The sequence below is a fragment of the Dama dama genome, chromosome 9 (assembly GCF_033118175.1).
Source record: "Dama dama isolate Ldn47 chromosome 9, ASM3311817v1, whole genome shotgun sequence".
NCBI classification, from domain to species: domain Eukaryota; kingdom Metazoa; phylum Chordata; class Mammalia; order Artiodactyla; family Cervidae; genus Dama; species Dama dama.
Genome location: NC_083689.1, coordinates 48,333,462 through 48,388,426, shown reverse-complemented (window position 1 = coordinate 48,388,426; position 54,965 = coordinate 48,333,462). Strand labels below are relative to the sequence as shown.

General features: G+C 47.1%; 1 protein-coding gene across 3 annotated transcripts; it reads left to right on the top strand.

Moving 5' to 3' along the window:
- The first annotated feature begins 22,204 nt into the window (after window positions 1-22,204).
- Window positions 22,205-52,640, top strand: VDAC1 (voltage dependent anion channel 1). 3 transcript variants are annotated; one of them, XM_061151306.1, is made up of 9 exons: window positions 22,205-22,259; window positions 38,632-38,704; window positions 39,243-39,292; window positions 40,183-40,335; window positions 40,430-40,482; window positions 46,116-46,343; window positions 48,903-49,053; window positions 50,700-50,757; window positions 51,702-52,640. In XM_061151306.1, the coding sequence occupies exons 2-9, from the start codon at window positions 38,638-38,640 to the stop codon at window positions 51,791-51,793; spliced, it is 852 nt and encodes a 283-aa protein (XP_061007289.1). In that variant the 5' UTR covers window positions 22,205-22,259; window positions 38,632-38,637; the 3' UTR covers window positions 51,794-52,640. The 3 variants fall into 3 exon arrangements, with proteins under 3 accessions (XP_061007289.1, XP_061007287.1, XP_061007288.1); XM_061151304.1 differs by lacking the exon at window positions 22,205-22,259 and adding an exon at window positions 27,878-27,973; XM_061151305.1 differs by lacking the exon at window positions 22,205-22,259 and adding an exon at window positions 27,907-27,973 and having other exon boundaries at window positions 38,635-38,704.
- Window positions 52,641-54,965: the final 2,325 nt, after the last annotated feature.

Below are 54,965 nucleotides of genomic sequence, written 5' to 3'. Positions count from 1 at the left end.
CATGAGATGAAATCCCTCCGTGTCTCCAGCCAGGAGAGACCATAGCTGCTGCAGGTGACGCCTCATCCAGTTTCAGCAGGTCAACCCCACCCTAACCACCACGTTGGGAGAGTAGATTAAGCATTAAAAACGAACTAATTAGTACTTCAGGGTAGCTTCATTCAGAAAATTACCGCACCAAGGAGGTGTCTCATTTAGAACCGACTTAATTAAAAGACACTTGGTAAATTCCTGTAACAGATGAAGACAGCACTTTCCAGAAATGCCATAATTGAAAAGTTTTTACTGCGTATATCAAATGGTTATTAAAACTTTAATATCCTAATTCCTTAAGAATGCCGTTGCCAGTGACGAACAGCAACCCTGGCAACAAAGGAGTCAATTGTTCCCTCCTCTTGGCTCTGTGAACCTCAGGAAGTCGTTACTTCTCTGGTGGACTCCGATCTGCACATTCTTAATTGCCTGTGAGTACATGCCAGCTCCGGGAGGAATCCACCATAAAGATTATTAATGGGAAGAAGACTGTTTCTAACTGGTTGACTTCTGGTTTAGGGAAAAAAAGCATGGCAGGGGTTGGTTGAATATCTGCCATGTGTGTGGGCTGTGGTCTGGAGGGAGCACAGAGATGCTGAGTGAGTTGTCCAAGTTGCCCAGTAAGCTGGAGGTTGGAAAGGAGGCCTTGCCCATCAGTGTGTGATGGCCAGGCTTGGCTCCTGCCCCAGATGCGGCCTGAGGCAGGCAGGATGAAGTGAGCAACGTGCTCTGCGCCCCCCACCCTCACTTGAGGGCTTCCTTCCAGTCTAGTTCTCCTGGGACCCAGCACTTCTCCCTGGGGGAGAAGGATGGGGACCAGGCCTTCCCTCAGGCACCTGGCCCTGGTGTGGCTCAGGGGAAGAACCTGGCAAATGGTGGAAGGTTGGGCAATGGGTCCATTGACCCAGGGGAAGCTGACAAAATGCAGACTCTCCCAGGCTTTGGGAGGCAAGGGGACTGAGGAAGCTTGTGAACAGGGTGGGGGCCCTCTCAGAATAAACAGACACCTTTTTGCTGGCTTGCTGCGGGGCTGGTAAGTGGTATGACCATTCCTCACTTCTGTTTCTTCACCTACAAAAGAGGTGGAAGCACCACGAGAGCCTGGTTTGGAGATTGTGTGATCTGAATTTGAATCTTGCTTAGTTGTGTTTTTCGGTATTTGGAGCCTCTGTTCCTTAACCTTGCAAAATGGGGTATGTTTCCCCAGGTCATGCAGGTGAGTCAGCATGAGCATATTTGAGGGTACCAGGCAGGGCTCAATACATTGATTGGTTTTGATTGTTCCTACCCCTTCTGGCTTCCTTGGTGGTTCAGAAGGTAAAGAATCCGCCCACAACGTGCAAGACTCGGGTTTGATCCCTGGGTCGGGAAGATCCCCCAGAGAAGGAAATGGCAACCCACTCCAGTCTTCTTGCCTGGAGAATCCCGTGGACGGGGCAGGCTGGTGGGCTACAGTCCATGGGGTCGCAAAGAATCAGACACGACTGAGGGGCTAACACACACACACTCACCCCTTCAGCTGGGTTTGCAGGAAGAGGAAAGGGAGATGGTGTGCTTGTGTCACACCCAGATGGCGAGCAGGGGGTCCCGGCTGACTTACTCACCAAGGCTCTGACAACAATCAGGCCCTCAAGATGTAACTGAGGAGGGTTGGTTATTGGTCACCCAGACCTGTTCAAGCACCCCAGGGTGTCTTTTCTCTCACACCAGCAGATGGAGCTCACAGTGGGTAGTGCAAGGGCTGCCTGCAGACTCTGAGAATAGGCTGAGTGCAGTGCTCCATGGGAACCATTGGAATCAGCTGGCCAACAACCTCATCAGATGGATGGGGGTACTAGGCGCAGGGAAGGCATTTCAGGTTCCCATCCGGAGAGCCACAGCTGAGGTCCCTGGTCCTCTGGACACCCCCACCCTGTCCTTAATGGTTCTTTATTCTTTAAAATTTTATTTTTTAAATAGCTTTATTTTATTTTTCTTAATTTTTATTTTTTATTGAAGTATCATTGCTGTATAATATTATGTAAGTTACAGGTATATACAATGATTCACAATTTAAAAAAAGATTTATTTATTTATTTGGTTGTGTCGGGTCTTAGTTGCAGCACCCAGGATCTTTGTTGCATCTTGCAGGATATTTTGTTGCGGCCCAGGGATTCTCTTCTTGTGGCGCTCAGGCCTAGTTGCTTCACGGCATGGGGTATCTTAGTTCCCCGACCAGGGATTGAACCTGTGTCCCCTGTCTTGGCAGGCATATTCCTAACCACTGAACCACCAGAGAAGTCCCCACAGTGGTTCACAATTTTTTTTTCACAGAAAAAATAATTTTATTATTATTATTTTTTTCCATTTATTTTTATTAGTTGGAGGCTAATTACTTTACAATATTGTAGTGGTTTTTGCCATACATTGACATGAATCAGCCATTGATTTACATGTGTTCCCCATCCCGACCCCATCTCCTGCCTCCCTCCCCACCCCATCTCTCTGGGTCTTCCCAGTGCACCAGCCCCGAGCACTTGTCTCATGCATCCAACCTGGGCTGGTGATCTGTTTCACCCTTGATAATATACATGTTTCGATAATGTTCTCTTAAAACATCCCACCCTCACCTTCTCCCACAGAGTCCAGATTTTTAAAGGTAGTGCTGTTGCAAGAAGGGGGACCCCTTCCAGGGCTCGAAACTGGGCTCTTGTCTAATACTCAGAAATGAATTGTCCGAGGAGACACATGTGCTGACAAAGCAAGAGATTTTATTGGGAAAGGGCTCCCGGGTGGAGAGCAGGAGGGTAAGGGAACCCAGGAGAATAGTTCTGCCACGTGGCTCACAGTCTTGGGTTTTATGGTGATGGGATTAGTTTCTGGGTTGTCTTTAGCCAGTCATTCTGACTCAACCACCTTCCCGGTGGTGCAGGCCTTGTTCAACAGAGATGGATGCCAGAGAGAAGGATTCTAGGAGGTGGTCTCCTTTTGACCTTTCCCGAACTCTTCCTGTTGGTGGAGGCTTATTAGTTCCGTGTTCCTTACCAGGACTTACTGTCATAAAACAACTTATGCAAATGGTTACTATGGTGCCTGGCCAGGGTGGACGGTTTCAAGCAGTGTGCTTCCCCTAACAGTACTCCTTTTATAAAGTATTGGCTATATTTCTCCATACTGTACAATATATCCTTGAAGTTTGGTTATTTTTATTGGAGTATAGTTGCTTTCTCAGTGGTTCTTTTGCGGGGGAGGCAGCGAGGTCTTTATCCACCTGGGTCATTGCCCCTTGTCCTACTCTGACCCCTACCGCCCATTCACCCAAAGCCCATTCACTATGAGTCCGGCAACACCCTCATCCCCAATTTGACATATTTTTAATATTCCACCTGAACAATTTTTTGCATCCTGTAGTTTTTCAAGGAGTTTCTTAAGCCATTTCTTATTTATGACAGTTCTGCCTTAACTCAGGTCAACCGGTGAACTTGAGAAGCTTCTAGGAATAAATGAATGAGACCTTCTCTGTCCTGTCTTGATTTGCTGAGGGAGGTTGTGTGAATGGTCACATTGGTACTCAGGGAGGAAGAAGAAAAAATATCCCCCCTCCTTCAAAACACAGAATAAATTACAACAACAAAAGTAGCAAGAATAAAAGAATTCTGTTTCTTGGAATAAGTGTTTCTTGTTCCTAGTTGTAGGGACCCCCATTTTCACCTTCTCATACGGTGCTGATTCATCAGAAATAGTGTAACCTTTACAAAAATTTCATCTGAGTGAGATATTTATTTGCAATGGTGTTTGAGTACAGTATTTTTTTCCTGTGCTTTACGTGTCATAATATTGTCCTTATTTTAAGATAATATGCATGCTCTCCTGCCAAGGAACCTTTACACAGATGCAAACAAACAAAAATTCCTTCATATTCTGAGAAAATGAGGCACAGCCTGGAAAAGGAACAGGAAGGAGAAATCAGTCTCAACTTGGGTCACAGACATATGGCAGAAACGTCTGTAAAGTCAGTGCACAAAGAAACAGTGGGCCTGGGTGAAGGGTCATGTTGGTAGGACCACTAAATAAAGAATAATCAAAAGATAAGGAGAAAAAAAAGAAGGAAATGGAAGACCTTGGGAGAAAGTCATTCATGTGTAGAAGAAGGGGCACTCCTTCCCTGGTAATTAGGAGAACACCAAGAATTTCTCACTCTCCTTATTTTCCATTCCCTTTCATCTCTCCCCCCTGCCCAGAGGAGGGGGGATTCCTGGAGGGACTTGGAAGTGTAAATGGGGCCCTTTCCTCTAGCACATTCCCCGAAGGAGTCACTGAAGAACTAAAGGGCTGAATAATTTAAAAGCAAACTGTACAGCCAGTAGAAAATAGAATTATTAACTTTCTGGAAAGGGAAGATGTTTCAAAGATGGAAACAGGGGATGAAAATGTAGACCAGTAGGTGGTGGATTGACTAGGTCTGAATTTCCATATGTAAACCAAAACCAAAACAAAACATAATTGAAGGGAAAACATGCCTGAAAGCTTTAAAAATGCACCATTTGAACCAGTAATTCAATTTCTGGGGAGTCTTTGCTAATGAATAGACATTACACATGGAATTTGGTTATGTATAAAGTTGTTTATTGTAGAATTATTTATGAAAGCAGGGGGAAAAAAACAGAAAATAACCTGAACATGCTGTGATTGAGGAATAGCGCAGCCCATTGAAAAGAATATTGTGAAGTCATTTTAAATGCTCTTTGTAAAAATGTTCCCTGAGAGGCAGTGATACAATGCATTAGCAACACAGGCTTGGGGTCGACTGGACCTGGGTAAGAAGTCAGGTGCTACCTGTGTAACCTTGGGACTTAATCTCTCTCCCTAAGCCTTAGTTTATACATCTGTAAAATGGGAGATAATAACAGCACCTACCTTAAGGGGTTATTGTGTCACATGAAATAATTTTGATAAAGTACTCAGCTCAAAGTAAGCCCTCAGCTGTCACATATTATGATTATTATTACTTTTGTATAACATAGAAAAATTATCTCTGTTCATTCACCTTAATTCAGCAAATATTTATTGAGGTCCTATTTGTGCCAAATACTGTGCTACATACTGGAGCCATAGCTCCAGCTATTAAATAAATTAATGCTAAATGAAGAGAAGTCAGAAGGAAGGCATGCAGCATGAACATAGACATGTTAAAAAATAAAAGATGCCCGGGAGGAAAAAACAGATGAAAGAAAAATAAACCAAGGTGTTAGCTGTAATTTCTTTGGATAGTGAGGCCATTTGGTGGTCTGTCCTTGCTACCCATTTTTCTTTAATGAGTATGAATTTCTCTTATGAGTAGTGACAAAGTTCCTATGTTTTTAAAAAGTCAGAGAAAAATGATGGAGCGCACTGATTAGCCATTTTTTTTTACACTATTCATATCATTTATTTATTGACATATAGTTGATTTACGATGTTGTGTTAGTCTCTCGTATTCAGCAAAGTGATTCAGTTATACATTTATACATATATTTTTTCAGGTGCTTTTCCATTATAGGTTATTACAAGATACTGAATATAGTTCCCAGTCCTATACCTAGTAGGACCTCACTGTTAATCTGCTTTACATATGGTGCTGCCTATCTGTCGATCCCAAGCTCCTAGTTTATTTCTCTCACCCCTTTTCCCCTTTGGTAACCTAAAGTTTGTTTTCTATGTCTGTGAGTCTGTTCCTGTTTTGGCAATAAGTTTATTTGTATCATTCTTTTTAGACTTCACATATAAGAGATATCATTTGATATTGGTCTTTCTCTGCCTGGCTTTACCTCACTTACTAGGATAATCTCTAGGTCCAACCATATGGCTGCAAATGGCATTATTTCATTCTTTTTACAGCTGGGCAATATTCCACTGTATATATGTACCACATCTTCTTTATCCATTCATCTGTCAATGAACATTTAGCTTGCTTCCACGTCTTGGCTATTTTCCATGGTCTTTTCTGGATATATGTTCAGGATTGGGATTGCCAGATCATATGGTAACTCTATTTTTAGTTTTTTAAGGAAATCCATGTTGTTCTTCATAGGGGCCGTACACTATTCATATCATTTTTATTTTAAATCATGTGATATATTACCTATACAAAATGAATACATTTTTCAAACAATAAGTAAAAATTATTCAGATATATTCTTCCCTGCCCCTCAATGAAAATGAAAGCAGTCACATGACTTTTTCTGACCATGCTTGCATAATTAAAGGTCCTGATTAGCCTTTTAAGGGCCAGCATCACACCATGAACTAAGGAAATATTCAGTACTTTTGGTCACAAGACAGTGAGGAGGCAGCCTCAGGACAGTGGCCTGGGAGGTCCTGAAGTCTTTTCAGTCATGGAGTTCCCTGCTGTGGGGCTGTGGCCTGGAAATGGGCAGGAGAGCGTCTTTTCTTTCTCCAACAGGAATGGTCCTTGGAGGCCTGGCTCCACCCCCTGCACTGGAAGCCTTCCCAGTCTCCTGGGAACCTCTCCTTACCCCATCCTAAACTTCTGTTTGGAGAGAACTTGGCAGCTCCTCTGATGTCACCCTCCCCCCCAGCTGTGGGACACTTAGCGAATCTCTGGTGCCTCTGTGTGGGCAACCCACCCGGGCTGGCAGACCGGTGGGCTTCTTTCCTGCGTCTGCAGTCATGAAACATCCAGCTCTATGAATCAGGGTTTCTTCCCTGCTCCAGCAGGTGGCTTTTCATGCAAAAAGCATCCCTTTGTTCCCTTTCTGAGACCCAGTTAGGTATCAAAGGCTTCCTTCCCCGGGGAGATGCCAAGAAAGTGGCCACCCCACTGCTCTGGGGAGGGGCAGAAGAAGGGCTCCAGGGGTCAAGGGCACTTCTTTGGTTACCAGTCCTGCTGGGTGCATGCATTCCTCCTTCCTTCTTCTGGCCCTCACTCCATGCATTTCTAAATAGGATGAGTAGAGGGTGGGGCAGTTGGGATCACTGCCAGGACTGGGACAGTGCAGTCAGGACACAGGCTCATTGCAAAGTCAATGAGTCTTCGTGGTGGCTCTCCTCATCATCCCACTTCACAGATAGGAAGACTGAGGTGCTGAGACATTAAGCTACATGTCCAAGGTCACCCCTTTACTAGGTGGTGGAACTGGCATGAAAAGCAAACCAGGTGTGATGGACCAGTCAGCACAGAATCTTTAAGGAGACTGGCTTAGGTTTGGACATAGAACTGGGGCCCCGCAGCCTGAGTTCTGACCTTCGCCAAACTCTTCAGACCTTGGGTAAGTTCTTTCATTTCTGAGCATGGTAGGCAGAACAGTGTTTACCACCTGCCTAAAATGTATGGGTCCTAGTCCCCAGAACCTGTGACTACATTCCCTTACATGGCAAACGGGACTTGGCAGATGTGCTGAGTTAAAGATCTTGAGATGGGCCTGGATATCCCAGTGGGGCCAAAGTAGTCAGAAGGCTTCTTCAAGCAGAAGACAGGAGAGTCCGTGGGAAGAGGGGACACACCAGAGCAGAGATGAGGGAGGTTAAGAGCTGGTACGCCCCAGGCGCTGGGTGAGTTCAAGAGCCAAGGAAAGCTGACTGCTGCTAAAAGCTGAAGAAGGCAAGAAAATGATTCTTTCCTAGATCCTCCTGAAGGAATGCAGGCATAGGGACACACTGATGTGTGGACTTCTGACCTCCAGAGCTGTAAGATAATAATATTTGTGTTGTTTTGAGTCATTAAGGTTGTGGTAATTTGTTACAGTGGCAACAGGAAACAGATACACAGGGTCTCAGCCGTGCCCCTGTAAACAAGCCTCAGAGTGGCCAGGGGGGGCCAACACACTGCACTTTCTCCACAGGCGGCCAAGTCTCAGCCAGTGGGGCCTGGAGTTATTCGGACTGATTTTGTAGGTTTTCTTTGGGCTTCTTGATCCCTGGCTGCATTTCCTCATGGAAGGATCTGTTGCTTTGCCTCTTGTTCCCACTGGGGGGTGCCCTGTGATGAGGGCTGGGAGGAAAAGAGTGAGGGAGGCTTTGCAGGGCGGGCCTTGTTGGGGGTTGCTGGGCCCTTGCCTTGAGACCAGCCCCTCAAAGGTCAATACTGCCCTCTGGCTCCCATGTATAACTAGAGCCCTTGCTCTGGCCTCGCTCCCCAGAAGGGCCTGGGTTGAGCGCACCTGTAAAGAGCGCTCTGCTTTCTATTTGGCCCGGTTCTCTGCTGTGTTCCCAGCACGGGCACAGCGACTCTCACGGAGCAGGTGGTCAAGAGTTGTTTGTTGAATGAGTGATACAGTGACACAGACACACAGCTCAGCAAACCACACCGTCATCTCTGTACCAGGACACACACTTAGGTACCTACATGCAAGTGAGCACACCAACACACACCCAGGGAGGAATGTGCACACACACACACATATAGCAATGTGTACACATGCACCTTAATTCAGCAAATATTTATTAAGGTCCTATTTGTGCCAAATACTGCACTGCCTACTGGAGCTATAGAAGTAAATAAATTAATGCTAAATAAAGAGAAATAAGAAGGTAGGCATGCAACATGAACACAGACATGTTAAAAAATAAAAGATGCCCAGGAGAAAAAAAAGACGAGAGAAACATAAACCAAGGTGTTATCTGTAATTTCTTTGGATAATGAGGCCATTGGGTGGTCTGTCCTTACTACTCATGTGCACACACATATGTTGTTGAAATTCACACGTGTTGTTGAACTCCTCTACTTAAGGAAGAGGAACCTCTGTTTTGTGGAGACAGTTGAGATGCCAGCTAGCTTAGTGGGGCCTTGGAAGTTTTCATGAATCAACTTGTTGGGCCCAGCAGCTGAGGAAGACTAGGCAGGAAGGAGGGGGAAGATTTCCCATTGATAGTTGGTGGGTAGCCAGATGCTGGCTGCCGTTGGTGGGTACACACACCTGCACACCACGGGAGCTAGAGTTGGGCATGGGGAGGGACTAGGACCCCCACAGATGTCTGAGACCACCTCCCTCCAAGGGGAGATGAGCCCCTACAGGTTAGGCCTTGAATCATAACCCACCTGGGATCCTGGAGAAAGCCCAACATTAGGGCCTTCTCAATGTTGATCTGATATTTTAAGAGACAGGGCAGGAAGGCAGGGTACTGAACAGAAAAGAGCCTGCTTGGGATGGGGAAAAGGCTGGCTTTGAGTCCAGGCTGTCATTGACCAGCTGGGTGACCTTGGGCTAGTTGATGAGTGTCAGCTTCCTCATCTGTGAAATAGGCTGATGAAGGCACCGACTTGTCAAGGGTGGAGGGAGGATTAAGAGTCAGGTGCTTAAGTTGTTGCCAAAGAACCAAAAATGGTCATAGCCTAAGAAAATCGAGGCAGTCAATACAAAGTCTACTCAAGCCATCCTAGACCCAAATAACTGGGGAGAAGAAGAGGAACCCCCACAGCCTAGAATCCTGCTCCAGGCAGGTTAAATCCTGGGAGGGGGATAACCCACGCTGACCAGGTACAGACTTGCTGTGTGACCTTTAGTAAATTGCTTTGCCTCTCTGAATCCCAGCTGTCCCATTTGACCTCATGAGGCTCAAATGAGACCATGTATTTGAAATTTTAGGATAAGTGAGGAATTCTCACTTAGTTGGGAGCATCTCTGGCCATCCTAGGATAGTCATTATTTTTTTAAAAATTATTTTAAAAAAGTCTATTGTGTGCTCGCTTCAGCAGCACATATACTAAAAAAGTCTATTGAATTTGTTACAATATTGTTTCTGTTTTATGTTTTGATTTTTTGGTCATGAAACATGTGGAATCTTAGCTCCCCGACTGACCAGGGATCGAACCCAAACCCCCTATCTTGGAAGGCAAAATCTTTAACCACTGGATTGCCTGGGAAGTCCCGGACTTGCATTATTGATGATACCAGTCTGCCAGGCCAACTGACCCTTAGTCGCTGACCACAGTCCTCCTGACCCTTAGTTGCTGACCACAGTCCTCCTCCTACCTCTCACAGCAGGCTCATGGGTGTTCACTGAGGCTGTTGACGAGATCCAGTAGCACCAGCTGGGCCTCTGCAGGCCTGGCTTCAGTTGCTCCTGTTTCCTCATGTAAACTCAGGACACGGCCCAGACAGGGTCCCTAGCCAGCATGGCTCCTGGAGCCCACATGTCCTGGGTGTCAAGATGGCGAGTCCCCAGTCTCTCGGAACATCCTGGATTCTGCCCTCTGTGAGCTCCCTCCTGGAGGTCAAAATACGGGGGAAATACAAGTCGTGCAGGCAGATGAATCAGGGCCTGGCCAGACGCTCCCTGCTGGCACCAGTGCTGAGGGGGTCTCACCTGCTGACCCGGTGCTCCCATGGCTGGACCCCGGGCATGTTCACCTTCCTGGTTCCTCAGCGTGGCCTGTGGGACTGTGGGCTGCTGAGACGGGAGTGGGTTGTAAGATTCAGAGTCACTGACTCGGCGTCCATTGCTGCCCCCCGTCTTCTCACCAGTCCTTGCTGAGGAGGCCCAACCCCCCAGGGCCTGGTCCCCTGCCAAGTCCACACTGCCCAGGGTGATCGGGAGGGGTGGCTGCCGCCTTACGCCGTGGTGATGGCTGTCCGACCTGGGTCACTGGTGCCGGGTCGGTGGGTAGCCTTGTCTCTGAGCCCGCCACGCCCTCCCTTGACTCATTCGGAGGCAGCACTTCCACGAGGGTTTTTGGCCTCTGAATTCACCTTTGGTTTGGTTTCTGCTCGGGCAGCTCAGAGCAGTTTTGTTTTTAAGTGCAAACCCACAGAACTGCTTTCCCCTTTCTCTGATCCCCCAAAACAAACAAAGGATGTTGGTCTGCATTTTGGTTTGTTTTGAAGCTGAGGGAAATGGGTCACCTCAGGAGCTTCGAGGGTGGCCAGGCTGGTCAGGGAAGCATGAGAGTGTCTGGGGAGGGCAGGATGGGGGCCCCGGGTGGCGCCTCACTCCCTCCCAGGGCGGGCTGGCCAGCCCACCCCGTGTGGGCCCTGCTTCCATGGGGTTTCCAATCACCAATGGGGATGCTTGGAGCTGGGGACTCCTCGTGGGGCCAGGAAGGGCCCCGCGTAGACGGCAGGAGGCCTGGGTGTGAGGTGTGCCTCTGAGGCCCCTTGCTGTGTGGTGTCAGGCAAGGCCTGCCCCTCTGTGAGCTTTCATGTCCTCCCTGGTGAAACTGGCATTGGGCTCCACGTTGCACTCGGAGGAAATAAAGGTAATTCAGAGAGAAATGCCTCCCTGGAGTCCCCTCTTTATTATTTTTGGAGTAGACACTATTGGGTAACTGGGTTTTTCTCTAAAGGGCATTTGGAGGTAGAGAGGTAGTGACTTCTCTTAAGGCATGAGCACTGTCTGCTCAGAGGGTTCTCTCTTGGTCATCAAAGGGGAGGTAACTTTCTCGTGGACCCCAGGAACTAAGGCCCCACACCTGGTCCCAGGAGGGACCTATTTCAGTGTTCCTGGAGCTCCCCACCTACAGGAGGTGCGCTGGCACGCCTTGTTTTCTTAGTTGACCAGATCACAGGTCTGGGGGAATTGGCTTTGTATGTGTGTGACAGGGGCGCTCTTTTTGGGATCCCCTGCAGCCCACTAAGGTCCACGTGGGGTCCAACCAGAAGCAATCTGAAAAATTTGGGGAAATGTCTCTGGGCAGACACCCCACACTCTTAGGGTGAAGAAAAAAAAAAAAAAACACACATCTCTAGTGGCTGGAGGCTTGGAGAAGGCAATGGCGGCCCACTCCAGTGCTCTTGCCTGGAAAATCCCATGGATGGAGGAGCCTGGTGGGCTGCAGTCCATGGGGTTGCTAGGAGTTGGACACAACTGAACGACTTCACTTTCACTTTTCACTTTAATGCATTGGAGAAGGAAATGGCGACCCATTCCAGTGTTCTTGCCTGGAGAATCCCAGGGACGGGGGAGCCTGGTGGGCTGCCGTCTGTGGGGTCGCACAGGGTCGGACACGACTGAAGCGACTGAGCAGCAGCAGCAGTGACTGGAGGCTAGTACCTTAATCCCTAGGACTTAATCCCTGAGTCTCCTCCCGGCGACTCAGCAGCCCCTTTTGGCCTGATTCTATCGCCATCTGGTGGCCAATTCTCTAATAGCAACCGGCTCTCCACCAGGCTGTAGAAGGTTCTCAGCCCTGGCTGCGTGGTAGATCACCAGAGAGAGAGAGCTTTTCAAAGTACTGGTCACCCAGACCAATTAAATCGTCATCTCTAGGGGTTGGGGCTGGCATTGGGGTTTTGTAGGGCTCTCTAGGTGATACCAATGTGAAGCTGCGGTTGGATATCACTGTAGCACCAATAGCTTGTTTCCCTGGTCCTCAGCCCATCAGCTGGGAAGGGTGTGGGGAGAAATTCCAGACACTTTCTGAAGAACATGCTTCACTTCCCTTGTGTGGACTCGCTCCAGTGCTCTGAAAATTCAGAGGCAGGCAGATCAGCGAGTCATGACCAGAACCATGGAAAATGTGGCAAATAAAGAATGTGTCTGTGACTGAGCCTTTACATCAGTGTCTGTTGACATTTTGCTGAGGGCCACAGGTTTTCTATGGGCATTTGTTCATTTTATGCTTTGTCTCAGTGATAATATTCACAAGTCAACATAGACATGTCTTGCATTACCTGGAGGGCTGTTAACTGACTCTCTGGTTGATTTTTGTTAATTTTTTTGGTATAAGAAATATTGTCGTGGTTTTAAGATGCAGAACTGTACAAAAAGATAAACTCAGAGAGAGAGCAGTCCCTCATCATGACTTCTATCCATTCCCCTTCCCTCCTCCTTACTATCCTTTCCCATCTTCCCTTGTAGGTAAGCAACTTGATTGATAATTAGTTTCTGCTTCCTCATTTTTTTTTTCCAGAATGAGCAGATATACATATATTTTTTTATACTCCTTTTTGTCTTCCATGAAAAAGTATCATACCATAGATACACTTTTGCCTTTTTTTTTGTTGCTTAGTATCTTTTGGGAATCAATTTGTACTAATTTCCTCATTTTTGTTTATAGCTGCATACTATTCTGTCAAGTGGTCACATCAGAGTTTATTCAACCACTTTCCTATGCATGAACACTTAGTGGTTTCCAGTATTTTGCAGTTACAAACAATTCTGCATCATATAATCGTGTACGTGCATATTTCGCATTGGAGGTGTAGCTTCAGAGTAAATTCCTAGAAATGGGTTGCTGGGTCAGAAGGAAAGTACACATGTAGTTTTGTTAGACAATATATTAGTTTCCTAATGTTGCTGTAACAAGTTGCCATCATTTTGTGGCTTGTGAAATTCTCTCAGTTGTGTCCAACCCTTTGCAACCCCATGGACTATACAGTCCCTGGAATTCTCCAGGCCAGAATACTGGATTGGGTAGCCTTTCCCTTCTCCAGGTGATCTTCCCAACCCAGGGATAGAACCTAGGTCTGCCACATTGCGGGAGGATTCTATACCATCTGAACCACCAGGCAAGCCCAAGAATACTGGAATGGGTAGCCTATCCCTTCTCCAGGGGATCTTTCTGACCCAGTAATTGAATTGGGGTCTCCTGAGTTACAGGCAGATTCTTTACCAGCTTAGCTATCCGAGAAGCCCATGTCGTGGCTTAAAGCAGCATGAATTTACTGTCTTACAGTGTTCAGTTTAGTTCAGTTGCTCAGTCGTGTCTAACTCTGCTATCCCATGGACTGCAGTAAAGTTCTAGAGGCCAAATATTGGAAATGATTTCGCTGAGCCCAAATCAATGTATTGTCAAGGTCATGTTCCCTCCAAGTTTCTAGGAGAGAGTCTGTCTCCTTGCTTGTTCCAGCCTTTAGACCTGCATCCTTTGGTTCACGGCCTCTTTCTCCAATCTTCAAAGCTAGCATGTAGCGCTATTCAGTCTACTACAGGTAATACATGCTTCCTTGAACTAAGTGGATTTGATCCTTACACATTTATTCCAAGTCTTCATTTTCCCATCTATAAAAGGCAAGTATAAGACCAGAAGGTTTTTGAGGTTCTTCGCTGTCTAAAAGTGAAGATCCTATACCTGGGTTTAGTTCTGTCTTAATCAACTGGAATGGTCAGTAATGGCTGCTTCTAAATCTGACAAGGTGGTCATCCAGGGCTGCCTTGGGACACAGTGTGAGGTCCTTGTGGTCCATATCATGAGTGACAAGTGATAGTAAGGAAAGTGGTGGGTGACGAGGGCAGTTTTCCTGTGGGGTCCCCTGGGCTCCCTAGGGGTGAGAACTTGTTCTAGAAAATCTGGGCTTAATTCATGATTCTAGCACAAATGGAGCGGTGAGGAGAAAACTTTTCTACCCCAAAACCTGCTGGCCTGAATTTTCTTCTTATTAGAGCCACCAAACAGACCTTGAGAGGCTGTGAGTTCCCTGTCACCAGGAAGTTCTGAACAGAGGCCGAATGACTAGAAGATATTCCAGGAGGATCTGTGCATTGTTTAGGGCCTCACTGTCCAACATGTTAGGCACTAGCTACCTGTGCTATTTAATGCTTTATGCTTATCTCATATAAGTTTAAAAAAACTTAAACTTTTTATTCTGAAATAATTATAGATTTGCAGGAAGTTACAAAAACACTGCAGAGGTCTCATGTACCCTTCACCCAGTTTCTTTCAATGGTTCCATCTAACATTACTGTAGTACAATATCAAGACCAGGAAACTGATGGTACAATGTGTGTATAGTTCTATATCATTTTCTCACATGTGTAGCTTTATGTAACCACTGCCACAATCAAGATACAGAACTACTCCATGGCTTTGACTTCCCTGGTGGTCCAGTGGCTAAGACCCTACACTCCCAGTGCAGGAGACCCAGGTCCTGGTTGGGGATCTAGATCCCACATGAGGCAACTAAAATGCCACAGCTAAGGGCTTCCCTGGTAGTTCAGTTGGTAAAGAAACTGCCTGCAGTGCAGGAGACCTGGGTTCAATCCCTGGGTCAGGAAGATCCCCTGGAGCATGAAATGGCAATCTACTCCAGTAATCTTGCCTGGAAAATCCTATAGACTGAGGAGCCTGGCAGGCTATAGTCCATGGGGTTGCAAGACTTGGACATGACTTAGTGACTAAACCACCAAGAACTGGCCTGGCGCAGGCAAAAAAAAAAAAAAAAAAAAAAAGACCCAAACTACTCCATGGCTATGAAAATCTCTCACAAGTTTCCATTTTATAGTCACACCCATCACTCTTTCCCCCACCATCCCTAACCCCTGGTAACTACTAACCTGCTTTCCAATCCATAATTTTGTCATTTTGAGAATGTTATATAAGTTAAATTATATATGTGTAATCTTTAAAGTTGAATTCATTAGAATTTAAAAATTCAGTTCACATTTCTAAGCTCAGTAGCTACAGCTGACTAGTGACTATCACATTGGACAGCACAGATGCACCGCTGTTTCATCTTGTAGAAAGATCTATTGGAAAGTGCTGCTTTAGGGAATAAGACCAGATCCATGGTTCACTCATGCTGATTCATAGCTCATGTCACCCAGGGGTGTCATGAAATAGAGAGTCCTGAGTATATTACTCATCTATTGCTCTTTAATAAGTTGGTCCCAATGTAGTGACTTGAAACAACAGTCAGTACATTGGGACATAATAACCTTTATTATCTTGCATAATTTCTGGAGGTCAGGAGTTAAAGAGTGACTCAGCCGTGTAAACAGGCTCAGAATCTTTCATGAAGTTGCAGTGAAATATTGATCAGGGCTCAGTGGCAGGCCTGCGGCTGGAGGACTGGCTGGAAAGGTGGTGCTGCCTGTTGGGGTGACTGGACTCATTGCCCAGGTCTAAGCAGTTTCCTGGGATGTGGGGTTTTAGTGTGAGTTAATTCTAGGACTGTCCCAGACAAAAGAGAACAGTTGTAAGCAGGAGGACTCAGTTCCTCCCAATGTGGGCCTCTTTCAGGGCTACTTGAGTGTCCTTATAACACAGCCATCTTCTCCCAGAGTGAGCGATACTAGGGAAAGCAGGGCAGAAGCTCTGAGGTCTTTTCTGAGCTGCCTTGGAAGCCATATGGTATCACTTCTACTGCTTTTTCTTTTCATGAGAAGCAAGTCACTAAATCCTCTGGTCCACATTCAAGGAGAGGAGAACTAGGATTCATCTTTTGAAGGAAGGACTGTGAAAGAATAAGTGGACATATTTTAAATCCTCTGAAGTGAAAAAAAAGGGAAAGTGTTAGTCACTCAGTCATGTCTGACTGTTTGTCATCCTATGGACTTTAGCCCACCAGGCTCCTCTGTCCATGGAATTCTCCAGGCAAGCATCCTGGAGTGGGTAGACATTCCCTTCTCCAGGGGATCTTCCCTACCCAGGGATCAAACCCGGGTCAGTTCTCCTGCATTGTAGGCAGATTCTTTACCGACTGAGTTTAAAAGGGGAAACCCTTTTAAACCCTCTACACTGACCTATACTTGAGATCCAGATTGGGCAAAGGGGGAAGAGCCCAGGAATCCATACTTTATCAAGGTTCCCTCTTGACCCCTGATGTGAGGTCCCATTTGCCCATCTCAAGGTCCTGTCCCACCATAAGATGTTGGGCATCCCACCTACCTCAGTGGACACTCACAGCAGAGGAGAGGGGGAGGGCAACTCCAGGCTGGTGAGATTGGTGAGCTGACCATGATTCCAGAAACTCTTATTAGATTACTAGGAGGCCTTTTCCCACAGGATGAATGAGCAACAAATGGGGAACCATTTAGAAAACTCTCCCCACACTGAAACATTGAATGCTGTTACAAATGACCGATACCAAACTACACAGCAACAAGGAAGAAAAACTTATGACACTATATATGTATACTTGAGGGATGGCTGAAATGCTATAGCAGTCCAGGGTCAAGGTCTGGAGATGAATTTATTATACAAACATGAACATAGCTGCAGTTATGGTAAGAGGGTGGGGACAGATGGTGAGTAATGCAAAGAAATGCGTGTTAGTATTACTTTTATTGTCATTTCAATAAAAGAGGGTCGTTCCTTCTTCAGACCTCAAATGTCACCTTTCAGAGGCCTTTCCAGTCTTCTTGGTTAAAGCTGGTTAAAGCCCCTTGGTTAAAGACTCTCTAGTTTTTGGTATCTCAGTGCCTTGTCTGTGTCCACATAGCACTCGTTACATTTGAAAATATGCTGTCTCTCCCTGCAGCCTCTGAGCTCTGTGTAAAAGGCAGGGAGCTTTCGTCCCCTGCGGTCTCTCCAGGGCCAACACAGTGCCTAAGACATGCTTGTGGATCAGGAACTGTCGAGTGAGGCGTGAAAGAGGTGAGGTCTGTGAGGAGAGGAGACTGCAGGTGAGGGAGGCAACAGAGACCTCTCATGGCTGCTGGGGGAGGGGAGGCTGGGAGTCAGCCTAGTCCAGTGGCCCCTGGTCTGTGGATGTCCGAGACCTCCTGGGGCACCCACTCTTGAGAATCTGATTAAACTGGTTTTCTCAGCTTCGGCACTGTTGCTCCTTTGGGCTAGATAACTCCCGCTGTGGGGGCTGTCCTGTGTAAGATGCTTGGCAGCGGCCTTGGCCTCTCTCCAGTATCCACCTGAAGCACATGCTCCCCTGTGGTGACAATTTAATGTCTCTCCGGATGGTGCCAGGTGCTCCCTGGAGGTTGCCCTTGGAGCTGGATGAGAAAACCAGCCCAGCACCCTAGTGGCCTGAAATCTTTGAAGATGAGCTGCCAGTGTAAATGCGGGAGACTGATGCCTGTCTCACCTGTCTCACAGGAAAAGCTTCTTAGAATTTGTTGTTCAGAGGCCTCTTGGCGACGGGCACGACATGTGCTGCCACCTGTTGGTGGGTGGCTGGGAGTGCACTCTTGGCTCAACCAGCCCTGGAACACAGGGAAGCAGCTTGCCTTCAGGTGGGCTCCGTGGGGCTCCAGTTCAGGACCTCTCCCTAAGGCTGGGCCAAAGTGAAGTGAAGTGGCTCAGTCGTGTCTGACTCTTTGCAACCCCACGGACTGTAGCCTGTCAGGCTCCTCTGTCCATGGGATTCTCCAGGCAAGAATACTGGAGTGGGTTGCCATTTCCTTCTCCAGGGGATCTTCCCGACCCAGGGATCAAACCTGGGTCTCCTTCCTGCATTGCAGGCAGATGCTTTACCCTCTGAGCCACCAGGGAAGCCCAAGGCTGGGCCAGGGAAGCCCCAAACGAGGCCAGCCAGGGTGTGGGGCAACCAGGGAAGTCAGGGGGAATGGGACATTTTCCTATTATTTTGGTGAAATATTTAATGATGTACTTGTTAAAAAAAAAAATCAGGTCAACTTTATTGATTGTTCTCTCCTCTTCTCAGATTCTCCTTCCCCCATGCTGATTGGTGCCTCCAATAGCCAAACCCAAATTCGCTGTCTTTTCTATACCTGACCCTTCTCAGAGCTCCCAGCTCAGTACGGACAGCATCAGCCCCTCGATACACAGCCAGAAGGATCACCTCCATCACTGAGCCCTACAGACTCATCTACCTTCTCCACCTTCCCCACCTTCACTGCTGTTCTCACCATTGTCTGGGCCACACTCATCCGAAGCCTGCACCAGTGCAGTGGCTCAGCTAGGAGGTTCCTCTGTTCCATTTGGTGTTGCCTGGGGCCATGCTTGTGGTTGCATTTAGCTGGGAGCTTGGCAGAGCTGGAGTGTTCTAGATGGTTACCGGGGATGACAGTGGGGGTGGGAAGGCAGCTGGGCCTCTCTCTCCAGCAGGGTAGTTGTGCTTCTTATTTGCAGGGGACCAGGCTACAAACTGTGCTGGGTCTTAGCTGCTGTGCGGGCTTTTCTCTAGTTGCAGCAAGTGGGGACTACTCTAGTCGCGGAGCATGGATTTCTCACTGTGGTGTCTTCTCTTACGGTGGAGCACAAGCTCTAGGCGCACAGGCTTCAGTAGTTGTGGACATGGGCTCAACAGTTTGGGCTCCCGGGCTCTAGAGCACAGGCTCAGTAGTTGTGGTGCATGGGATTAGTTGCTCCATGGCATGTGGAATCTTCCTGGACCAGGGGTTGAACCTGTATTTCCTGCATTGGCAGGCGGATTCTTTACCACTGAGCCACCAGGGAAACCCAGATCCCTAGATTTTAGGCCAGTGTCTGGAAAATAGCAACTTACAGTCAATATTGGCTGAATGAATGAGTGAGAGGGACAGGACGAGGGCAAAAAGTAAAGCATCTTCCTAGACAGTCATCCCTCCTTATAACACACAGATCTTGATGAAGAGGGGTATTAAAAAATGTTCTGAATTGATTTTATTTAATTTACACTGGTTATTTAACACCAGTCCTCAGGGAACTGGTGTTCAGAGCAGCCACACCCTGAATTTCTTCCTGTGAAATTACGTAAGGTCACAGCCATTCTCTGAGGCTGCTGTTCCAGGATCACTCGGGGTGCTTGTGAAAAATGCAGGTGCTTTCCCCACCCCAGAAATATTAACAAAGAAGCTTAAGGGGGAGGCCCAGCCACCTGCACATTCCACCAGCCCTCCAGGTGACTCTCATGTGCACTTCATTTTCAGAAGCATCACTTTTCCATTTCTGTGTACTAAGTTTGGATTTTCTTGGGCTGGTTTTTCCCTTAGGCCACCTGTGTGTCTTTTAAGGGATTGGTAACTTGATTTATTTATTTTCCCTGAAAGGCTTTGTGAATAAGCTGTCCATTCCATAACCTCTGGAAAACAAAGTGTGTTTCCTTACCTTCTGCTGAGTGAGGCTGAGGCTCAGGGTCATGAGGAGGTCATGACGTCCAGTCCTCTGTGGTTGGGTAGGATGATGCTGAAACCACACCAGGCAGGGAGGAAGCCAAAGTTGGTTCTCTCCTTCAGATTTGCTGTGGGTGGAATAATGAGTTTTGTGTTTGGGGCTTAGGGAAAGGAGGGGTGAGCTCCTTGGGTGGGGGTGGAGGGTTAGCACAGTTAAGGGGAAGCAAGGATTTCCCCAGAGGTGAGGAGGAGCTGGGGAGCAGTTAGGGAGGGAATAAAGGGACTTATCTTCTTATGTAAGACTCATAGAAGAGCTGGTTTTATAATGCCAGGGTGGCAAGGATGCTAAGTTTAGATTTGAACCTGAAACTTCAAAACTTCGTGAGGCATCGGAAGCTGCTGTCTTCGGCTGTGCTGACTGTGGCTGGAACTTTGTGGCTCTGCCCTGGTGTCTGCCCTGGTTGGGACCACACTGCCTGCTGGGTCGACCCCTGCTGGGTCGCTGGGGGAGCTGGTGGGCAGTGGAGGAAGGAGGGTCCTAACAAGTTTTAGGAAAGCTCAGGCATTTCCAGAGAAAACCCTTGCTGGTCAGCCCGTCCTCCACAGTCTCCCCTCCAGCACAGACTAGAGTAGTCACAGAGCAGGGGACAGGAGAGACTGGGGAGGGGACAACGGCAGGGACACTTGGGCTTCGAGCTGGTTTGGCTGCTGACTTGTCTTCCTGTCACTGCCTACACGGGAAAGAAAGTTCTTCCCAGCAGCTGGGAAAGAGGAGTAGAGGAAGCAGCTACTGTCCAGCTCCTGGAGGAAGCCTTGGGGAATAAGAACCAGCAGGTGGAGTGGTCCCAACCAGGGCAGACACCTGGTCTGACAGCAGACCACAGTCAGCCAGGAGAAACCAGGAGAGGCCAGTTCTTGGGCAGTGTGTGTGTGTGTGTGTGCCTGTGTGTGCAGGTGTGTGTGTGTGCATGCATGTGGGGGGGGTTCAGGGTACTCTATGTGTGTGTACATGGTGAGGTTCAGGGCAGTGTGTGTGTGTGTGCATGCATGCATGTGGTGGAGGGGTTCAGGGCACTGTGTGTATGTGTGTGTGTGTTTGTGTGTGTGTGGTGGTGGGGTTCAGAGTACTGTGTGTGTGTGTGCATGTATGTGTGTATGTGGTGGAGCGTTCAGGGCACTGTGTGTGTGTCTGTATGTGGTGGTGGGGTTCAGGGAACTGTGTGTGAATACGTGTGTGTATATGTGGTGGGGGGTTCAGAACACTGTGTGTGTGTGTATGTGGTGGTGGCATGTGTGTGTGTGTGTGTGTGTGTATGTGTGTATGTAATGGTGGGGTTCAGGGCACTGTGGGTGTGTATGTGCTGGGGGGTTAGAACACTGTGTGTGTCAGGGGTGGGGTTTGGGGGTTCAAGGCTGTGTGTGTGTGTATGTGGTGGGGTTCAGGGCACTGTGTGTGTGTATGTGCTGGGGGGTTCAGAAGACTGTGTGTGTGGGGGTGGGGTTTGGTGGTTCGGGGCAGTGTGTGTGTATATGTGTGTGTGTGTATGTGTGTGTGTATGTGTGTGGTGGAGGGTTCAGGGCACTGTGTGTGTATGTGGTGGGGGATTTGGGGCACTGTATGTGTGTATATGTGTGTGTGTGTATGTGTGTGTATGTATGTGGTGGAGGGTTCAGGGCACTGTGTGTGTGTCTGTGTGTGGTGGGGGGTTCGGGGCAGTGTGTGTGTGTGTGTGTGTGTGTGTGTGTGTGTGTGTGTGTATGTGGTGAGGGGTTCATACAGTGGAACATTAGAGGGAGTATGATCCACAGAATGATTCCCACTGTTAATACCAATTGCAAGTTGCAAGTCTGAGATCTCTAAGACAGTCCTTACATTTGATAATTCACTAGAAGGACTTGGCAGAACTCACTGAGGGCCATTAAACTTCCTAGTTGGCCACACAGAAAGAACACAGATTAAGATTAGCCAAAAGATGAGAAACACGATGGGGCAGAGTCCAGGAGGGCTGCAAACACAGAGCGTCCCGCTGTCCTCTGCCAGTGGACTCCTGGACACGGTTAACTCCTCCAGCGGTGATGTGTGACAATACACAAGGAACACTGCCAACCAGGGAAGCTCCCCAAGCCTTGGCGCCCCGAGATTCACTGGGGCTCTGTAATCGACTGCCCACTCAGCTGATAGCAGCCTCCAGTCCCTCTGGACGTCGAGCTGATATCGTGAGAGTCAAAGCCCTCACCCTCAATCACACTGCTAGCTTATCCTGCCTGGCCAGTCCCCACCTTGAATCACACAGGATAAACCCTGTGGCCTAACCCTTGCCCTATATAAAGATACTCCTATCTGGCATGACACTGCAAGGGCTGAGATTTCTTTCCAGCAGTCTAGGGCAAAGGTCAGAGCTTTCTTGGGTGCAGATTAAATGCTAAACTACATGGACAAATTAAGCAGTCCCAGCCTACTCCACAGCTGTGAGTCCGTTCTTTCCAGAGGATTCTCAACACATGGAGCCTGATTCCTAGATGTCCAGCCATTAGGACAGAAAACAGCTGTCCCCAAGGTGTGCAACCTGCAAAGAGGGCTGGTAAGTGACTCTAATTCAGTCCCCTTTCTTTATGCCCCGTATGTCTCATCATCTATTCAGTCATTTATTTACTCACCGTCTATTGAACATCTGCAATGTGATTGGCACTCATTCTAGTCGGGGAGGGGGGAGGACAGATAACAGAGAGCAAACCAACTATTAAGTCATTTATTAATTAATTTAAATTTTTATTTTTATTTTTTTAAATTGGCTGCACTGGGTCTTAGTTGCAGCACACAGGATCTTAGTTGTGGCACGCAGGATCTAATTTCCCAATCAGGGATTGAACCCAGGCCCCCTGCATTGGGAGCGTGGAGTCTTAGCCACTGGACCTGCAAAGGTCCAGGGAAGTCCCCTATTAAGTCATTTAAAATGTGCTATGTGCTACGGAACCCACTCCGGTAATCTTGCCTGGAGAATTCCATGAACAGAGGAGCCTGGCAGGCTACAGTCCATGGGGTTGCAAAGAGTCAGCCATGACTGAGCAACTATCACTCATGTGCTATGGAGGGGAAAAGGGCTGAGCTGCAAGAAAGGATGGAGAGGAGAAAGGAAGCTGCCTTAGACTGTGGGTGGGGAAAGGCAGCTCTGAGAAGGCCCCACTGAAGCTGAGGCCCAGAGGATGAGAAGCCACCTGCTGTGGGAAAAAGCAGCAGACAATGCCTGGCAGAGGGATACCTGGGCCTTAGCTGCCAGCTGACACATCCAAACAGATTGTGAGAAGTTGCCCAGAAGCAAAAACACAGGCCTTTCCTTGTGGTGGACACAGTCTTGGCAGGACCCAAGGCTCCGTGAGCTGCGTGTGGGCGGAGTTTAGCCCCGCGTGTCCCCTGCTTGTGGAGTGTGTAAACCACTTGCCCTGCAAGGCGGGCCTGGACAGACAGTGCCTGGAAGCCAGCACCTCTGGGCAGCCCTCCCATGATGGTGCCAGATACAAAACCATTTAAACTTCATTTGACCTCACCCACAATTTAAATAAAAGCAACCAAGTTGTGCCTGTTAGCAGAGTCTGGGATGTAGAAATTGTGGGACTTCCCTGGTGGTACAGTGGATAAGAATCTGCCTGCCAATGCAGGGGACACAGGTTCCATCCCTGGTCCAGGAAGATTCCACATGCTGCGGGGCAACTAAGGCCGTGAACCACAACTACCGAGCCTTCGCGCTCTGGAGCCTGTGCTCTGCAACAAGAGAAGCCGCTGCAATGAGAAGCCTGCTCATCACAACTAGAGAAAGCCCATGTACAGTAACAAAGATCCAGTGCAACCAAAAGTAAATAAATAATTTTTTTTTTTAAAAGAGCAACTCTTGGTTTAAGTTGCCGACACAGAGCCGTCTCTCAAAAAAAAAAAAAAAAAAAAAAGAAATTGGAAATTCTTCATCAAACCCCAGACCCTCTTTCAGTAAATGAAAGTGCTGGGGAAGAGGCAGCTCCATTTCTGCCTTTAGGGAAAAGCAGATGTGTCCACTCACTGGTGGGGTCTGGGAAAGGGTTTCCTATCCCTTGCAATAAAAAGGGGCCCTAGCTGAATTTCTCCTGGTATTCTTCATCTCTCTAAGGAGCCAGCACATGCTGAGCAGAGGAGAAACTCTTGCTTCTCTTAGCTCAGAGGCCTCTGGTAGGATTCCAGTACACGTCCATCCAACTTACAACCCCCACTCCCACCCCCACAACCCACACCCATGTACACAAGCACACACACTGGTGTCCCTCGTAGGGGGCCTGACAAGTACCAGTGCCCGGCCTGGATAGAGGCCTGGGTTGGCCACACAAGGATAGGAAGGTCTGTGCTCCAAACTGCAATTAGCTTTATATAGCAGGAGTCCCTGCCTCTTTTTATTGTTGTTTGATTTTTATATGTTTACTATGTTATTTAAAAGTTGGAAAGTAGAGAATGTAAAAGAGAAAAGTCACTTGGAATCTTGTCATTTATTATGGACGGCATGTTTGTGCTCCATGCTCCCACCACCCCCGCCTCCCGCCAATTCAGTTGTTGAAACCCTAATCACCAATTTGAAAGGTCTTGGGAGGAGTGGCCTTAGAGAGGTGATTAGGTCAACAGAGTGGGCCCCCACAATGGGATTCATGCCCTGATGAAAAGGACAGGAGACACAGGATCTTTCTGCCTCCACATACCAAGGAAGACCCTGCAGGGACATAACTAGGCAGAAGGCTCTTAGCAAGAACCTGGGCACGCTAACACCTCGATGTCAGACTTCCAGTCTCTAGAACTGTGGTCTTGTTTAAGCCACCTGGTCTTCTGTTACATATAGCAGCCTGAGCTAAGACAGCATTGCAATAAATCATTTTTAATATGGTCTTCCAGGGGTTCATGCATTAGTTTCCTATTGCCATCATAACAAACTGTCATAGGTTTAGAGGCTTAAAACAATTGAGATTTATTATTTTACATTTCTAGAGGTCAGAAGTCTAAAATCAGTCTCACTGGCCTAAAGTTAAGGTATCAGCAGGGCTGGTTCTGTTTAGAGGTCCTGAGGGAAGAATCCATTTCCTTGCTTTTTCCAGCTTCTCCAGCTTTTTCCAGCCTGCATCACATGGCTCATGGCCTCTTCTTACATCTTCAAAGCCAGCCCTGTAGCATCTTCTGGCTTCTCTTTCTCGCCGACCTCTGCTTCTGGTGTTACATCACCTTCTCTCACTCTGTTGTTATTGCTGTTGTTCAGTGGCTATTAAAAAGCAGAGACATCACTTTGCTGACGAAATCTGTACAATCAAAGCTATGGTTTTTCCAGTAGTCATGTATGGATGTGAGAGTTGGATCATAAAGAAAGCAGAGCACCAACGAATTGATGCTTTTGAACTGTGGTGCTGGGGAAGACCCTTGAGAGTCCCTTTGATTTCAAGGAGATCAAAGCAGTCAATCTTGAAGGAAATCAAGTCTGAATATTCTTTGGAAGGACTGATGCTGAAGCTGAAGTTTCCATACGTTGGCCACCTGATGTGAAGAACCAACTCATTGGAAAAGACCCTGATGCTCAGCTCAGAATGACTGAAGGCAGGAGGAGAAGGGGGCTACAGAGGAAGAGATGGTTAGATAGCAGCATGGATTCAATGGACATGAATTTGAGCAAACTCCAGGAGACAGTGGAGGACACAGGAGCCTGGCGGGCTACAGTCCATGGGGGCCAAGAGTTGGACACGACTTAGTGACTGAACAACACCTGAAAGGAGGAGGAGGAGGGTCACTCCTCCAAAGGATGACGTTTAGACTTGATCTGGGTTTCTTAGTTTGCGAGAGAGGACCTGATTGGCCGCTCCTGGTGCCCATCCCCAACCCAATCAGCTGTGGCAGGAGGAGCGGAGGTGGGCTGGCGGTGTGGCTCTTGGCGGTGGGGTAAGCCTGTTAGGACAGGCTGCCTTTACTCAGCTCTTCTACAGGACTGCAGTGGGGAGGGGTCAACACTTGGACCTGAGGGCTTCTGTGACCAGCCTGATCCCTTCACAAGTTTTCTGAATGTTTACTTCTATGTCTCCCATTTTAAACTCACAGTTAGTTCAGTCACTCAGTCATGTCTGACTCTTTGAGATCCCATGGACTGCAGCACACCAGGCTTCCCTGTCCATCACCAACTCTCGGAGTTTGCTCAAACTCATGTCCATCGAGTCGGTGATGCCATACAACTGTCTCATCCTCTGTCATCCCCAACTCTCACATCCATACATGACTAACGACCCTCTAAAGTTGAAACTGAGAGACTAGACCTCTTGCTCAGGGCCACACAGCCAGTATGTGACTCAAAGGGCACTCAGGTGGATTAAACTCAAAGTAGTACCTAGAGGAGCCCCAGAAGCATGGGGCATTCTCCCCAGGCTGAAGGTCATGGAAGGGGGATTGACACGGAGGTGCTGGGGGGAGGAGCACCTTGGACATTTGATCCAAACGTCACACCTGGGCTTTACTGACCCTGGCAGGCAGCTGCTCCTAGCTCAGGTAAGGTTTCTGGAGCCCTATCTTCTCAGTCTGTCCTGCCTGCCTCCCTGAGGTCTTCTTGTCCCCAACTCTGCCTCACTGCACTGGTGGGTGACTCAGAGGCTTTCTCTGTCAGACCCTCTTCCAGGAGTGGGCTGTGGAGGTGGGGACGGCCAGGTTGGGGAGCCTGGAGTCCCCAATCATGGAGCAGATCATGGGCCTGGGGAGAGCTGTGGCATCTGTCTTCTATTCTCCAGCACCTCAAGGGGTCCAGGAACTCCTCCTCATATTTTCAGTAAGACCTTAGCCCCTACAGGGGCCAGGGCGCTCTGTTCTTCTCCCCACCCCCACCCCCGCCCCCAGCCCCCTGCCTAAGCTGCCTTCTTTCTCAACACCCCAGGACGATGTAACACCACTTGCCACTTCCAGCATTGAAACCGCCGCTTTTTCCAGCAGCCTGACCTGATTGTCTCTCCCCACGCCCCAGTTGCCTACTCCTTTAATCTGTGCCACAGCTGCTTGTGAGCGAGTGTCCTGATTCTATAGACTGGCACCGCCTCCAGGGGGGCCCTGGACGCCTCAAGCCTTGGAGAACGTCTGCTGGCTGAAGGTGAAGGATGTGCAGAATTTTCACCCGGCTAGGAATTCATTAATTCTCGAAGTCCGCTAGGGGTGGGTCTCGCAGGCCTGGTAGGGAAACTGCGCACTCTTTAACCACGCCGGGAGGGGAGGCAGGCCCTGCCTGGTCAAGGGCTGCCCGAGGAGCCCTCAGCTAGTCCGCGCGCCACTGGACTCAGCAGAGGACATTCTTGCAAAACGAGATTTACTTTTTCATTTCTCAAATGCGAGCGGTTTAAACTGTCTGCCCATCTTGAGTGCATGCTCGGCGCACGGGGGTTTTCTCGGCTTGCTGTGTTCCAAGCCCCTGCCGGGATCCGGATCTGCGAGCCTAGAGAGGCAAGAAGCGGGGTCGGAGGCGCCTGAAACATTGTGTCGGGGGCTGGGAGCCAAGAGCCGAGGAGCGGCATTCGTGGGCGCTACTCTGTATCCGCGCCGCCTCTGGAGCCCATTATTCTGACCACAGCTGTAACTGCCCTCAGGGGCTCGGAACCCGCTTTAACAGCCCGCGCGGGCTCTGCTGGCGAGGGGTGGGTGACCTGGGGGTCACTTCGTCCACCCAGGCCAGGCCGTGGTCCAGCGCCCCCCGCCACATCAAGTCCCGGGGGAGGGGGTGTTGTCTCCCAGCCCTGAGGCCGAGCAGGAGGCCCAGAGCCCCGCGTGTCTTCCGTTGGTGCAGAGGACCTCGGCCACTGCTTAGCTAACCGGAAGACCCCTCCCTCCCTCCCCGAATCCTTCAACCCGGCGAGATTTCCAGCAGGGACGGCCGGCGCGGGCGGCGACAAGCGTGTCTCCGCGCACGCACACAGCCCAGAGCACGTCAGTCCCACGCCGTCCCGCCGCCCTGTGCCCGGGCGCGCGCAGGCAATCACGCGTTCCCGCTCACGCCAGTGGGCATAGCATCCGCTGCGGGCCCTGGGTGGGGGTGGAGGGTTGCCTGAAAGGTCGGCACGCGGCTCGGGAGCTGGAAGCGGACTCGCGCCGGACCGGGGCGGTGTCCCGGGAGGGCCCAGGGGGCGGAGCTCGCGGGCCGGGCGCGCTGGGTCGGGGCGGGTCTGCGCCGCCGCCGTCCGCGCCGCCCCGCCCTCGGCCCCGCCGCTCGCTCCGTTCCGCCCGCTGCAGCCCCCGCCGTAGCCGCCGCGGAGCCCCACTGCCAACGCTCCTGAGGTAGGCGCCGCGGAGAGGGGCCCGGGCTTTGCCTGCGCCCTGGGTCGCGGGCCGACCCCGGGGGAGCTGGGGAAGGAGACGGTGCGCGGAGCGGGCGAGGGCGAGGGGCCCGGGGCCCGCCCGGGGCAGGGAGCGGGAGCGGCCCGCGTGGGCCTGGCGGGTCAGCGGCGGGCAGTGCAGGCCGCGCGGGGCGGGCGGGCTGCGAGCGGGCCCGGGCTCGGGGGAGGGAGGCCAGACATTCCGAGGCGCCTGCGGCTGGGGACCAGAGCCTGCGGGGACCTGCGGGCGGAAGGGCACGGGCCGCCGCGTGGAGGCCCGGCCGGCCGTCGGTCTAGGTGACCTTCCTCGGAGGCGCCCTCTGGCCCTCGATCCCGCCAGCGCGGGTCGGGCAGGGGCCAACCCGCCACCTACACTCGCCGTGCCGGGCTCACTGACCTGTGCGAGCCATACTGTGGCCCCGATCGTGGTCCCGCGGTCCGGCCCTGCACGCCCTGTCGGTTCTACGCCCGGAGAAGCTGGCCTCCGGCACTGTCCGAGCGTACCAGCGCCTTTCGGGAGGAACGGGAGGCTGACGGTCGAGTTAGGCCGCGGCGACCAGGGCCGGAGCTGGGGCCTGGGTAGAAGATTAGGCGTTGGAAACGGAGGTCCCGCGGGGAGCCCTATGGTCTCCTTGGCCTTAGGAGAATTCCTGCCTGATTCGATGGCTCATTCATTCACCGAATGTAGTGGTGCATTCAGGAAACTGGTTCCGAGTCCTTTGGCTTTAAGGCCGACAGCATTAGTGACTTGTCCAAGGTCACACAGTGGGGAAGAAACCAAACCTCAGTTTTTTCATCTGTAGAATGGAGCAATCATCCCTCTTCTTCACTGGGTTTATTGGGAAGAATGAGTTGATTAACTTCCAGTAGTGAGGAACAGTGCCTGATATGGAGAAGGCCTTGAAGGAAACCTTGACACTTGCCCTTGAGGCTTTTTGGCGGAATCTAGCCCAACCCCTGCAGACTGTTTTGTGCTACATGGTGCTCTGGAACGGGTTCAATAAAGGTAGCCCCTGTTATTTTAAGCATTATTATTACACATTTGTGTGCCAGGCATTGAGTAACTTTCAGGATAATTCATTGAAAAGCCTTTAAGTTTACAGACAGCCAAGGTCAGGCTGGAGCAGGAAGTTGAATGTGGCTGCAGACTTGGGCTAAGCCTAAGCCTGTTCCACCTGAGGCCTGGAGCTGCTGAACCTGCCTCCCCTCTCCAGGGGAAATAGGGAAATGAGCTCCTCCTTTGCTTAATATGCTGTTGGTAAGGCCAGGGCACATTGCCCAGGGTCTACCTTCTTTCCATCCCAGCTCTGAACTGAGTTCCTACAGGGTCAGACTTAAGCCTGATGCAGCTTTGTTTTCAGTGCCTGGAGTGGTGCCACTTGGCATTGGTAGGTACTTGAGAAGGGTCTGTGGGGGTGAATGTACTCTTACTTTTTATCCAAAGTAGTCTCACCCTTTTTGAAAGAAGGATAGTTTTTTTTTTTTTTTTTTTTTTACCATTCCAGCATGTGACTTATAGTAGGTGCTCATTCAGTATCAATATTTGTGGGATTATTGAACGGTTATATGTAGTGGCTGCAGGCCCAGCCCACAGTCCCTTGATCATGGACATCCTCTTTGAGGGACACACATCTCATTCACTTCCAGAAGACAGCCTTGCCTAGCAGAGTCACAAATAATTAAGGAGCTACAGCAGTGTGTACAGCCCTAGAGCTGTGAGAGGCAAAACTGTTTCCTAATTTGAAATAACTGCTTTGAACATGTTATCCTCATTCTGCACCTTTCCAAGTCCTTTGGGAAGCTTATTGAATTGATGTTTCTGGCTTGTGGGGGAGGGTGACGTTGGTGAAGGGGATTCTCCTAAAGTCTGTGGGCCTGGTGCCTCTTCCCCCTCTGACGGTGAATGGGTCAGAGGCTTCTGCTGGAGTTGTCCTGAATAAAGTTCTTGACCCTGGAGTTGGAGGCTGTTCTCTGTTGATTACTTTATTTCTGCTATTCTGTAGGCATGGGCTATTTGTAGATAAACAGAGGGGCTCAGGGGAGGACCAGGAGTGGGGAGTTGTCTGTGGATCTCTGGCCCCATTGGATGCTAGGCAGATGTGGACAATCACCTCCAAGCTGGTGGTCATGGGGGATATTCACCCCTACCTTTACTGGTAAGATGCTTCCAAAGTCCATTTAGCTGTCAATGGGGATTTCTCAAGGAGTGACAGCTTCAGCAAGTGAGGCACAAGTGGCTGGGAGTTAGCCCAGGCCTGTAGGCAGCCCCTCGGGTGCTCAGGGTGGCCACTCCGGTTGCCCCTCAGTCGCACTTGGGCACAAGCTTCCATTTCACTGCCTGCTCTCCCAGGACTGAGGGTGAGTGGGAATCTTAGCTCTTTACCTGGAACTATGCTGGAAAGCGTCCTGGGGAGCAGACTGAGCTCATGCAACACAGCTCTGACAGGAGCCCCAGGGTCTAGTACAGGCCAAGCTACTTGCTCCTTCCTCAGTTTCTCTACTGTAAGAGTGTGATGATCATCGTTTCAGCCGTTCTTTATTGAGGGCCTGCTCAGCACCCTCCTGGCCGGTTGACACATGAACTGTGATGTTGAATCCACTGCCCCCCGAGCCCTGGGAGAGGAGTGCTGCTGTCTCCGTTTGGTGGGCCGGGAGGCTTGAGCCCACGGTGGTGGGATCACCGTCCCAAGGTCACACAGCTCAGTGGGAATGGTGTTGGAATTCAGGGCCTGGTCTGGCCAGCCCCCAGTCCTGGTGCTTTCACCCTGCAGCTGCCCCTCCAAGGTGCCACCGTGAGGAGCTAATAGATTTGCGTGCCTTTCGAGTGGTAGGCCTTGCTGTCCAGAGGGGAGGGGACACTCTTTTACACACTGATCAGTGGGTGTGTACCTGGGTGGGTGGAGGTTAGCTGTCAGTGAACAGCAGGCAGTGGAGTCACTCTGTTTATTGCAAAGGCAGTTGGCTCAGGGTGTTTGTCAGGAGAAGGGTCAGTTTTTTCTTGGGATGAGGAGGGAGGCGTTCTTCCGGGACCTGGCTGGACAGTACTCAGCTAAACAATGCCTCATTATGGTTGGGGAGGAGTCTGGACCCTGTGATTCAGGATGACCTTTTGGCAACCTGCCCAGCAGCTGTAATTATGATAGGAAACATATATAGTGACAATCTTAGATGAATACTGCCTGTGCCTGTTACATATTTTCTGGGTACCAGCTACTGTGTTGTTGTTTAGTTGTTTCTGTTCTAAGTTGCTGCTGAACTAAGTGCTGTATACCAGCGGTCTCATTTAGTCCTTGAGAGGGATGCTGAGTCAAGTCCTCTTACCCTGTACTGGAACTGAAGAAAAATGAGCTGCAGATAGGTTATGACCTGCCTAAGATCTCAGAATGAGAGACTGGTGGTGGTGTAGAATTGGAACTCAGGTGTGCTGGACTCCCGAGTCTACCCGCCCAAGCACTGTCTGTTTCACCCCCACTGGGGCAAGCCAGGCAGCAGCGAACCTCCTGCTCAGGCAGGAGCCCCAGGTGCTCCTGGGACCCAGACCTTGGCATGACACCTGCCAGCCTTCCTCAGGTCTTCTCCTCTTGATGGGTGGGCAGGCAGGGTGTCCCCAAGTCAGCTACATTCTCTTGAGGCTTGTGGAAGGCTGTGCTGGTGGTGGCCCAGCTTCCAGGGTGTTTTAAAATAGAAGCAACGCCTGGAAAGCCTGGTTGTCCTCTGTGAGACAATCATGGAAGGGTGGGGGGGAGGGAGGACAGCTGCGCTGAGAGCACAGACCTCCCTGAGCCCGGGCACTGCTTCGCCAGCATCCCGGAGATCCAGTCAAAGCCATTCTCCTGGGCTGCCTCTTCTAGTGAGAAAGTGTGGGGTAGGCGTGCAGCGAGGCTCCTGATGGTGTTGGCCTCACGTGTTGGTTTTCAGAGCAGCTCTGGCCTCCTCCTGGGGAAGTTTCTTTTCCTGGTCCCCAGAGGTTGGAGGAGTTGCTTTTGCTCTAATCCCTGGCTGGTATGATGCTCCTCTTATAGGCTGGCCCAGTTCTGCCCTCACAGATTGCCTAGAATGGTGTTAGAAATAGCAGAGCTGCGACTTCCCTGGCAGTCTACTGGCTAAGACTGCGTGCTTCCAATGCAGGGGGCCTGGGTTCGATTACTGGTCAGGAAACCAGATCCCACATGTCGCAAGGAAGATCAAAGATCCTGAGTGCCACAACTAAGACCCAGTGCAACCAAATATATAAATATTAAAAAAAGGAAAAAGAAAGAGCAGAGCCAAAGGCTTTTGTACAATTCTCCATTCCTAAGGGGAACCAAAGATGGTGATGCAGATGGTGATGATTGTGTGTGGATTAGGGACCTGCGGGAATCAGATATACACTCCCATGGGGTAATTAAAGAAAGCATGATGAAGGGATCATTTGCAAAGATGTGGGCAGAGTATGGGGGACCTGAGAGGGAGTGTGGGCCTCTGGGTCCTTTAGAACCAGGAGGGGGCCCTTTGGTAGGAGGTGTGGCCTTGAGCAGAAGGAAGTCACTGTCCACCTGAGGCCCAACAGGGAAGGGTGAAGTTGAGGGGGATGAATACACCAGCTTCCCTCTCCCATCTTCTGCTGGTACCCCCTATTGGCTGAGCCTGCCCTGCAACCCACATGATCAGTTCTTGGGGCACAGAGCAGGATGGAGGAGGAAAGCGCATCTGGAGGGGCACCCAGAGAATATCTAGAACAGTGGGTTGTGGCTACCCTACCGTTTATTGAGTACTCACTGTGTGTCAGACAGTTCTAGTGTTCTATTTACCTTACTTAATCCTTGCAACAACTGCAGTAGAAAGACTATTGTTAGCCCCATTTTATAGATGAGCAAAATGAGACCCTAGGCGTACACGTGGCTTGTCCAAAGTCACACAGCTAGAACCTCTGCCAGTCTCGTAGCCCCTTCCATTAGTCACTGTGCCCTGCTACCTGGGTACTCAGGTGAGTGGAGAAATTCCATGGCAGGTGACTCTTGATGTTTAGGTCCTAGTCCTCTTATACCCTTGTCATTGAAAATACCGTCTCTTGACTCACTGGGTGTTACCTGTGTTCAGAAGCTTTGTTCTCAGCTGTTCCTGCGTGAGCCCTTTGGACCCGTGGCCACCCTGCTCTCCGTATCAGCCACTGCAGTGGTCATTGGCTCTCTGAGGGCATCAAGGCTTTGCTGCCTGGATCCTTCCAAGGGAGCTTCTGCGGAGAAAAGAGCATACTTCAAAGTGGGGGATTCTGGTGGGTGCCTGATGTGGGGAGCCAGCCCACCCTTCTCCGTGGCATCTGAGGGCCGCCCTGTCTGTGTGATAAGCAGTGACAGGCTGAGAGGGAAGAAGGAGGCTTCTGAGTCAGTGCCTCAGGCGCATCACACACACTGAAGTTAGGGAGCTCTGCCCTACTCCTGCCTCTGGGCAGGGTGGCCAGAGCTACAGCGGGTCACCTGAGGGTGGAATGTGCCCGCCACAGGCCTTACCTGTTAGCCCTGCCACCTCTGTGATTTAAATCTCTTCCTGGAACCAGTATTCTAGACACTGAAAGAGCTTTTCCTTCTGGTACTTCTGCTGCAGCAGCCTTTTGCAGTGTGACTTGTGGCATCGAGAATGCAGCATGGCTTAATTTCAGACACATTTGTTAGGTTTTTAAATATTCTGTTCTTAGAAAAAAATTATCAAGTGCCCAGACAACTTAAGTGATTACATAGAATCAAAAATGAAAATGCTATTTTAATCTCACTCCTTTCCTAAACCCCTTTTCCTTTCTAGAAGCAGCTCCGAGGTAGCCACAGTAAGTTTTCCTTCAGTCACATGGAGTTATATATATTCTGTGACTTGCTTTTTTCATTGACCTGTTAGTGGCTTTCTGTGCCACCGTGTGGAAATCTCCCTCATTCTTTTTGATTACCACGCGGTGTTCCTTAGTTTGCAAGCGTTGTAATTTGTATTCATTTGTTTCTCTGTTGGTGGACATTTAGGTTGCTTCTGGGTACTGTGTTAAAAAGAAGCCTGCAGTGAGCGTCCTCCTGAGCATTGGGTGCCACTGCAGGTGTGTTCCTAGCAGTAGAATTGCCACTAGAATTACTGCAGGTCCACTTGGGCGCTGCCCAGCAATGGGCTTCTCAGGGACTGTACTGTACTATACGCTCCTACTTGGTGAGAATGGAGTGATCATTTTCCTCACCAGCAGTAGATACTGTCATTTATATTTGTGTGAATCTGTTGGCTGAGTGAGCTTCCCTGGGAAGCCCCCACTCTTATTATTTTTGCCTGGAGAATCCCATGGATAGAGGAGCCTGGCGGGCTACTGTCCATGGGGTCGCAAAGAGTTAGACCTGACTCCCTGGCAGCCACCCCTGCCCACCAGCAAAGCCCAGCAGAGGTGATGGAGCCCATGTCGCCCCCTGCAGACTCCGTCTGAGCACGCATGCCCGCCCCGCCTGTGGTGCTGCTGCAGCTTCCCAGTGGGGGGAGCTCCTGCCTCCTGGTTACATTCTTTACTTAGTCCCTATTATCAGACACTGTTTCCTTTTTCTCTACTGAAAAATACTTTGATGCTTGCTGCACATTTACTCATTAAACAGACATTTATATTGAATACCTGCTATTTACTAGGCCTTGGCATGTTTGTACACATAGCCTTTTCCATATTTTGGATAAATGTGCGCATGCCAGGCTCTGGGATGCTTTGAGTTCAGTGGTGTGATCTGGGGGTAGGTGTGCATTTTTTAGGGGTAGTGGGGTACTGGGAGCAGAGAAGCTGTCACTGTCCTGTAGCTCATGAGTCCCCCCAAGATGGCGGTTACATAACTGTTATGCAGACCATGCTGGGCGATATACTATCTCTCCCCTCTGAGCTTCCAGTATGGGCTGGCTTTTCATTCCTCAGCTGGAGTGGAGCTTGCATAACCTGTTCAAGGTCAGTCAAGGAGTGTTGGGTAGGTAGGCTGACAGGCAGTGGAGGGGAACCAGCGATTCCTGTCTTTTGGTGTGACTTATTTGTCTTTCTCAAAGTCATCAGTGACTACAGGCAGGTCTGCTCAGCCTGACCTGGCCATTTCTTGCTTCCCGCTTATCTTTGGGAACCATGCTCCCAGGCTTTGCCTTGAAGCCATCACCCAGGTAGAGACCTGGGGTCTTTCCTTCCCCTTCTGATTTCCATCTGTCCAGGGCTGGCTGCCTGCCCATGTCAGAATATCCTGTTTGGAAGCTGAGCTTCTTATAACATTCTGTGTTTCCTGTGTACAACCTTATATTTCTTCTTCTGTATCCACTGCAGTGTGTTCACCACCAAAAATTTAGTTTCTATCTGTCACCATATAGTTGATCCTTTACCCTCAATCCCCACCCCCGCCCACCACCCTTTTCCCTTCTGGTAACCATGACTCTGTTCTCTGTGTTAGTTTGGTTCATTTATTTTTGTCTGTTTTTTTTTTTTTTGCATTCCACATATGAGTGAAATCACAGGGGATTCAAAGAGGATATGTCCCTCCAAGATGGAGGTTACATAAAAGTCGTTTCCGTCTGACTTATTTAATTTAGCATGATACCCTCAAGGTCTGTCCATGTTGTCATAAATGGTCAGATTTCATCTTTTTTTTTTTTTCCAGTGGCTGAGTAGTGTTATGTCACGTGTGTGTGGATGCACACACAGACACATACATACACACACGTGCCACATCTTCAGTATCCATTCAGTTGTTGATGGGTTTGTAGGTTGTTTGCATTTCTTGGCTGTTGTAAGTAGTGTAGCAATGAGGATAGGAGCGCACGTGTCTTAATGAATTAGTGTTTTTGTACTCTTTGGATAAATACTAGAAGTAGAATTGCTGGATCATGTGATATTTCTGAGAATCTCCATACTGTTTTCCGCAGTGGCTGCGCCAGTTTACACTCTCACTGGCAGCACTTGATGGTTCCCTTTTCTGAAGACACTTGGACGGATGCTGCTGCGGAGACAGATGGGGAGTGGTCTGGAGCCGATCCAGGTGGTGGGAGGGGCCAGGGCCAGGGTTCAGCCTGCAAGTCAGTGCAGGCAGGCTGTTCAGTGAGAAAGCAGAACGCTGAATCCTCTCCCCCTCTAGTCCTGGCCTGAGAAAGCATGGGTGGCAATCATTATTTCTACAGTGAGATTATTTTTGAAGCAGGTGCTGAGAACTGTGTTGGGTGCTGTTTGCCGTTGTAAGAAGGCTGAGCTCAAACAGGCGGAACTGCTTCAGTCCTATCAAATAAGTGCAGCAGGAGACAAGAGGTAGACCAAGAGGAAGACCGCAGGAAGGGCAGAAGGGGCAGCTGCAGCCACACAGTTGCAGGGAGCCTTTGGCAAAGACGGCGTCAGGGTCATGCCCTCCTTGGCGGGTGTTACCTCAGGCTGAGGAGCGGGTTTGGCTCCACTCAGCCCGTGGCTCCTGTGCACCCTCCCTGCCAGCTGCTGCGCTGGGGACGCAAGGAGAGCCTGGTCTTATGTGCGCTCGCTCCGCCATCCCACCTCTTGTCCTGGATGGTAATCTCCTTAGTGGCCACTTTAGGGTGATTTTTGCTGTGGGTGGAGTGTGTTTTGACAGGTGGCTTTGCTTTTCATCTTTGGGGATTAGGGATAAGCAAGGGCATTTGGGCAGCATTAAATGATGAGTGTTCTGCCTCTTTCCTGAGGGATGGACCAGTCCAGATGTGAAAGCTGCGTGTGCCTGGTGAGGTGGGTCCTGGAGCCAGGGGAGGGTACTTGGGGAGGCTCTGACCCTTGAGGTACAGGGGGTCTTAGCTGACCTGGAGATGTTGGTACTGGACTGCTCTCCCTGTCACCCGGCTGGGGCTGAGTTTGTGGCCCAGCTGGGGAGGGGACAGCACTGAAGAGGGATACTCTGTCCACTGATAACTGTTAGTGCTGGTGTGTGTGCAGAATGTTCGGGGCCCTTTGCTGAGGCATTCTGCACGTTTCCTTGGGGCTCTGATACCTCAGCCTTCAATCCCTGGTGGTTTCCTTGCTCCTCCTGGGAGGAGCCCAGGCCCATCTGTGGGCTAAAGCAGGGAGGACCTGGTGGTTGGATTCCTGGTCTGTCCCTGGGGTGGGTGTGCCTACGGGGCTCGTTTGGGGTGAAAGGGAAACAGATTAGGAGAGGGGAGTCCGCAGACTTGGGAAAAAACCAGTCTAAATGTGTCTTCTCCCATGTTCTTTGTGCCCTGATCCTAATGTGGACTGAGTTGCCTTTGGTTCCAGCCTGATCATGTGCGAGAAATAACAACAGCAACAAAAATAGGATCCCGTAAACAGCTTACTGGGCTGCTCCCCTCTGCTCCAATACAAAAGGGAGTTGGGACAGAGCTAGCAAAACCTCTGAAAAAAAGTAAACTAGGACTTGGACCACAGTTTTATAATTTAAATTGTGGAGGCTTGCAGGTTTGTTTTTTAAACATTATGCTCATTGGTTCTGTGTGCTCCTTGCAGTGTCTTTGAAGTTAAGGCTTTGGTCAGGCTGAACTTCCACTTGTGATACTGCTTCCCTGGGATCACTTGGACCACTTTTCATTGGTTTCCCACTTAACCAGGAACATGCCCTGTGTGATGTTTATTTATGTGGGTACATTTGTATGTGACTTTACATGGGGTGTATGCAGTTCCAGTTTGATAATTTAGGTGTCCTGTATTTAAAATAGATACATCTTGGGTCACTTGAAGTTTTGGCCAGTTGAAGCTAACAATTTTGGAGATGGAAAAGATGCAGAAGATAGTGCTTTCACAAGTTCCCCTCTCCTCCTGGATGGAGCACGGGGTGTGTGCTGTCCAGATTAGACTCTTAATTATGGGTACATAATGTGTCAGTGTGGAGGCTCCTGGCAACACAGCGTGGTCCTTATTTGAACTTATTTGAAGTTCTTGCCTTCCTTGAACACTGAGGTGCTTAATAAACGCTTGTTGACTGACATACTGATACGCATCAATCCCAAGTAGTACTTTGATAGTTGGTTTTAAAAATAAAGTCACATTGACACTCAGTAGATGTTTGTTTGAATTAAATTTGGGAGGGGTGTGTTTGCATTTCCTTCCATGGGAAAAAGTTGCTTAGTTAGGTAGGTAGGTTTTACTCTTTCCTCTGTGAGGAATATGATACTCTAAAAGTGGGTTCCCATAAAATGCAAATGTTTTGTGAAACGTTGAGTCCATTCTGACACATAGTAGGTACTCCATAAATATTTGTTGAATGAATGAAATCAGAATTGTTTGGAAAATATGATACTATGAAATGCCCTGATTTCTATTCAATGTATTTAATGTCCTAGCAGTCAATATTTTTTAAGAAGATAATGTCTTGGCAAGAGTCCTGCAGTTCAGTAAAGTAGCTGGCTCATGGGAGTGTGTCTTTGACAATCAATTCATTTAGCAAATACTGACTGACTCCTGCCATATTCTGGGCCTGTGCTTAGTCCTGGGGATACCTAGGAGAGGAGGTCTCCAAAGTCAGACTGGTCTGCTGTCAATAAAAACCTACTGGGTGTTTCCACCTCTGGCCACAAAAAGAAGCAGGAGACTGCATAGGCTTCTTTGTCCACCCCTGGGGGAAAAAGGTACCTGCAATTTCCAGTGTGTTTATTATGGTGATTCTTTTATTATAGCAGAAGATGGCTGTGCCTCCCACATATGCTGATCTTGGCAAATCTGCCAGGGATGTCTTCACGAAGGGCTATGGTGAGTGTTACATGGAGTGGCCTTTCAGCTCAGAGACTGGGTTCACTTGTTTGGTATTCTACCCATCACAGTTTGAGAGACCTGGGTCAGTCAGTTCTTAGAATCTTCATGTCAGGGCAAAAAGATAAGCCTTCTATGGCTAGTCAAGCAGTTTTGATTGCGCACCCAGTTCAGGTAGGCTAGCGAATTGCTCAGACAAGTGGACCTTCTTGTTTCCTCTCCCAAGCGGGAGCAGGTCTGGGTGCCGCTGTGCTGGACTGTGGCTTCTAAATTTAGCTTGTCCTTAGGCTGGTGATCACGCTGTCACACACCTTTTTCTCAGACTCCGCTGGGACTGCAGGTGGGACTGTGCCTGTTCTGTCTGCCACTGTTCCATGGCAACCAGGCTCCATGGCAACCAAGCTCCACCCACAGAGGCAGGCAGCAGTAGAGACTGGTGCCCTCTGCACCCATGGCATTTTTAAGATTTCCTAAGGGAGGCAGAGATGCTGCTCTTGAGTTATTTAACCTATTAACAGTAACCATGTTCTTTCTTTAGGATTTGGCTTAATAAAACTTGATCTGAAAACAAAATCCGAGAATGGATTGGTAAGTTGTCTGGCCCACATGAGTATGGGTATATATTGTAGATCAGTAAATCATAAATAACTTCCATCTGAGTGGCAAACAAAGGAACTTTTCTGATTGTGGCAACTTGCGGTTGTCACATTTATTGTATCTTCTGTGGGATGGGTGGTCCAGGGGAACCAAGCCACTAGGTCCCCAATTCAGCATCTCTTAATATGAGGCAGGCCTCTGATTTATTTTTCCTTATGTATCTTATTTCAAAATTGACCAGTGTTCCATACCACATGATTATTTAGAAAAAAAAATTAGTAATGTCTTTTAGATTGTGCATGTGGTAATTGTCAGAAGGAAGAAGTTTTGGGTAGAATTACTGCAATGTCTGCTTTAGCTCAAAGCTTTTTCTCTGTGTGAGCCTGGAGACAGGATGGAAGGAGGACAGGAGGCCTTCCTGTCCAGAGTGAAGAGTTGCAGGGGAGGAAGGAAGCTGTCTCCTGATATAGAATTCTCCGTAAGATTCCTTTAGTTAGCGGATTCCATCTTTAAATAGTTGTTTAGTTGCAAAGTCATGTCCAACTCTTTGTGACCCCATGGACTGTAGCCCACCAGGTTCCTCTGTCCTTGGGATTTCCTAGGCAAGAATACCAGAATAGGTTGCCATTTCCTTCTCCAGGGAATCTTCCCAACCCAGGGATAGAATTTGCATCTCCTTTATCAGCAGACAGATTCTTTACCACTGAGCCACTGGGGAAGCCTTTTTGACACTTTAAATATCTAAGTCAATTATGGATGGAGCTTTTGCAGCCACACATTCAGGGTCTCACCTGTTGCATAAAGGAAAGTGCAGTCCATTTAGGGGTGGAGTGATGCAGAATGAAGTGCTGGCATGCAGGCTGTGACTGTCTTCTTTAAAGGAATTTACGAGCTCAGGTTCAGCCAACACCGAGACCACCAAAGTGACGGGCAGCCTGGAAACCAAGTACAGATGGACTGAATATGGCCTGACGTTTACAGAGAAATGGAACACGGACAACACGCTGGGCACGGAGATCACTGTGGAGGACCAGGTACTGGGCACGTGTGAAAAGACGCGGTTTGACAAGTGACATCTGCTGGCCTGTCTTGTGACTAAACCTGTGGGTGAATTTCTTTTCTGTTCAGCTTGCGCGTGGCCTGAAGCTGACCTTCGATTCATCCTTCTCACCAAACACTGGGTAAGAATTTCATCTGTTTTCTCCTTAAGGACTCTTAGCAGTGTTTTATAGAAAGGTTCATTCTGTGCTGTTTGTTATTGTTTTACTGGCCTCAGCTGAGGAGGCTGCAGGATTTCTGGTCCAGTGATGCTCCATTCCTTGTGAGTGAGGCTGCTGGTAATGTTAAGTGACCAAGGCTGTAGGGCGGTGTTTGGAAGCAGGGGCTAATGGGTCACTGTTGCCAGCCTCATTTTTTTCAGGCTGGAGAGCCCTTTCCCCAGCTTCCTACTTAGGGACACTGAGAGTGTGTGGGCTTAATTGCAAGGTGGCTCCTGAGGCTGCACTTTGCTGCTTCAGGCCCTCCAGCCACAGGCAGATTAGGCCTGCCTGTTGTTGAGGACCTGGGTCTTCCCTGACGGCTCAGCAGGTAATGAGCCATCAGTGCTGCAGTGCGGGAGACACAGAAGATGTGGGTTTGGTCCCTGCGTCAGGAAGATCCCCTGCAGGAGGAGAATGGCAGCCTATTCCAGTGTTCTTGCCTGGAGAATCGCGTGGACAGAGAAGCCTGGTGGGCTACAGTCCCTGAGGTTGCAAAGAGTCGGACGTGATTCAGTGACTAAGCACAGCACAGCATGGGAGGCAAGAGGATGTGCTGGTCTGCCTCAGCTCCCGGAGCGCTTCACAGTGGCTGAGGGAGTTGTTCTCCTCCAGAACACACTCTTGTTTTTTTCCACTCAGCAGTTGGGTCTTTTAGATCTGGGAAGGTTGTTTTGCACACTGATGATAAGCCTCAAGGGCGTGTATTGAATTTCATTTCTTAGTTTTTAAAAATTATGGTAAAATGCACATAAAATTTACCACCTCAACCATCTTTTAGGTGTGTGGTTCAGTGGCATTCTGAATTCCATTTTTTGCCATTTCATGTTATGTTCTTCTCTCTCTCCTTCCTTTTTCTTCTTCCAATGAATATTTATTAGAGGGAGACTCCCCCGAGTTCAGACCCTGTGCAGGGTGACCCCAAGGACTGGGCACACTGGGATCTTGCCTCTAGATTCTAGTCTTTTTATAATTTGATTATGGATGGCCTGAAGATGATTGGCCAGGAGCTGAATTGACCTCGTTCTCATCTCTCCTGTAGTCTCTCCTGCAGGAGCGTGGCCTTCCTGCTCGTCTGCTTACCCCCAGGCACCGTGACGGGAGCTTATCCAGAGAGACACTGACAGCGCAAGGGCTGGGGGATGTGCCCATGGGCTTGGATTTGCTGCTGAGGGCTCTGCTTGCTGCCCTGAGGTGGCACACTTTGGAATTTGTAGAGGGTTTTCTTACTGCCTGTGGGGAGTTTGCAGAGACGTCTCTAGGACTTGCAGTAATATATACATAACCGAAAAGTGTTGTTTTTTTGAAATTTAACTATATTTAACATATATAAAACTGTTGCACACATAGTGTACAGAATCCTCTTATATTCTTTACTTGCCTTCTCCTAATGTTAATACCTCATATAATTATCATACCAGCAGATTTGTTAGCTAATCTTTTGTCTTTCTGATGTCTTATTTCTCGGTTCATGATCTAGTTCAGGGCACTACACTGCTTTTAACTGCAAAGTTTCCTTCGTCTCTTCTAACCTGGGGCATAGTCTTTATCTTTTATGACTTTGTCACTTTCAAAGATAATTGGCCAATGACTTTGTAGAATCCTTCAATTTGGGCTTGCCTGATGTTTTCTCATGGTTAAACGCAGGTTTGCACTTGTGACAACCACAGACGTTGTGTTGTGTTCTCTCCGTCTTGGTGTGTGACCTCAGGAGGTATATGTTAATATGCCTCATTACTGGTGAACGGTACTTGCCTCACTTGGTTAAAGTGGTGTTTGCAGACTTCTCTGTAAAACTAATTTTTTTCTCTTTATAATTAACAAGTATCTTGTGTGGGAGATGCTTTGAGACCATGCAGATATTTAATTTTTTATACTTTGACTCAACAAGTATTAGCATCCATCAGTGATTCTGGCCTATAACAATTATGTTTGGCAAATGGTGATTTTCTGTTCCCATCATCCCTTCTACATTTATTGAGATTTTACTGTGAAGAAGAGTTCTTCCTTCACCACCTTTGATTTATTTGATCAGTTATTTGTATCAGTATGGATTCTTAGTTATTTTACTGTACAGATTATAATCCGTTACTATAATTTATTGTGTTGCTTGGGTTGTCCCAGGTATGGCCATTGGGAGTGCCTTCAAGTTGACGTCCTGTGTGCTTTTGACAAGCCCCTGTCGTGGATACTTCTTCAGAAAGTGTGCTTGTCCTTTTCTAGTCCTGCTGTCAGCCATTTCTCCAAGGAGCTTTGGTTCCTTTTATTGAGGAATGGTGTTTAGAAACCAAGACTGTGGGCACAAGATGTACTCATTGCTATTGGATATTTGAGGAAGGCTTTGATGACTTGATGAAGATTGGAAATGAAAGCTGTCTTTCCAAGTGTCTGAGGGGTACAGCCTGGGGAAGCATCCTGGCTTCCTTTAAGGAACTAAACATCACCACAGCCGGATGAGGCTGCAGACAGCCTTATCAGGACACTGGTACCTGCCACATATGAAGCCAGCTCATTAACCGCAGCTGAGTGTACCTCTCAGGTGCTTGTCAAATTAGCACCATTGTTTAAATAGCTTCAAAAGAATCCCAGTAATACCTGAAAGGGGAAAAGCTCCAAAGGTGTGGAATGCTGCCCTAGAGCCAAGCCTGGAGAGAAACCTGAGTCACTGCCCCAGCAGTGCGGATTCCCTGGGGACCTGGTGCCTCTGGCCAGAATCCATGGAGGTGATACATGAAGGCACCGTGTAACTGTCCACTGTGGCTGGTCCACACCACTGGTCAGAGGTCCGGTCACAGGTGTCGTATTTTGTGTCAACAGCAGCATTTTCCCAGTGGTTAAAAGACGCCTGCTATTTCCATGTCTTGGTTTCTCCCTCTTTCTAAATGTCAGCCTCTGAGCAGCTGTTTTTTTCCATCAGTTACCTGCTTGGTGCCAATTAGGTACATCGTCATAACCCAGGTTTCTTCCCCTAAAGAGCAGGTAGACCTAAATAGGTTTGTTTTCTTTTTTTCCTTTTGGCCACCCCATGCAGCTTACAGGATCTTAGTTCCTTGACCAAGAATCGAACATGTTCCCCCTGCATTGGGAGCATGGAGTCTTAACCACTGGACCATCAGGGAAGTCTCTTAAGTTTTTCTTATTGAGAGAGAGAGTTTGGTTGTCACTCCTTTTCTTCAAAGCTCCCAAAAATGCACAGAAGCAACTTGAACAACAAGTTGCAAGTTTCATTGTCACTAGGGAAGGCTGTTAGTTTTATTTTTACCTGTGATCTCTGAAATTTTGACTCATTGAAACTTGGAGTGTTTAATCTTTACATTTTTTTATTATTGAAAATTTCAAACATGCAAACGAATGCCAAAAAGTATATTATATCTTCATAATGTTCTCATCACTGAGCTTTTAATAATTATCATCCCATGGTCAGTCATGTTTAATTTATACATCCATAATCAATCCCTCTTACCCTCAGATTATTTTGAAGTAAATAACAGATATCACATAATTTTATCTGTATATATTTTAATATGTATCTTTAAATAAGATTCCTTTTGAAGACAGCATAACCACAATATTCGTTGTGAAAATTAAATCAGTTTCTTAATATTGTTAAGTCTAGTCTCTTCAGATTTAGCTGATTTCATGAAACTTTTTTATAGAATCACAAATTGTCCACACATAATTATAAAGATTGGTTCATATGGCCCCTAAATCTTAGTTTTTAAGAATCTTGTTTTTTTTTTCCCCTTGAGATTTATTTGTTAAAATGAGATCATTTGTCTTCTAGAATTACACATAAATTTTGCTGTTTGTATTCTGTGGTGTTGTTTAACTTGTCCCCCTGTCCCCCACATTTCCTGTGGATTGCTAAGTCTAGAGGCTTCATCACATTTAGATTCCACTGGGCAGGTGTGGTGCTGAAATATGCTTCCATAGGGATGTATACAGAAGTTTGGTTTTCTCTTTGTATGTTAGTGCTATTCATGACTACTCAAGGGGTTACAAATTGGTGATATTTCTACCTGTATCTTTCCTTCATTTTTTTAAGCTGGAATATTTCAGTCAAGAAAAACTCATCAACTCTGGTTATCTTGCAGTATAGTTAGTATAGGAAAGGTGGGATACATGTTTGGTGCCTTCTTTTTTTTTTTTTTTTTGGTGCCTTTTTTATTTACTGTTTTCAAAACAAATTCGTTGACTAGTCTTTAAAGATGACCAATGTGTATGTGTCTTGAGTTCATAGGTTGAAACATTTGATATACTTCAATCCATTGCTCATACTGTCCCATGTTTGAAACCCTTGGGAGCCTCTTCATCTTAGTTCTCAAGTCATTTTGCTCCAACATCGAGTTCTTTGATAGCTTTGATGGATGCTTCAAGCTCATCCTGCACCTTTCCTGCCTTAACTTGTAATCTGCAGTTTTCTGAGAAGTGTTGGTTCCTTTTAGGAGGGAATGGTATTTAGGGCCCACAGTCTGGGTGCTGGAGGTAAAGCTTTAATCTCAGTATGAATGAAGTTAGGGTGGACAGGGCTATGTGGTTCTTGGTCCTTGAAGCATACCTGCTTTCTCCTGTGGTCTCCACTGAAAGTGTTCTTGCTGTGGAAGATGTTCATTTTGCAGTTGAATGACAGAAACAATCAGGTGGAAATAGTCAAATTTTATTTGATAGATATGATCTTGTCTCTAATGCTGATTTTTGGTAAAAGGCATGATGATAATGTATTTGCAGGTAACACAACTCACCTGCCCTTCCTGAGAAATGCTGGGTCTTGTGAAATAGGGAAGGGAGGCACTGATCTGGTCATACATGCAAATCTGGGGTCTTACCCAGTCTACCAAGGCTTCCTGGCCCCTTATGACTGCAGGGCCTCAGGTTCTACCTCACTACCTGGTTCTCTGAAATCTATATTCATTGGAATAACATGGATACTGAATTAAAAGCCATCTGTTGAATTTACTTAGAAGGAATCTAGTATTTGTTTCTTTATTTACTAAGTGAGCCACATAGTAAAAGCTGCTGTTTAGGGACTTCCCTGGTGATCCAGTCAATGGTTAGGACTTGGTGCACTCACTGCTGGGGCCCCAGGTTCAGTCCCTGGCTGGGGAACTAAGATCCCACATCCTGTGGGATGTGATCAAAAAGAAAATTGTTAAAAAGGAGCTGCTGTTTAGATAGCTACCTTCATGACAGATTCCCCTCCCCCCTCAACAGATGTGGAAAATAGCAAAGATGCGTCTGTTTCATAATTACATGGTGGCACTCTACCTAATGAATGCCTGTGTAGGTCACTACGTTAAGCATAGGGAGACGACAGTAAAAATCACTTAGTGTTTCTTGTACAAGCCTGTGTTCTCACTTCATTAGGGTGGCATTTCTGCATTATTTTGGATTTTGGCTGAAGAGAGGTTGCAACAGCTGCTTGAGGACATCTGGGGCCCTGACTTTGCTTTCCTACCCCCCTACTCAAATAGGGATTAGTTTTTTAAAATTTATATTTCTGGCGTGGTTGTCATGAAATGAGTTAACTTCTGATTTTAATATGATTTCTTTTCCTTTAGGAAAAAAAACGCTAAAATTAAGACAGGGTACAAGCGGGAACATATCAACCTGGGCTGCGACGTGGATTTTGACATAGCCGGTCCTTCCATCCGGGGCGCTCTGGTGCTGGGTTATGAAGGCTGGCTGGCTGGCTACCAGATGAATTTTGAGACCGCAAAGTCTCGAGTGACTCAGAGCAACTTTGCGGTTGGCTACAAGACCGATGAGTTCCAGCTTCACACTAATGTGTAAGTGTACATGAGTGTGTGCAGTCTGGGGATTGTTGTTCATGATTTTTTTCTAAGCTCATTTTTTAATCACTGTGAAATGAGTTTGTTGGAATCAGATGAGCCAAATGGCCTACTAGTGTTTTTCCTGTTTCTCACTTACCCATTTCCTGAGGTGATGTAGGTTCTCCCTATTCTGTGGACAGTAAAATGTTGTCCCTGGTGCACACAGAAAGACTGACCACTTATGGCAAGAGCGTGATGTCAGTCCACAGGAGCATCCCTTCCCTGCAGCTTTACGGACACTGGCGGTCCTTTCATTTTAGTTAATAGGATGGGGGTGGGGGGTTGTAGCCCTCTCTCTCTGTATACTGCCTGAGAACCAGCTTGCTGTACTGAATGGAATGTTGGCATGGGAGACTAATTAGGAGATGATCGTCTCAGTTAAATACTGTCTTCTCTGTGTGGCAGTCCATTTAAAAGTTTATTAACTGGACAGTATTGTGAAGGGAAGAGAAAATTACAGGGTACGTTAGAGAAGACCCTTTGTAATCTAACTTGAGGGTTGAAATAGACTGCTGATTTAGATTGAAGGGAAATGAAAATTTCATCCATGATATCTCTGTAGGTACAAGAAACTAATGAGTGGTACAAGTTGGGTACAACTTTACCAGATTTCTTTCTTTCCACTAGAGGTCACTAAAGAAGTGACTTAAAATTTATAGACAAGTAAATGGTATTTGTAACTAAACTAGTAACATTTCTATTAATAAAAATTTGAGGATTTTTTATAATAAATTAACATAAAGATATATAGTAATATAAAAAATTAATAAAATGTGAGTCTTTTAAAACTAAAGGAAAACTTTAGAGAAAACTTTAAAACTGCTTTCAGAGGAAAACTATAGAGATGGACAGCCCAGTGGTTGAGAGAGGGGAACAGGGAGGGTGTTATACAAAGGGGTGGCACAGGGGAGTTTGATTGTGGGACTGTTCTATATCCTGGCCACACGAGTCTGTCTATAAAAACTCACAGAAGTGTATACTCAAAAAAGGTAAAAAAAAAAGTAAATTTTAAAAAGATAACATGCAGGAAAGTCATAGGAAAATATCACAAGCATAGAAGTATTTTTTAATTGAGAATTTTTTCTGATTCAGAAAGAGCTTCCTTGGTTTGGAATTGGGAAATTGCACAGTTCTAGGAAGAACAATGACTGTTAGCTATTTTCCCTATCTGAGCCTCAAGGTTTTCAATAAGTGGACATGGTTCATTTTTGGAACTGGCATGGAAACAGCTGACACAGCTAGTCTGGGTTGCCCTAGTCTTGCAGAGGCCCAGATGTGTAACAGATATTCTGTGTGCTTCCTACAGATGAATTCTGTGCAGTGACTTCCTTCTGTCTATGGTTTTAAGAGTTCAGTACAGGAAGGCAGTGTTGCTGGTTTTAGAATGCATTGAGAAATCTTAACATTTAAACACATTTAAGCCCAAGAAAATTTCCCTCTTTGCATCATACCACAGTCAGTCCAGAATCTATTGTGTTTGACAAGCTGCTGTTTTATAGCATACTGACTTTCTGAAGAAGTTAGATTCCCTATGAATCAGGTGGTGTCTGGGCTCTTCCTATACTTTTTGGCTAATTACAATATTGTAGTGGCTTTTGCCATACTTTTTGGAATTACAGTGTCTGACTGGCTGAATTTCAGGGGAGAACTTAAGAACTTAGAATGTGTTCTCTGAGCATCTACTTTAGGAGAGCGTATTAGTGAAGAGCAGAGTTTGTAATGAAACAGCAACAATTTTTTTTGTTGGGTTAGTGAGTTCTAGGCTTTTTGCTGGATTCCAAAGTAAATGGGCTCTGCCTTAACAGTTTCCAGTGCCGTTTCCACTGGAGACACCCAAAATGATGGAGCAGAACTTTGACATTGTATTTTTATATTAAAAATGTCAGGGAGGGGAAGAGGGTATTCCCAGAGGCTGGGAAGAGAGGAAACCCAGTTTGGCCTGCTGGGTTTCATTCACTCATTTTTGAAAGACAGAAACATTTTATAATATGGCAAGTTGCTCCTTTTCAGGGTTCACCAAGACTGTAGGTGTTGCAGCATGGGTCAACAGTACGCATGGGCCAACGAGCCTCAATTATAGGTTAGGTTCTTTTGTAATTGCTGTTCCTCCTACTGGCCGTGCACCCACAGCAGTGGATGCAGCTGCTGGTGCTAAGCACCGGCTATAGGCTGCCTTCGAAGAAATCACTCAGAATTCAGAATCCCACTGCCCTAGTCACTATTTTTATTTTAAAGAATATTTTGGAAGCAAACTTCAAGTTCCTTGCAGCCTGAGTAGTTGACTGAGTTGCCTTGCATGTTCCCAGTGATGTCTGAGATAGCTTTTACCTTCTGTGAACCTTCCCAACCCTGGTGTCTGTGCCATTCCTATCAGGCTTCCTGTAATTTGGTGCCTGTTTTGTGATCAGTTCAGTCCATTTACAACATTCCCATCCTCTGTTAGACTTGGTTAGCTTTGCCCAGCTCAGCCCCGCTTGCTAAGCTGCTTGGTATCTGTGCTGTGCTTATTTGCAGAAATGATGGAACAGAGTTTGGTGGCTCCATTTATCAGAAGGTGAACAAGAAGTTGGAGACTGCTGTTAATCTGGCCTGGACAGCAGGAAACAGTAACACTCGCTTCGGAATAGCAGCCAAGTACCAGATTGACCCAGACGCCTGCTTCTCGGTGGGTACCTGTGGAATCATGTATTGCTGAGACCCCACCTGATTCCTTAGGTTGCAGTCCTTTAGGGCTGATGGGAGTTCCATGCTTCGGATAGTGATTTTTCTCACTGTGAAAGGGTTTTTACCACGAGTAAAACAATAAGAGTAATAGTACTTACTGTGGGTGCCAAACACTGTATGGAGCCTATTATATGTGAATTACTGTATTTAATTCTTATACAACCCACTTGAGATAGGTGCCTTTTTAAAACTATTCCATCTGTTTTCACAAATGAGGAACAGGAAAGCTCAGAGCAGCTGAGTGACTGCCCCAAGGGCCGGCAGTTGCTAAGTGCTGGGGTTTGTGTTTGACCCAGACTGCCTTGCTATGGAGCCTCCTTCTCTAACCAGTCCCTAGTCCATGCTGCAGACTGTAAACCTTGAACCTAAGGTTTTAAATGTTCCTTTCCCCCTCAGTTTTCATTCTCTTGCCCTGCTCCTATACTGCATATTAAGAAATCAGGCCCTCTTATTGACTGACTGGCCTCTTATCTTGCAGACCCTGTAGCATAGCTGGTGGACCCTTAAATCTTGTTGAGCTCATCTCTGTTGTCACAGGGCACTGCCGGCTGTAGCCCTTTTGGGGTGGAATGAGGAAATTTCATGTTGCAGGATTCTTTCTGGGCTGGCTTGTGTAATTTACAGTCTCCTGAGATAGGAAGTGAATTTGGCTTCTTTAAGGTTAGGCACTTTAAGACAAAGGAAAAGGGGCCATGTTATTTGGAGGGCGTGGGCAAAACGGAACAGCTAGATGGGGCACTGCCTGCCTGGAGGCCTTCCTTCCTGTTTTCTCCTGTGGGAGATGCCAGGTCTAAAAACAGCGTGCGAGCGGGAAAACACGCACCCTGGTAGCTCTCGCTTTCGCCAGGACTCGATGTTCTCACAGCCTGAGCTTGCTCTGTTGACCTCTCATTTCCCAGAAGAGGGTCAGGGAGAGGCCCAGATTTCCCTACAACTCAGGCAGGAGAATAAGGGGAAAATTATTATTGACTCATTTGTTTTATTGATTGATTATTAATCAGCACTCACTAAGTGTAAGATTTAAGTTATTCTTAAGTAATTCTTTTGCTCCAAATATTCAGGTTTGTCTGTGCTGAATTTCCTTCATGTCATTATGGTTTTTGTTTCTGTTTTTCATGAAGAGAAAATTCAAATAATATTCTGCCACATAACAAAAGATTCATAACCGCATTTGATATTTGCTCTGTTTTTCCTTATCCCAACAAATAGATCTTGAAGAAGTCTTTTATAAAGAAAGTCTTTTATGTCTCTGGCCATAAATGAAGGTGTTCTCACCTGTTATAATTTAAAATTACAGATATACTCAGCATAAATGGAATTGGGTCACATACCATAAGGAATCAAATGTAAATAATAACTTCCTTTTAATTGAAAATTATGTTATCTCTTTGTGTTACTCTCTGAGACCTAGTTCCTAAATTTAATATATTTCATATTGAATTTAATGAATCCTGTAAACAAAGAGGTCATGAAAAAATAGAATTTGATACTGAAATCCAGAGTTGGTTAGTTAAAAAGCTCTTATTCAGTTCAGAGACAGTAACATGAAGTATTTAACATTTTCACTCTTACCTTTTCCTTGACTAGGCTAAAGTGAACAACTCCAGCCTGATAGGATTAGGATATACTCAGACCCTAAAGCCAGGTATGTATTGGTGAAATTAGCTGTCTTAAAACAAAATGTGGTGCTGGTTTGCTGCTTTAGGTTAATTGCTTATAAATAACTGTACAGTACATTGTAAATGAGTGTATATCAGATTTTATAGTTGAATGTTTATAAAGGAGTGCTGTCATTATAAAACATTTGGAGAACAGGAGAGGTGATAAGAAGGAGAAAAAAGGCCAAGGCTAACATATACTACATTTTTAGTTATTTTCTTCCATTCTTTGTCCCAGTGTGTACCTAATGCTTGATACTTATTTCAGGCAAGTTCTTAAAACCAGCCTACCGATCATCCTCATTGTAAAACTGGTTTGTAGGTTTCTTCTGCAAAGTTAGCTAGGCCAGTCCATCGAATTAATGTTACAGCTACAGGAAATAATACCACCTTGGGGTTAGTTTGGTTAAATTGGGGCTTTGAATTCTGGAGATCTAAGATTACATGATGGCAGAATCAAGCTATTCTAGAGAAAAGAGCATTTAGTTGTGTGTGTGTGTGTGTGTATGTATCTGTGTGTTTGTATCTGCGCTGTGAGTGGGAGCGTAAGACCTTGGAGTCTGATTCATAGCTGGGGTTTTGTTTCAGGGGGGCTTTTGCTAAAGAAGTTTACTGCGTGGTGCTGATTATACCGGGGATATTGAGAGGATAAAGGAAAGCAGAGTCCCTTAAGTGGATTTGGGTGAGCTGTGGAAGAATCATCATTGTTTTATCAGCTCATCCTAGGCTGCCTAGTCATTAGTCAGATGGTGTTGAGTAACAGGGACTGAAGAGCCCTGTGGTTTTGCTCCTGCTGATCACACACGGCTGGAACAGGTTTTGAACCTGATGTGGTGTCCCCAGTGTGCTGCAGTGATCCTCCTGAGCTAACCTTTCTTCTCCTTTCTTTTCTACTTCTCTCTTCCTTTCTTCTCCCTGATTTCTCCTGCAGGTATCAAACTGACACTGTCGGCTCTGCTGGATGGCAAGAATGTCAATGCTGGTGGCCACAAGCTTGGTCTAGGACTGGAGTTTCAAGCATAAATGAATATTGTACAATCGTTTAATTTTAAACTATTTTGCAGCATAGCTACCTTCAGAATTTAGTGTACCTTTTAATGTTGTATGTCTGGGATGCAAGTATTGTTAAATATCATGTTAGACTTCCAGGTTAAAGATGATTCAGCTTTAGGGTGTTACCCTTTCAGAGGTACAGAAGAAACCCAATTTCAAAAAAGGTCCTTTCAGCTGTAGACTTGGTGGGGAGCTTGCTGGCCCCACTAGAGATGTCAGGTTTCTTTTTTACCTAGAAATGGCTGCAAGTGGAAGCTGATAATTTGCAGGCACTTTGTAAATTCCTATTGAGTAATTGAATGAAATTGTAACTTCCTGAGAATTGAACCTTGGTTTCCTACCCTAACTGATTGAGGAGAGGCTCTTTGTTTGATGGTGTGTACAAACTTATCTGAAAGGGACTTTTTTAGGCAGGGACTTTTTCCACCTCCATCCATCACCTCTTTTACACAAAAAGTAGTCTGCAGGGTGTGGTAGCTCTTTCTTTTGTGCCATTTTGGGGTGGAGAAGTTGTGATGAAGCCAATAATTCAGGACTTAATTCCCTCTCACATTGTGTTTTTTTGCCCTTGCACCAGAGTATGAAGTAGCTTCTAAGAGCCCCAGCTGCAAGCTGGGAAGAGTCTCTGTGACTGTAATCACATGGTGACAACACTCAGAATCTAAATTGGACTTCTGTTGTATTCTCGCCACTCGAGTTTATTTTTTAGCAGTTTAATGGGTACATTTTAGAGTTCCATTTTGTGTGGAATTAGATTCTCCCCTTCAAATGCTGTAATTAACATCACTTAAAACTTGAATAAAATATTGAAACCTTATCCTTCTTTGGTTGTCTTTATTAATAAAAGTGTAAATAAACAGGGCATATGTTTGTCTTGTTTTTCAGCTTCTTGCTGTGGTTATGTGTGTGTGATATTTTTAGTTTTCTGTTGCTGCATAACAAATTACCACAAATTTAGTGGCTTAAAACAATACTTACTTATTTCACAGCTCTGTTGGTCAGAAGTCCAAGCACTAGGTACCTAGGCTCTCTTAAGATTCTCACAGTGGTGAAATTAGGATGTCAGCCAAACTGTGTCTTCATCTTAAGCTTGGGGTCTTCTTCTAGGCTCACATGGTTGTAGGAGAATTCAGTTGCCTTTAGTTGTAAGACAGTGGTTTCTATTGATATTTTGTTGCCGGCTATCAGCTAGGGGCTGCCTTCAGCAAACAGAGACCATCTGCATTGCTTGACACGTGGTCTCCATTTTGAAAGCTGGAACAGAAAAACTTCATCAGCAAATCCTTGCCACACTTATTTCCTCCAGAAGAGCCCAAACACCTAATTCTCAAAAAATTTTATATTTAAAATTAAGATATAATTGGCATATAACATTATGTTAGTTTCAGGTGTACAACAAATGATTTGATATTTGTATGTATTGTGAAATAATCACCATACCTGGATGTCCAGTTAACATCCATTACTTGTACAGAATTGTCTTTTTCTTGTGATGAGAAGTTTTTTCTTTTTTTAAAAATGTTTTTATTTATTTATTGGACATGTAGCATGTGGGATCTTAGTTCCCCAACCAGGGATCAAACCCATGCCCCCTCCATTGGGAGCTCAGAGTCTTAACCACTGGACCACCAGGGAAGTCCCTGATGAGAAGTTTTAAAACCATTAGTTATGGTCACTGTGCTGTACATTACATCCCTATAACTTATATCCTTTCAAGGGCTCACCTGATTAGGTCAGGTCCACTGAGGATAGTTTCCCATTAAAGTCAACTGTCCACATAGCATAACCTAATCACAGGAGTGCTAGCTCACATTCACCTGTCCCTCCCACACTCAAAGGCAGGGGATCATATAAAGGTATGGATCACTGGGGATGATCCATATATATTTAAAAATAACTTGTGGACTTCAAGCATTTACAAAACATCAACAGAATAGTAACTCTGCATGTGTATTACTCACCTTCACAGAATGTAAACTTTTTTCCTATTCAGTGATAAATGGATAAAAAATGATAAAAAATAAAAAAAAATGATAAAAGGCAGAATTCCTTTTTATGGGTGTTTGAAAGTGGCAATTCCAAACAGGTATCAGATTTACTTTTAGCAAACTGGTCACCCCAAACCTGCTGGCTTCAGTATTTGTCATATTTTATCAGGTTCATAAAGACCTGCAGCTATTTCAAAGAGAACTTTGTTAAATGTGTTCAGAGACTGTGGTACATAAAGCTTGTTGGGTACATCCAGTTAGATGCTAGGTACAGTAATGGTACTTTGAAAGGTACAAAGGGCTCTCTGAGGGAATATTTTCCATTTATATATTGTCTGTTGCATGCAGCATGTCAGAATATTGTGCAAAATGCCCTGAAACCTTCATGATACACCAGTAGGAGAATTGAAACAATCTAGTATGGGGACAAACGAACAAAGGGGACAAAAAAAGAGGACTGAAGGTATGTTTGTTACAGGAAAAAGGCCTGATTAAGCCTGAATCTCCCAACATGCAGACGCTAGAATTAAGACTTATTTGTAAAACTGAGTGATGGTTTTTGTACTCAGAGGGAAAGCTCTGGGGGAACTTGGGAGGACTCTGAACCCTGGCTACCCTGAAGTTTTGCAATAAGGGCACCATTCAGTCTGTTTGGGCTTGTGGCTGGCTTGGGGAAATGAATAGATGAATGACCTTTTAGTTTTCTTAACAACACAGAGTTTGTGTGTTTCTGAGCGGTCACCAGGGCCAGATAAATGTTAAGGGAAACCAGATTCAGGAGAACACAGGCCCTTCTCTCCTCAGAGAGGCAGCTCAACTGTATATGGGGGAGAGGAGCAAGCTTCTAAGGGAATCATGGAGACCAGAGTGGAGAAGCTGTGGGGTAAAATAAATGTCTTGTTTCATGACATGATTTTCCTGCAAATCAATCAAATTTAATTTTATGACCTGAAGCCTATATACATTTATTAAGAAAACATTCACAGAACACACAGACCACAGCATTGTGGCTGGGGCCTTAAGGGAACTTCCTGGAAGCTTCTAAATTTGCATTTTCATATACTGGGGGTTTTAAGTTACAGGATTTAAAAATAGAAGCTTACTCCTCTTTCCTAGCTCACTTCTCTGCTTTTCCTTCATAATACCTTTACCAT

Coding starts and splice junctions, on each gene's coding strand:
- VDAC1 (XM_061151306.1), top strand. CDS start 38,638: ATGGCTGTGCCTCCCACATATGCTGATCTTGGCAAATCTGCCAGGGAT. Junction 39,293..40,182: donor CAAAATCCGAGAATGGATTG/GTAAGTTGTCTG, acceptor TCTTCTTTAAAG/GAATTTACGAGCTCAGGTTC. Junction 40,483..46,115: donor TCCTTCTCACCAAACACTGG/GTAAGAATTTCA, acceptor CTTTTCCTTTAG/GAAAAAAAACGCTAAAATTA.